We start from the raw sequence: 72,089 nt of genomic DNA, 5'->3' as shown, positions 1-72,089 counted from the left end.
ATACAGCAGTTTAACAGGACAGGTTCCACTCAGAACAGGCTTCTCCATTGTCGACCAAAGAAGTTGAGTGCACATGCTCAGCATCATATCCAGAGGTTGTCTTTGGGAAATAGACGTATGATTGCTGCCAGCATTGCTGTAGAAGTTGAAGGGGTGGGGGGTTAGCCTGTCATTGCTCAGACCATACGCCGCATGCTGCATCAAATTGGTCTGCATGGCTGTCATCTCAGAAGGAAGCCTCTTCTATAGATAATGCACAAGAAAGCCCACAAACAATTTTCTGAAGACAAGCAGACGAAAAGCATGGATTACTGGAACCATATCCTGTGGTCTGATGAGACCAAGATAAATTTATTTGGTTCAGATGGTGTGAAGCGTGTGGCTGCAACCAGGTGAGGAGTAGGGATGAGCTTCGCGTTCGAGTCGAACCCATGTTCGACTCAACACATCGGCTGTTCGATCATTCGCCGAATTGCGAACGTTATGGGTCATTCGCTGGCAAATTCGTGCGGCGCGTCACGGCCCATAATTCACTGCGGCATCGCAGTGCATTGCTGGCTGATGATTGGCCAAGCACGCACTATGACCAGCATGCTTGGCCAATCACGCACTATGACCAGCATGCTTGGCCAGTCACAGCGCCGTCAGTAGAGAGAGCTGAAATTGGCCAAAGCCAGGGTGGCTTTGGCCAATTATGGCTCAGGGGGTTTAGAACACGCCCCACACTATATAAGGCCGCCTGCACGGCGGTCCTGTGTAGTGTGTTCCAGCGTGCTTAGATAGACAGAGAGACAGTGTCATTTCATTTGAGTTAGCTAGATTAGGCAGGACAGTCAGTGAGTTAGCTGCACTTACAGTGTATTGTGTATATATATATATATATATATATATATATATATATATATATATATATATATATATATACATACATATACACACACACACACACACACACACACTGTATTCAGTTTAGCTAGATCCGTTCCTGTTGTCTTCCTACTGACAGGCAGGCTTGTCTTGTTACAGGATTTACAGCTACCTGAAGAAAATTGCTGGTGTTCTTTTGATCCTATTAGTACCACAGTCAGGCAGCTAGACTATTTACAGTTAGTGTAGTGTGTCCTCCTCACAGTGTTCAGTTAAAGCTACAAGTTAGTGTAGTGCGTCCTCCTCACAGTGTTCAGCTAAAGCTACAAGTTAGTGAAGTGCATCCTCTGAACAGTGTTCAGCTAAAACTACAAGTTAGTTTTTTGCGAGCTCTGCACAGTGTTCACCTAAAGCTACCTATCGAAGGTTGGTGGTGTTTTCCTGATCTTATCACTACCGCAGGCAGCTAAATAAGCTACAAGTTAGTTTTTTGCAAGCTCTGCACAGTGTTCACCTAAAGCTACCTGTCGAAGGTTGGTGGTGTTTTCATACTACAGGCAGGCAGTTGATTTTGCTAGCTGCAGCATATATATCTCCATCCCAGCTTAGTGCAGCTACAGGCCATTAGTAGGTCTGGAAGGCCAACAAGGAGAGGCAGACAGTCACAAGCCAATAAAAGAGGGCAAGCAGGCTCTGTGTCTAGAGGCAGCAGTGCTGGTCGTGGAGACGGTGCATCCTCATCAGCACGTGGCCGTGGGACACGCTTGGCCTTTTTTCGGCAGCTGGCCGTGTTGAGCCGCAAAACATGTGGAAGACTTGGTCGAGTGGATGACCAACTCGTCCTCATCCTCTCTCACCCATATTCAGGGTACTTTGTCTGGCAAAGCAGCTGCCAACGCGGCCTCTTCCCTCAGCTCAATGGCATCAGTGACTCCTTCCCTAGCCCCACCATGTCCTCCTGAGGAGTCCCTTGAACTGTTTGACCACAGTGTTGGGTACATGCTCCAGGAGGATGCCCAGCGTTTAGAAGGCTCTGATGATGATACTGAGCTAGAGATGAAGGCAGTAACGTGAGCACGCTCAGAGGGGGTGCCCAAGAAGGACAGCAATCTGGCAGTCATGCTCCCCCTGCTGCAGCATACTGCCAGGTTTGCTCCAGTGATGAGGAGGAGGGGATGATGAGGTCACTGACTTAATGTGGGTGCCTGATAGGAGAGAGGAGGAGGAGGAGGCACATCACCAATGAGGCAGAATGCCCTCCGGGGGCCAGCCTAAGGGCAGCACACTGACTGCATCACACCCCAAAGCTCCGCATGTGCAGGGCGCTGCTGTCTCTGCGTGTTATTCCAAAAGTTCTTTGGTGTGGGCCTTTTTTGAGATGAGTGCATCAGATCACACCACTGCTATTTGCAACATATGTCTCAAGCGTATCTCGCATGGCCAAAACATCTCCCGCTTGGGCATCACATGCTTGACCAGACATATGTTGACCTGCCATGCAGTTCGTTGGCAAGCGTATCTAAAAGACCCACACCAAAGAACAAAGAGGACCTCTCCTTGCTCCTCATCAGCTGAGATCTCCAACCCCACTATACCTTCAGTCCTCTCTGAGACCTGCACTGAGAGGAATGAAGGTGTAGAATTAGGTGTGTCACAGCCAAGTACATGTGGGCAATCTGCTTTCGGTACACCGACGTCAGATTGTACCAGGCAAATTTCCCTGCCCCAGCTGCTGCACCGCCTAAAGAAGTTCGCTCCCAGCCATCCACATGCCCAGCGGTTGAATGCTAGCTTGGCAAAATTGCTAGCACTTCAACTGCTGCCTTTTCAGTTGGTAGACTCTGCCCCCTTCAGTGAGTTTGTGGAATGTGCGGTTCCTCAGTGGCAGGTACCCAAACGCCACTTTTTCTCACGGAAAGCGATTCCGTCTCTCTACCGGCATGTGGAAGGCAATGTCCATGCCTCGCTGGACAGGGCGGTCAGGTGCATATTACCGCTGACTCATGGTCCAGCAGGCATGGGCAGGGACATTACCTAAGTTTCACCGCACATTGGGTAACTCTGCTGGCAGCTGGGAAGGATGCAGGACAAGGTGCAGTAGTATTGGAGGTTGTTCCGCCACCACGCCTCCAAAATGCCACTACTAATGATTGTGACACACCTCTCTCCTCCACCCCCTCTTCTTCTTCCTCCATGGCCTCTTCCTGTGCTTTGTCCTCGGAACCAGCGGTGCTCCGTAGCCGTTCAAGGGGCTACGCAAGTATGCAGGCCAAAAGATGCCATTCGGTGCTTGAGCTGGTGTGCTTGGGGGACAGGAGCCACACTGGAGCAGAGGTTCTGTCAGCTCTGCAGGGGCAGGTTCAGAGGTGAGTGACGCCATGCCAACTTGAGGCAGGAATGGTGGTTTGCGACAATGGCACCAACCTCCTCTCTGCCCTCCGACAGGGACAACTGACCCGTGTGCCCTGTTTGGCTCACGTCCTTAACTTGGTGGTGCAGCGGTTCTTGGGCAGGTACTCGGGCTTACAGGATGTCCTGAGGCAGGCCAGGAAAGTCTGTGTGCATTTCCGCCAGTCATATAATGCCAGTGCTCAGCTGGCAGACCTCCAAAAAGGAGTTTAACCTGCCCAAGAACCGCCTAATCTGTGACATGCCCACCAGGTGGAACTCAACGTTGGCCATGCTGCAGCAGCTGCACACGCAGCAGAGGGCCATCACCTGTGCAACTATGGCACCAGGACGGGGTCAGGGGAGCTTGTTTTTTTTCCCCACGCCAGTGGGCCATGATCAGGTATGCGTGCACTGTCCTGTCACCATTTGAGGAGGCCACGAGGATGGTGAGCAGTGACAGTGCATGCATCAGTGACACTGTCCCCCTTGTCCACCTGTTGGAGCACACGCTGCGTGGAATAATGGACAGGGCACTTGAGGCAGAACAGAGGCAGGAAGAGGAGGACTTCCTTAGCTCTCAAGGCCCCCTTTATCCAGACAGTGTTCCTGCGTGCCCGCCGATCACGGAGGAGGAGGATTGTGTCAGTATGGAGGTGGAGCCTGGCACTCAGCATCAGCAGCAGTCTTTAAGGGATCAGTCCCAAGAAACATGAACTTTTACGTGGCTGGGAGGAGGTGGCTGCGGACCATGTCGTCCTTAGTGACCCAGAGGACTCCGGACCGAATGCCTCAGCAAACCTACGCTGCATGGCCTCCCTGATCCTGCAAAGCCTGCGTAAGTATCCTCGTATTCATGGTATCAAGAAGGACCAATACTGGCTGGCAACCCTCCTTGATCCACGTTACAAGGGTAAAGTTGCGGACCTTATCTTGCCATCGCAGAGGGAGCAGAGGATGAAACATCTTCGGGAGGCCTTGCAGAAAGGTCTGTGCAACGCGTTCCCAGAGACTGGTAGGTTACAAACTCCTGTTTCTGGACAACGTGTTGCTGAGGCTTCGGTCAGTCAAAGAAGGAGCCGTGGAGAAGGTGACCGTCTGACCAATGTGTTCAATTTTTTAGTCCGCAGCCCCAAGGTATGATCGGTTCCAGCAACCATCGCCAGCGTCTGTTTTACATGGTGCAGGAATACCTAGGGGCTAGATCTGACTTGGACACGTTTCCCACCGAAAATTCTCTGGGTTACTGGGTCTTGAGGATGGATCACTGGCCAGAGCTTGCACAGTATGCAATTGAGCTACTGGCCTGTCCTGCGTCCAGCGTACTTTCGGAATGCACATTCAGTGCTGCTGTAGGCTTTCTAACCTATCACAGGGTGCATCTGTCCACCGACTCGGTCGATCGACTGACCTTCATAAAAATGAATCAGTCTTGGATCACCACCAGCTACCAAGCACCTGATGCTGATGTAACTGAATAATTTTTTTTGAAATCTCAGATCCCTTCAAAGACTGCCTATGCTGAGTGACTATCCTGAGTAATTATCCTCTTCCTCCTCAATGATCACGCTGATAGCTTGTAAGAACATTTTTTGGTTCTGGGTGCCGCCACCAGTGGCTAAGGCCCAATTTTTCAGCCCCTGTTTAACAGGGGCGTGTAATTACAATTTTTGATGCAATACTTTGCAGCAGGGCTCGTTCCTGCGTTCCAACTAGAGTATCTGTGAGGGGTTGCAGTGTTGTGGCACCAGCACCAGTGCCTAAGGCCCGGTTTTTCAGCCCCTATTCAACAGGGGAATATAATTACAATTCTTGATCTAATATTTCACAGCAGGGCCCGTTTCTGCGCCCACCAAGAGCGAGTGAGGACTTACAGTGTTGTGGCACCAGCACCACCAAAGGCCCAATTTTTCTGCCCCTGTTGGGCATGTAATTACAATTCTTGATCTAATATTTCCCAGCAGGGCCCTGTGAGGGCTTACAGTGTTGTGGCCACAACAACACCTAAGGCCCAAATTTCTGCTGAGTATATAGGGCAGGCCCCTACTTTCAAACATCCAACTTACAAATGACTCCTACTTCCAAACAGAAGGAGACAGCAGGAAGTGAGATGAAATCTACCCCTAGGAAGGGAAATTCTCTCCTGTAACAGTTAATATGGGAAAAACATTTTTCCTTTCCACTGATGCTTTATCACCAATCCTTGTTTCACAAAAAAACCCACATTTTCAAAAAACATTTGTCATTGGGACAAAAAGTGAGGTGAAATCTTCTGAAGAGGAACAAAACAAATGTCACAGGGGTGATAACCCTTCCCTATGTTTTCCAAAAAGCTTAAAATAGATTTTTTGGCTGGAGCTAAACACCTTAAAAAATTTACCAGTTCAAAATTACAAACAGATTCTACTTAACAACAAACCTACAGTCCCTATCTTGTTTGCACCGCCTGTATACTGCAGTTCAGAGTACAGAGCCTGTATACTGCTGTTTCCTTTTTTAATTTGGGTGCGGGGTTCCCCTTAATATCCATACAAGACCCAAAGGGCCTGGTAATGGACTGGGGGGTACCCATGCCGTTTGTCTCACTGAATTTCATCCATATTGCCAGGACCCGACATTACATTAAAGCCGCAAGCAGTTTTAAATGACCTTTTTTCCTTTAAAAATGACATTTTGTACAGGGACTGTTCTAAGCACGGGAAACACGCGCCACTTTACAGGCATACTATAGACACCCCTCCCAGGTACGATATTTAAAGGAATATTTCACTTTTTTTTAACTTTAAGCATCATTAAAATCACTGCTCCCGAAAAATCGCCAGTTTTTAAAAGTTTTTTTTGCATTGATACATGTCACCTGGGGCAGGACCCGGGTCCCCAAACCCTTTTTAGGACAATACCATGCAAATTAGCCTTTAAAATGAGCACTTTTGATTTTGAACGTTCGAGTCCCATAGACGTCAATGGGGTTCTAACGTTCGTGCAAATTTTCGGTCCGTTCCCAGGTTCTGGTGTTAACCGAACCGGGGGGTGTTCGGCTCATCCCTAGTGAGGAGTACAAAGACAAGTGTGTCTTGCCTACAGTCAAGCATGGTGGTGGGAGTGCCATGGTCTGGGGCTGCATGAGTGCTGCCGGCACTGGGGAGCTACAGTTCATTGAGGGAACCATGAATGCCAACATGTACTGTGACATACTGAAGCAGAGCATGATCCCCTCCCTTCGGAAACTGGGCCGCAGGGCAGTATTCCAACATAACGACCCAAAACACACCTCGAAGATGACCACTGCCTTGCTAAAGAAGCGGAGGATAAAGGTGATGGACTGGCCAAGCATGTCCCCAGACCTTAACCTATTGAGCATCTGTGGGGCATCCTCAAACAGAAGGTGGAGGAGCGCAAGGTCTCTTATATCCACCAGCTCCGTGATGTCGTCATGGAGGAGTGGAAGAGGACTCCAGTGACAACCTATGAAGCTCTAGTAAACGCCATGCCCAAGAGGGTTAAGGCAGTGCTCAAAAATAATGGTGGCCACACAAAATAATGACACTTTGGGCCCAATTTGGACATTTTCACTTAGGGGTGTACTCACTTTTGTTGCCAGTGGTTTAGACAATAATGGCTGTATGTTGAGTTATTTTGAGGGGACAGCAAATTTACACTGTTATACAAGTTGTACACTCACTACTTTACATTGTAGCAAAGTGTAATTTCTTCAGTGTTGTCACATGAAAAATTGCAAGTTAGACTTACCGGTAACTTGTTTTCCAATAGGCTTTCAGGACAGCACCCGAGAGATCATGGCTCCTCCTCCCACAGGAAACACCTCACCAATTAAGTCTTTAAATTGGAATCCTCCACGTTGCCTCATCAGTTGTTTGTAGAGAACTCCAGCCCCAGCTGCAACACATAAGCGACAGTTATATCATAGTATTACAGCATTAGCATAAACAAAGGGCGGGTTACTGCTGTCCTGAAAGCCTATTGGAAAACAAGTTACCGGTAAGTCTAACTTGCAATTTTCCAAAACGTCTTTCAGGACAGCACCCGAGAGGATAATCGAGACTTACTCCATTTAGGGTGGGACAACAGCCTGGAAGACTTTCCTTCCAAAAGCCTGGTCCCCAGCCGTCATGAGATCTAACCTATAATGACGGGCAAAGGTTGTCAGACTTGTCCAAGTAGCTGCCTTACAGATTTGTTCGGGGGTGGCGCCAGCTTTTTCTGCCCAACTCACCGCCGAAGCTCTTGTAGAATGAGCCCGGACATTTAATGGACTCTCTTGACCTGTAAGGGAATAGGCTTCTGAGATAGCCATTCTCAACCATCTGGCAATGGTTCCTCTAGAAGCTTGTCTTCCTTTTTTATTACCGGAAAATAAAACAAACAGAGCATCTGAACATCTAAAGTCTTTAGTGTTTTCCAAGTAACTCAAGACTGCTCTTTTAACATCCAGGGTATGGAATTCTTCTTCCTTCTTACCCGATGGATTAGAACAAAAGGTAGGAAGTATTATTTCCTGAGTTCGATTCTGGATCGAAGCGACCTTCGGCAAAAAATTAGGATCCGTCTTCAGAACAATTCGGTCTGAAAAAATGGAAAAGAAAGGCTCCCTGATTGATAAAGCTTGCAGCTCACTAACTCTTCGAGCTGTTGTAACAGCCACTAAAAACACTGTTTTCAAAGTAATCAATTTCAGGGAGGCTAAATTAATGGGTTCAAAAGGTTCCTTGGTCAGGGCCTGTAGAACAACCGATAAGTCCCATGCTGAACAGCTTTTGATTACCACTGGTCTAGACCGGGTAAGAGCTTTGAAGAATCTTATTACTAGGGGTTCTGATGAAATGGATTTTTCCAGGAATACCCCCAGCGCAGCAACTTGAACTTTGAGGGTGCTGACCGCTAAGCCCTTGTCCGCCCCTTCTTGCAGAAACTCAAGCACAGAAGAAATTTGTCTTGGAGATCTGTCAGATGCTGTGCACCAGGAGTTGAAGATTTTCCAGACTTTGGAATAGATTGCTCTTGTAACCTTCTTTCTACTGGATAGGAGGGTAGCTACCAACCTATCCGAGAAACCTTTCCTCTTCAAGAGCTGCTCCTCAGTAGCCAGGCCGTGAGCTTTAGTTTTGCTACTTCCTGGTAAAACAGAGGACCTTGTAACAGAAGGTCTTTTCTTAACGGAAGGTGCCAGTAAGGTTCTTGTTGCATCTGAAGAAGGGATGAAAACCAAGGCCTTTTTGGCCAGAAAGGAGTGATGAGGATCACTGTTGTCTCCTCCTTCCTGATTTTTGCTATGACCCGAGGGATAAGCTGAAACGGGGGGAATGCGTAACAGAGGTGAAACTTCCAATCTTGAGCCAGAGCATCCACTTCCAGTGATGCCTCGTTCCTGTTCAGGGAGAAGAAGCGAGACATTTGCGAGTTTTCCTGGGTGGCAAAGAGATCCACTCTTGGGCGCCCCCATTTCTGCACTATTAACTGGAAGACTTCTGGATTCAATTGCCACTCTGCCTCTAAGATCTGGTTCCTGCTTAGGAAGTCCGCTACTCTGTTTAGGGTCCCTTTTAAATGGACCGCGGATAAGGATAGAGTATGGAGCTCTGCCCAACTCAGAATGCCTTTTGCCAAGCTCTGCAGAACTTTGCTTCTGGTTCCCCCCTGTCTGTTTATGTAAGCCACCGCCGTGGCGTTGTCTGACAGGATCTGAGTATGTTGCCCCTGGACTTCTTTCGCAAAGGTCAGTAAGGCCATTTCTATAGCTTTTAGTTCCCTCCAATTTGAGGACCTCAGCGCATCTCTTGTGTCCCACGAGCCCTGGGCCCACCGGCCGCTCATATGAGCCCCCCAACCCCAGGAACTGGCATCTGTTGTCAACCTCACCTGAGTTGGGAAGGACCATAACAGCCCCTCTGAGTACTTTGTCTGGTTCTTCTACCACCACAGACTTCTTTTTACTGAAGTAGGGATCTTCACTAATGAATCTAGTGAATCCTGCTGGTGATTCCAGGTTTTTAACAGGAAACTTTGCAGAGGTCTGAAATGGAGCTTTGCCCACTGGATGGCCGGAATGGAAGAGGTCAGGGTTCCCAATGCTGACATAACCTTCCTGATGGACAGAACTTGATTGGACTGTAGCAATGACACCACTTGTACCATTTTTTTCTGTTTTTCCTCTGGAAGAAAAATTTTTTGTTCTAAAGAGTTGATACGGAAACCCAGGAGAAACACTTCCTGTGAGGGAATCAGATTTGATTTTTGAAGGTTTAAAATCCACCCCATGGATTCTAGATGAACCCGGGCTCTGAGCAAGTTTTCTTGAAGACCTTCTCTGGTCTGGGCAAAAAACAGCAGGTCATCCAGATAAGGAATAACTGAGATCCCCTCTAGACGCAGAGGCGCCAGAGCTTCGGCCATTATTTTCGTGAAGACCCTTGGGGATGATGACAGACCAAACGGGAGTGCTCTGAATTGCAGATGTACCACCTTCTTCCCTTCTTTCAGTGCTAACCTCAGATATTTCTGCGACCTGGCGGCAATAGGAATGTGGAGGTAGGCATCTTGTAAATCTATTGATGCCATATAGCACCCTTGATACAGGAGGTTTCTTACTGAAAATATTGAATCCATCCGAAACCTTCTGTATTCTACCGATTTGTTCAGCATTTTGAGATTCAGGATAAGACGGAACTTTCCTGAAGGTTTCTGAACCAGAAAGACATGTGAGTAGAACCCCTGGAAGAACTCCCCCGCTGAGACCGGAACAATGACTCTCTGTGATTTTTCAGTTCCTGAATTAGGGACTTCATGGCGAGAGCCTTGACTGCGTCCCTTGGGACGTTTGTCACCAGGAATCTTCTTGGCGGTTCTTCCGTAAATTCTATCACATACCCCTGGGAGAGCATCTTTACAACGAATTGATTTGAGGAAATGGCTCTCCACTGAGGAAGAAACTCCTGGAGTCTTCCCCCGACCTTGATGGAGTCATTGTGGTTTTGCGGAAGCCGCAGGAGGATTGAAGAGCACTCCACCCCTACCTTTGGGCTTCTGAGAAGACCATGACTTCCTCTTGCCCTGCGTCTTTCCTTCCTGCTGACTTTTTTGGGGCCGAAAGAAACGCTTACGGGTTTGCACCTGTTTCTTCTTAACCGGAAACGACTTTTTCTTATCTGCCGTGCGGTCAAGAATGGACTCTAGCTCTGAACCGAATAGCAGATCACCTGCAAACGGAATACCACACAATCTATTTTTAGATGCAGCATCCCCTGGCCACGTCTTCAGCCATAAGGCCCTTCTGGCAGAATTTGTTAAAGCTGCTGACCTTGCTGACATGCGGATAGATTCCGCAGACGCATCCGCAATATATGATATTGCTGCCGACAGGGTTGAAAAAGAGTCTAGAATCTCCTGTTTTGAGGAATCTGCTATGACATGGGCTTTCAACTGGTTAACGCAGTGATCTAAGTTCCTTGCAACACAGGTTGTTGCCATTGCTGGTTTCAGATTGTGCATTACTGACTGCCAGGTTCTTTTAAGAAGCAGGTCCATCCTTTTGTCCATGGGCTCCTTCAGAGTGCCCATATCCTCAAAGGCGAGGTCCGTAGACTTAGAGACCTGAGAAAAGGCAGAGTCCAATTTTGGAACCTTATTCCATATAGAATCTGGATTTTCTTCAAATGGAAATCTTTTCTTGTGAGCCCGGGAAAAGAAAGGCTTTTTCTCAGGTTCCAGCCACTCTTTTTTAATCATATCAGTGATAACTGAATGGACTGGAAAAGAACGGCCTTTTGAATCTCCTAAACCAGCATACATGCGGTCATGCAGGGAGAGTTCCTTCTTTTCCTCTTCTATCCCCAAAGTGGCATGGATTACTTTCAGGAGTCCTCCCACCTCTTCTAGTGACAATTTATATTTAGAAGCGGTATCTGATTCATTTTCCTCCTCCTCAGATTGTATTATCTGGAGCGAGGGAAACGGACCCTTGAGAAGCGTCCTGGGATATCGGACCCCCAAAAATTATTTGAGAACCACTCTGGGGTTCTGAAGATGGCTGCGGAACCAGAGGATCCCTAGAGGGACCCGGCTCCTCTCTTAGGTTTGACCTAAAAGCTTGAAAGGTGGCCCGGAGCTCATCCTTTATTGTTGACACTAAGTCGCCACAAACGGATGGAGTCTCCTCTCTGACCAAATTTGTAATGCACTCTGCACAAAGCGTTTTGGTCCAAGCATCGCTTAATTTTTCTTTGCAGACAGGGCACCTTTTCTTGACTGGTTGGGCAGAACCCTTGGCCTGGACAAACAGAAAAGAGACATGGAACCAGGCTTAAAAGGCTGTAATACAGCGCAAATAATACACCCAGGTGCACTAAGGAAGAAACATCTCATTTTCCATGTGCCCAGCAAGCCACCACCACCTAATCCCCTGTTGTAGGGCAGATATACTAAATCTAGCCACTGCAACATACCTTCTGAAGAGGGGGTAAGAAGCAGGTCCATCCTGGGGGGGGGGAGGGTGGGTGGTGGGGGAAGGGGGGGAAAAGGGTGAGTAACCCCCCCACAGGAGAAAACGGCCCAGGGTAATAGAGGACACAGTCCCTTACCTTAGCCTTGCTGGCGCCTTGGCTTGCCCCCTTATCCGCTGCATCGCTATCCATAGCTGTCTGCGGTGCGTGGTGAAACGACCGGTTCCAGATTCGAAAACGCCGCTGCGCTGACCTGGAACCGGAAATAAAGGCGCCAGGTGACCCTGCCCTCTCCCACTGCGCTTTGCACCCGGAAATGATGCACACGCCGACCCGGAAGTGCTGCCTCCTCCCTTACAGGACGTGGCTGAAGCGCTCTTCTGCCGCCAGCAACATGGCGGCCGCCACCGCTCATCCCTCATGTAGAAGGGAACATAGGACGGCCACCCGTCAGGCCAAAAAATTTTGGAGGCAGCACCCCCGGACGTACAGGCTCTCCCCGAGCACGGAAGAGGGAGAGGGAGCCCACGGGACCGTCCATGTAAGAGGCAAGTGGGAGGCTCACTCTCCTAGCCTAAAAAAGACTTAACAGGTGAGAACCTGTGTCTCCCAGGATAAACCTGAGAGATCATGGCTCCCACCAGAGGTGTTCCTCCAGCTGGAGGAAACACAAAAAACTGATGAGGCAACGTGGAGGATTCCAATTTAAAGACTTAATTGGTGAGGTGTTTCCTGTGGGAGGAGGAGCCATGATCTCTCGGGTGCTGTCCTGAAAGACGTTTTGGAAAGGCATAATAAAATATTTATATAAATGTAAGGGGTGTACTCGCTTTTGTGATATAGTGTGTGTGTGTGTGTAAAATTATATCTATATATTACAGTTGTGCTTTTAAGTTTACATACCCTGGCATAATTTATGATTTCCTTGCCATTTTTCAGAGAATATGATTGATAACACAAAAACTTTTTTCACTCATGGTTAGTGTTTGGCTGAAGCCATTTATTATAAATTAACTGTGTTTACTCTTTTTAAATCATAATGGAGGCAGCAACTACTCAAATGACCCTGATCAAAAGTTTACATACCCCAGTTCTTAATACCCTGTATTGCATCTTCTCACATGGTAAATCTGCCCATTCCTCTTGGCAAAACACCTCCAGTTCCTGTAAATTCTTGGGCTGTCTTGCATGAACTGCACGTTTAAGATGTCCCCAGAGTGGCTCAATGATATTGAGGTCAGGAGACAGACGGCCACTCCAGAACCTTCAATTTATTCTCCTGTAGCTAATGACAGGTCGACTTGGCTTTGTGTTTTGGATCATTGTCATGTTGGAATGTCCAAGTACGGCCCATGTGCAGCTTCCTGGCTGATGAATGCAAATGTTCCTCCAGTACTTTTTGATAACATACTGCATTCATCTTGCAAACAATTTTGAACAAATTTCCTGTGCCTTTGTAGCTCATAGATCCCCAAAACATCAGCGATCCACCTCTGTACCTTTCATCATAGGCCTTGTTGACTCCTCTCCAAATGTAGCGTTTATGGTTGTGGCCAAAAAGCTCAATTTTGGTCTCATCACTCCAAATGACTTTGTGCCAGAAGGTTTGAGGCTTGTCTTTGTGCTGTTTGACGTATTGTAAACAAGATACTTTGTGGCATTTGCGTAGCAATGGCTTTCGTCTGGTGACTGGACCATGCAGCCCATCTTTCTTCAAATGCCTCCTTATTGTGCATCTTGAAACAGCCACACCAGGTGAAATACAGGACTCCCTGAAAACATGTAGTTATTTGTGGGTTTTTCTTTGCATCCTGAACAATTTTCCTGGCAGTTGTGGCTGAAATTTTAGTTGGGTCTACCTGACCGTGGTTTGGTTTCAACAGAACCCCTTATTTTCCACTTCTTGATTAGAGTTTGAACACTGCTGATTGGCATTCTCAATTCCTTGGATATCTTTTATATCCCTTTCCTGTTTTATACAGTTCAACTACCTTTTCCCGCAGATCCTTTGAGAATGCTTTTGCTTTCCCAATGACTCAGAATCATCAGTGGAGCACTGGATGAAAGATGCAAGGGTCTGTCAGGAGTCCAGAAACACATTGACCTTTTATACACACACACTAATTACAAGCAAACAGATCACAGGTGAGCATGGTTACCTATAATAGGCATTGAAACGCCTTTCTGTCAACTTGTGTGCATGTTATCAGGCCAAAATCACCAGGGTATGTAAACTTTTGATCAGGGTCATTTGGGTGGTTTCTTTTGCCATTATGATTTAAAAAAGTAGTAAAGAGTAAACACAGTTGATTGATAATAAATTGATACACAACCGTACATATACACACACACACACACACAAAATATGGGGCTTTAGACTTATATGTTATATTGCATATGCAATATATTTGATCTGTTATAAAAGATAAGATACACGATATGCAAATTACATCTGGCATCTCACATCAAATATTACAATATCTGTTTTAAATATTAATAAACAGAGATTTAAGTGATTGTAAACGATCACCTTGTAAAACAACCTATTGGGTTTAAAATAGAAATGAAAGGCAAAACGTTTTGTATAGGTATATAAAAAACAAACAAAAAAACCCAACACATTATAAAGACCCTTTTCCCCTTTTTTTTTTAACTGCTTGCTGACCGCTGGCTGTCAATTGACGGCCAGGCGGTGCAGCTCTTGTTGCGGGCGGGCGTCATATGACGGCCTCGCTTTCCCGGCCCACCAGGGGGCGCGTGCGCGCTGCCGCCGGCGATCGTGCACGCCCGCCGTGTCACTGGGCACCCGCTGCGCGTGCCCGGCGGCCTCGATGTCTGCCGGGCATCCGCGATTGCCGGTAACACAGCAAGACCGTGGATCTGTGTGTGTAAACACACAGATCCACGGTCCTGTCAGAGGAGAGGAGACTGATGGTATGTTCCCAGTACAGAGGAACACTGATTGGTCTCCTCCCCTAGTGAGTCCCCTCCCCCTACAGTTAGAAACACTCCCTAGCACCACAGTTAACCCCTCCATCACCACCTAGTGTTAACTCCTTCCCTGCCAGTCACATTTATACAGTAATCAGTGCATTTTTATAGCACGGATCGCTGTATAAATGTGAATGATCCCAAAAATCTGTCAAAAGTGTCCGATGTGTCCGCCGCAATATCGCAGTCAAGATAAAAATCGCAGATCGCCGCCATTACTAGTAAAAAATAAATAAAAATGTTATAAATATATCCCCTATTTTGTAGACGCTATAACTTTTGCGCAAACCAATCAATATACACTTATTGCGATTTTTTAAACCAAAAATATGTAGAGGAATACATATCGGCCTAAACTGAGGAAAAAATTTGTGTTTTAAAGAAAAAAAAATTGGATATTTATTATCGCAAAAAGTAAAAAATATTGTGTTTTTTTTTCTAACTTGTCGCTCTTTTGTTTATAGCGCAAAAAATAAAAACCGCAGAGGTGATCAAATACCACCACAAGAAAGCTCTATTTGTGGGGAAAAAAATGATAAAATTTCATCTGGGTACAGTGTTGTATGACCGCGCAATTGTCAAAGTGCGACAGCGCTGAAAGTTGAAAAATGGCTTGGGCAGGAAGGGGGTGAAAATGCACTGTATTGAGGTGGTTAAATAAGTGATCACATTACCTCTCTTCTCAGCTGCATTAGAGCTGGGGGGAGGAGAAGCAGCAGTACAATGAGCTTCCCAATGACAGGCTGTGCAATGAGGGCATGTCAGGACAAGTCTGATTATTGGAGGAGAGCACCCTGAGTTCCCAGCATAAGTAGAGAACTGACCACAGTGTGTTCTGCTTAGTGTGATCAGTTTTTATTAGGAAAGCAAGGAGACTATCAGGGATGCCAGGGATTTTACAAAGAGAACAGGATACTTTCTCATACAAGTACATGGTACAGCAGGCACATATCAGGCATATGAAATGTTGAGGTAACAAATGCTTCAACACATCTCTGTCCATTGCTAAAGTAGTGATTGGTGACAGTGTTAATTAACCCCTTCATGCTGCATTAATGGCCACTAGCAGTGGAGGGTGCCTCAGAATGCTCTGCCTATAGGCTCCTGTGATGTACAGTAAATCTGACCCTAGGAATAGGCCTATTCTAGGGGTGCAAACAAACCTACTGCTGTCCCTGTCAACAGGGAAAGAAACAATTCTACCCAATAGTGTTTTCACCCAAACAAAATGCAGACAAAAAGCCACAGGGTTCCCAAGTTCACTGAATTGTGATAAAATCCTCATGATCATGCCAAATATGAGGGCTCTGGCATTTTACAGGCCACAATGTCCTCATGTCAGCCATTTTCTCATAAACATTCCTTAGAAAAAAAACAAAACAAAACAAAAAAAACAACAAAAATTTCCTTTTAAAAGGAAAGGCCTTTTTCTTGTCGGCCGTCCGATCCAAGACGGCCTCCAAGCCAGGTCCAAACAACAAGTCCCCTGTGAGAGGGATTCCGCAGAGTTTGACCTTGGAAGCGTTATCTCCCTGCCACGTCTTAAGTCATAAGACTCTCCTTGCTGAATTGGATAATGCTGCTGATCTTGTGGACATTCGCACCGATTCTGCCGATGCATCCGTAAGATAAGCCACCCCCTTAAGGAGCATAGGGAAAGACAGGATTGTTTCTTTAGATGTTCCTGCCTCAATGTGCGTTTTAATTTGTGTCAACCAATATTCCATGTTCCGTGCCACCACTGTGGACGCCATGGCAGGCTTGAGATTACCAAGGGAAGAATCCCAGGATTTTTTCAAGAGCAAATCTATCCTCTTGTCCATGGGATCGCCCCCATGTTCTCAAACGCCAGGTCAGTATGCCTGGAGACCTGTGAAAAGGCCGCGTCTAGTTTAGGAGATTTATTCCATACTAGCGCCTCCTCTTCTGCAAAGGGGAACCTTCGTTTCAGAGTTCTTGAAAAGAAAGGTTTCCTTTCTGGGTCTTGCCACTCTTTTTTGATGGCATCGACCAAGACACTCCCTACAGAGTGGTTTGGACCAAGACTCCCCCATCGTGGCTCTGCATGAAGGGCATCTTTTCTTGGAATTATGGGGCGACTTGATTTTTTCCGTAGACTTGCAATAAAACGGAATACAAAGAAGAGCAGTCAGCAAGCCCATCCACCAGCATTTAACACAGAGGGCCACCAGGGGTGCGCTTCCCAGGACCAACCACCACCAGGCTCCCAGTTACCCCCCTTCCCCCCCCACCACCAAGGGAGAAAAAACACCTGTGGAGCTTACAGGAAAGAAGGTAAGGGAACACCACCCCAGGGTCCCTCTTACCTTTGAGTGGCTGGTGCTGGCTTCTCCAGGAGCAGTTCGTGAAGCCTCCACTTCTGATATTTTCCTGCTGAGGATCGGTGTGGTCTCCTTTGCCTCTGTGTGCTGTCCCCACAGCAGAGATGAGGCAGCACCAGCCGAGCGCACGGTCCACTTTCATACCCCGCGGCCGGAACCGGAAGCCGAGGGTCAGGCGGAAGCACTGACCTCCCGCCGGAACTGACGTCACCCGCCTTCTGACCCAGCGCTCAGAGCTCCCACGCTGGCTGCTTAGTGCAGGGCGGTCTCTAGCATCTCCGCCCTATGCCACCCCTGGACCAAGGAAACTGGACCAAGGAAACTGGACCCCTCCAGCTTTACTGCCTCGCCAGGAGAAGCTGGGGGAGCGTGATGTGCAGTCTTTTAAGGTACCTGGGCTCCCTAGCCTCATAGACTGCAAGGGAGAGAGAGTGAGAGAGAGACCTTGGTCCCCCCCCCCTCCCCCAGGAAAGGCTCAGCCTCCCTGGCTGTCTTAGCCTCTGGCCCCTTAGCGGAGTCACCCCACCGGAGGAAACACCAGAACTGAGGGGCTGGCGGGACGGTGGGGCTTAAATCCTGAAGTTTAAGGCGGTGTTTCCTGAGAAGGGAGGAGCCAAGGTCTCTCTACGGTGCTGTCCTTAAAGACGGAATGGGGAAAAAAAAACAAATCAGCAATATAAGCCAACATTATTTTCCCAGTACATGTTTCCTTGACACTTACAGAAGCTCAAAGGCTAAAATGCACCTGATTCTAGTCCATGGTACCAATGACCCAACATTTGGCAGGCTGAGAGCAAAGACAGGCAGAATTAAGTGTTCTTAGCCACTTAAAATCCTAAAAAAAAATCTTAGTCAAAAGGATACCAAATGGGGAAGTTACCAACCCCCAATTTGGAAACACATCAAATAAATAAAGATATAAGCGTAAACTCAAATCATGTTGGTGGTTTACAGTAAATACACTTTTTTGAAGTGTGAAATATTAGTGAAGCAACAACAATCAACATTTTAAAGGCACAGCATATGTAAGCTATAACTCCTTGCATTTGGTCTCCAGATCACATTTCACTGTTTTAGGGAGTTGGATGTAGAATTCAAATTCAAACTCTAAAGGTAGATGGCTTGAATTACTGATTGGGTAAGTATCTTCAGTATTTCAGTGTATAACATAAGAGTGTTAAAAACTTGTTTCAGGAGGCTATGTTCACAAAGTGCTAAATGTAGCAGAGTATCCAATAACAGTGTTCTTCCTGCAATGGTCCCCAGTGGAAAGCAATAGGTAGCCATTGCCTTGATGCTGCATCCAATGTTCTGGCCACCATGTCTACCAAACAAAACAGGCAATACCTCTTCCCTGGGTCAGCTGATAGTCTCTCACGGCTTTCAATATCATTTCTACATTGGCGACACACAAATCAATCTCTCCACCAGTCTCCTCATGCATCACTAACCGACATATCTGTATGGATGTCACACCACTTCCTCAAACTCAACTTGTCCAAAACCGAGCTTATAATATTTCCTCCCCCACGTGCCTCTTCCCCGGACTTCTCTGTCAAGAGCAATGGCACAACCATCCACCCGTCCCCACATGTCAGGGTGCTAGGTGTTATTCTGGATTCTGAACTCTCAACTCTCCTTTTGGCCCCACATCCAATCACTTTCCAAAGCTTGCCGCCTCAACCTCCACAACATCTCTAAACTACGTCCCTTTCTAACAAAAGAAACCACAAAGCTTCTGATTCACTCCCTGGTTATCTCTCGCCTCGACTACTGCAACTCCCTCCTCATTGGCTTACCTTTAAATAGACTATCCCCCCTTCAGTCCATCATGAATGCTGCTGCCAGACTCATCCACCTTACAAACCGCTCAGTGTCTGCTACCCCTCTCTGCCAATCCCTCCATTGGTTGCCACTCGCCCAACAAATTAAATTCAAAATACTAACAATAAGTTACAAAGCCATCCACAACTCTGCCCCCAGCTACATCACTAACCTAGTCTCAAAAAACCAACCTAATCGCCCTCTTCATTCCTCCCAAGACCTCCTGCTCTCTAGCTCCCTCATCACCTCCTCCCATATCTGCCTCCAGGACTTCTCCCGAGCCTCGCCTATCCTCTGGAATTCCCTACCCCAATCTGTCAGACTGTCTCCAAATGTATCCACTTTTAGGCGATCCCTGAAAACTTTCCATCTAACCTTCATCTAACAACTGCACTATTTTCTCCATTAGCTCATCCCCCACAGCTATTACCCTTTTGTATAACTTGACCCTCCCTCCTAGATTGTAAGTTCTAATGAGCAGGGCCCTCTGATTCCTCCTGTATTGTAATTGTAATGTCTGCCCTAATGTTGTAAAGTGCTGCGTAAACTGTCGGCGCTATATAAATCCTGTATAATAATAATAATACTGAACCAAAGAATCAGTCTTGTGCTAGGCGACGGCGTAAAAAATCAAGTGAAACCAGTAGGAAGGTGCACACACCAAAATGTCTGGATTCCCAACATACAGCATACAAAAATAATGCTGTTCAAACAATAATGAAAAATTAAGGCAGGCTATATATTATACAATTATCCTTCCTTCAACCACGGGTTGATACCCGTAGAGTACATTTAAAAAGAACAGAAATACAATCCCTCGTGACAAGTGAAACTTATCAAATAAAGAAAATTAATTGTGGTACTTCTAATGTAGTCTATACTATTTTGTGTGTGTAGACTGCTCATTACAATACATTGGTTGTAGCAGTCACCCTTTAGGAGTTAGAATATTAGAGCACTACACGGCCACAACTAACTATAATGTTAAGCAACCATCTATGGTGTCTCCAAACTTACAGTATCTCACAAAAGTGAGTACACCCCTCACATTTTTTGAAATATTTTATTGTATCTTTTCATGTGACAACACTGAAGAAATGACACTTTGCTACAATGTAAAGTAGTGAGTGTACAGCTTGTATAACAGTGTAAATTTGCTGTCCCCTCAAAATCACACAACACACAGCCATTCATGTCTAAACCGCTGGCAACAAAAGTGAGTACACCCCTAAGTGAAAATGTCCAAATTGGGCACAATTAGCCATTTTCCCTCCCCGGTGTCATGTGACTTGTTAGTGTTACAAGGTCTCAGGTGTGAATGGGGAGCAGTATACCCAGTGCAAGTCACTGCACCCCAGTGTACCCAGTGCAAGTCACTGCACCCCAGTGTACCCAGTGCAAGTCACTGCACCCCAGTGTACCCAGTGCAAGTCACTGCACCCCAGTGTACCCAGTGCAAGTCACTGCACCCCAGTGTACCCAGGGCATGTCACACTGCACCCCAATACACCAGACTACTCCTCTCCTCGAACCACAACCTGCACCGTCCTAAACCCTCTCCCTCCCGGTACTCCCTCCTCATCATCTGCACGCTCTCTCCTCTACGTTCCCAGCTGATCTCCAGTCTCCTAACTCCACCCCCTGACGGGTCACCTGAAACAGTCACATGACGATGAAATCACCCCGCCCCCTCTCTCCTTTAACCAACTAGAGTCCAGGAAAGCGGAATGTAGACGAGGAGGGCGGTGCCGTGGTGTCGGAGTTGGAAGTTGGAGTGTGCGGTGTACAGGATGAGCGAGGAGGAGGCGGCGGCGACCCCCAGCACCGGGTAATCTGCACACTGTATAGGACCGGCCTGTAGACATGTGTGCCCGGTGTACACGGCTTGTCCTGACATGTGATCAGACTTCTCTACTACCTTCCGCATGTCCCCGGTGTGATCACATGATCCATCACTGCACACACATCCCAGTCTATATACCATGAGCAGACTCCATGTAATACTGGACATACACTGTACAATCTGTTTGTAACTTTATCACTCCTATGTGGAGGACACCTAGCGGTGCAATCACTTAGTATCTGACCAGACAGACCCTCGTACTGCATTGACTGATCAGCTATAACATTATCACTAAGGCTGGGCTCAGGGGTGTTTGCAACTCCACATGCCTGCGCCCTCCAGGAAGCTGACCCTGCACACCGCTATTAACAGGCAGTGAGAGGGCTACCCAATCAGGCACGTGGAGTTGTGAACACACCTGAGCCCAGCCTTAATTGTCACTACCCAAATAAGAGAGATGGGCTCAGGGGTGTTGGGGATCCCACATGCCTGATCCCATCAGGAAGCCGACACTGTACAGCGCCAATCACAGGCAGTGAGACATTTCCCAATCTGTGCAGCTGCGGACCGGGAAATATCTCACTACCTGCGATTAGTGGTGTGCAGTTCGGCTTTCTTGGCGGGATCAGGCAGGTGGGATCCCCAACACGCCCAAGCCCATTCCTACCAAATAATATTGATTATGTCCCACTTTTTGCCACCAAAACAGCCCTGACCCATTGAGGCACAAACACTTCTAGTCCTCTGAAGGTATGCTGTGGTATCTGGCACCAAGCCGTCACTAGCAGATCCTGTAAGTTCTCTAAAGTTGCGAGGTAGGGCCACCATGGATCAGACGTGTTTTTCCAGCACATCCCACAGATGCTCAATTAAATTGAGATCTGAAGATTTTTGATGCCATGTCAACACCTCAAACTTGTTATTGTGTTCCTCAAACTCTTCTTGAACCGTTTTTGCAGTGTGGCTGGGTACATGCTTAAAAAAAAGCCACTGCCATCAGAGAATACTGTTTCCATAAAAAGGTCTACTTGGTCAGCAAGAGTGTTTAGGTAGGTGTCCAGTAACATTTCACAACAGAACATTGCCCGAAGCACCACTCTGTATCCACCAGCTTGTCTTCTTCCCATACTACACCTTGGTTCCATCTCTTCCCCAGATAAGCGATGCTCACTCACCCGACCATCCACATAATGTAAAAGAAAACGTGATTCATCAGACCAGGCCACCTTCTTCCATTGCTCCATAGTCCAGTTCTGATGCACACATGCCCATTGTAGGTGCTTTTGGCTGTGGGCAGGGATAGAGTTGACACCTCATCCCTTTAAACCCAGACACATACACGGGTTCTGAGGCTAATTTAATGCAGATAAGGCACCAAGTTTAATTGCCACCTTAATCAGCCTCAGAACCTGTGTAATTAATGTGTTCGGTTTTAAAGGGATGAGGTGACACGGGTCAGAATTGGCACCCTGACCGGTCTGCTGCTATGCAGCCCCATACACAACAAACTGCAATGCTCTTCTTTTTTTTTTTTTTTTTTCTGCTTTCAGCACATCAGCTTCAGGGATAACATGTTTACTCACTGCCTAATCTATCCTACGGAATTTTAAATGCCATTGTATTAACATAATCAATGTTCTTCAATTTACATTTTAGTGTTCATAATGTCATGAATGATCGGTGTAGCTGGTGGTGGATCTAATAGAGATTGTACAGTGTATGGCTAGCCTAGCATATTGTTCCCGGAGAATGAGCATTCCATATGTATGATAAATCTCTCCATCTCTGAACATGCTTCATCTAGAATTCTCGCCTGCATACATTATGGAAATCTGTTCATTAGTGTTATTTCCAATTGTCCTGGGATGGAACGGAGAGGGTACCTTGGGAATAGAATTGACAGCTATCAATATTTACGTTGTTTACATGCTGATTTTTTTTAAGGTTCACTGCACTTCTCCGATTTGCATTTTGCTTTATAGGCAATCAGTGGATGTAATGTGCAAAAAGCGGGAAGATTACTTAGAATGGTGTGAATATTTTATGGCCGTCGCCTTTTTATCGGCTCAGAGAAGTAAAGATCCCAGTTCCCAAGTAAGTGCATTGATTTCATTAAGTCTGTCAATGTTCATATTGTGCTCACATGCTTCTATACTACTATGTGGAGGTTTGATACAGAGGAACGTCTTCATAAAGAATTATTAAACTGGTCTATTATCGAATGTAGAAAAACACAGACAAATTCTGACAGTATTTGTGTAAAAAGAATTCTTCCCTAGTCCACTGCATGTTATATTTAGAATTGTCCCATGGCCTTGTCTACGTTCCTCTTTACCAGAGGCTGGCTCACCTTTTATTGGTAGAGATGCAGGTCCACTGTAGTGATGAGCTTGGGCATGTTCGGATTAGGATCTGAACCCACATGTGTAGTCCCACCAGGAGGCTGTAACCTGTACAAAGCCAATCATCTGTGGTCAGTGCATGTCCTGCATTTGCAAGTATGCGTACCTCTTATATGCGTCTGTTGGGCGGGGAATGATTGGGTCCATATAAGTGACCACTTCCTGGCGGGTCACACGTGGAAAGGGATCCTAGTCCGAACACATCCAGGCTTGTCACTATTACAATGTATTGGAGAGGAGTGTAGTATGTAAATAAAAATATAATACTCATGCTCCTACACACTCCCCATTCCTGTCTTGGAGCACATCTGGAATTTGTCACTGTCACTAAGATATTTCTTTGTGGGTGAGCACTTGTGCATTTACCTCCCACGGTGTGGTGGCTACCCTAGGGACTATAAATAAATATAATCTATTGTCAAAAGTATTGGGAGCCTGCCTTTACACATACATAAACTTTACTTGTACTTGCATTACAGTCTTAGTCCGTAGGGTTCAATATTGAGTTGGCCCACCCTTTGCAGCTATAACGGCTTCAACTCTTTTGGGAAGGCTTTCCACAAGGTTTAGGAGTGTGTCTATGGGATTGTTTGACCATTCTTCCAGAAGAGCATTTGTGAAGTCAGGCACTAATGTGGACGAGAAGGCCTGGTTCGCAGTGTCCGCTCTAATTCATCCCAAAGGTGTTCTGTCGGGTTGAAGTGAGGACTCTGTGCCGGCCAGTCAAGTTCATCCACCCCAAACTTGCTCATCCATGTCTTTATGGACCTTGCTTTGTGCACTGATCCAAATCATTTGGTGGAGGGGGGATCATGGTGTGGGGTTATTTTTCAGGAGTTGGGCTTGCCACTTAATTCCAGTGAAGGAAACTCTTAAGGCGTCAGCATACAAAGACGTTTTGTACAATTTTATGCTTCCAACTTTGTGGGAACAATTTGGGGATGACCCCTTCCTGTTCCAACATGACTGCGCACCAGTGCACAAAGCAAGGTCCATAGAGACATGGATGAGTGCGTTTGGGGTGGAGGAACTTGACTGGCCTGCACAGAGTCCTGACCTCAACCCGATAGAACACCTTTTGGGAGGTCTTCTCATACAACATCAGCGCCTGACCTCACAAATGTGCTTCTGGAGGAATGGTAAAACATTTCCATACAAACTCCTAAACTTTGTAGACAGCCTTCCCAGAAGAGTTGAAGCTGTTATAGCTGCAAAGGGTGGGCCACTTCAATATTGAACCCTACGGCCTAAGACTGGGATGCCATTAAAGTTCATGTGCATGTAAAGGCAGGCATTATAATACTTTTGACAATTATATATTCTCATCATTTGTGGACGCTATAACTTTCCTACACACTAAATATACACTGATTTGGGTTATTTTCACCAAAGAAATGTGGCAGAATACATTTTGACCTACATTTATGAAGAAAGATTATTAGCAAAATCTTGTAACAGAAACAAAGCGCAGTTGTGCATGGTAGCCAATCTGCTTTTAACTTCAGCTTGTGCAATTAAACTTTGTCAATAAAACCTGGAAGCTGATTGGTTTCTATAGAGAGCTGCACCCGATTTTGCACTCTCCAGTTTAAGTAAATCAACCCCCACTGATCTTTGCACATAGCAACCAAATTTCCTCGTAGTTTGAGCCCACGTTCAGATTGGGTCGATTTGACATGTCAAATCGCATGCTAAATCGGCGGCAATAGCACCATCCGATTCTGTGCAACGCAGCACAGATGCCCGAAAGTAGTTCCTACACTACTTTTGGTGACTTTGGGGTTGATTTGAATAGACATCTGTGCATTAACCTGCACAGATGTCTCACAAATAACTCCCGAAGTCGGACTGCGTTGCCGGTTTGAAATTGTGCGAGTTCAGCTGAGCATCATTTCTAACCTGCAAGCAGTGTGAACCTGGACTGAGTGTTAGAGCATGAAAAACCACTAGACCATTTAAATTAATATTTATTTCCAAAATGTCTTTCAGGACAGCACCCTAGAGATCATGGCACCTTATCAATTAAGTCTTTAATAGGAGGCCTCCACGATGCTTCCATCAGTTTTTTGTGTTTCGGTCAGCTGGAGGAACACCTCTGGTGGGAGCCATGATCTCTCAGGGCTTTTTTGGGAGACACAGGTTCTCACCTGTTAAGTCTTTTTTGCTGGGAGAGTGATCCTCCCACTTACCTCCTGTTGGACGGTCCCGTGGGCTCCCTCTCCCTCTTCCGTGCTCGGGGAGAGCCTGTACGCCTGGGAGTGCTGCTTCTCTTTTTCTCTCAAGACAGGCAGTTGTCCTCTGTTCCCCGCTGGATGCCTGCATCGCGGGATGGAGGAGTGGCCACCATTGTTCTGGTGGCCGAGGAGTGCCTCGGCCACGTTCTGTATAGGAAGAGGCAGCACTTCTGGGTTGGCACGCGGCGTCATTTCCGGCTGCAAAGCGCAGGGGGAGAGGGCAGGGTCACCTGGTGCCTTAAGTTCCAGGTCAGCGCAGCGGTGTTTTTAAATCTGGAACCAGCGTTTCTCTTCACCACGCGTCCGCAGACAGCTATGGATAGCGGTACAGCGGATAAGGGTGCAAGCCAAGGCGCCAGCAAGGCTAAGGTAAGGGACTGTGTCCTCTGTTACTCTCTGCCTTTTTTCCTGTGGGGGGTTACTCACCCTTCCCCCACCCACCCCCCATCTCCCTGGGAATGTTATTTGCAGTGGCTAGTGTTAGCATATCTGCCTAGCAACAAGGGACCTTAGGTGGTGGTGGCTTGCTGGGCACATGGAAGTAAGATGTTGTCTTTCCTAGTGCACCTGGGTGCCTTATCTGTGCTGTGTAGCAGCCTTTTAAGCGTGGTTCCTTGTCTCTTTTCTGTTTGTCCAGGCCAAAGGTTCTGCCCAACCTGTCAAGAGAAGGTGCCCTGTCTGCAAATAGAAATTAAGCGAAGTTTGGACCAAAACGCTTTGTGCAGATTGCATTGCAAATCTAGTCAGGGAGGAGTCTCCATCCATGTGTGGCGATTTGGCTACAACCATAAAGCATGAGCTCCGGGCCACCTTTCAAGATTTTAGGTCAAACCTAACCCAAAGGCGGCTCTCAAATAATAATAGGGGGTCAAATATCCCATGGCACTTCCCAAGATTACGTTTCCCCTCGCTCCAGATGAAACAGATTCGGAGGAGGGAAATGAAACAGATGCCGCTTCTAAGTACAAAATGTCGCTAGAAGAGGTTGGAGGACTCCTGAAAGTAATCCATGCTACTTTGGGGATAGAAGAGCAAAAGAAGGAACTCTCCCTGCATGACCGCATGTATGCTGGTCAGTCCATTCAATTATCACAGATATGATTTAAAAAAAATGGCTGGAACATTCTTTTCCCGGGCTCACAAGAGAAGATTTCCATTTGAGGAACATCCTGACTCTATATGGAACAAGGTTCCAAAATTGGACTCTGCCTTTTCTCAGGTCTCAAAGTCTACGGACCTTGCCTTTTGAGAATATGGGCACTCTAAAGGAGCCCATGGATAAAAGGATGGACCTGCTTCTTAAAAGAACCTGGCAATCAGTGATGAACAATCTAAAACCGGCAATGGCAACAACCTGTGTTGAAAGGAGTTTAGATCACTGGGTTAACCTGCTGAAGGCCCATGTTACGGCGGATTCCACAAAACAGGAGATTCTAGACTCCTTTACAACTTTGTCTGTAGCAATATCATATATTGCAGATGCTTCAGCAGAATCTATTCGCATGTCAGCCGCTTTAACTAATTCTGCTAGGAGGGCCTTGTGGCTGAAAACTCGGCCAGGGGGTGCTGCATCTAAAAACAAACTGTGTAGTATTCCTTTTGCAGGAGATTTGCTGTTCGGTTCAGAGCTAGAGTCCATTCTTGACCGTACGGCAGATAAAAAGAAGTTGTTTCCGGTTAAGAAGAAACAGGTGCAGACCCGTAAGTGTTTTTTTTGGCCCCAAAAAGGGCAGCAGGAAGGAAAAATGCAGAGCAAGAGGAAGCCATGGTCTTCCCAGAAGCCCAAAGGTAGGAGTGGAGTGCTCTTCAATCCTCCTACGACCTCCGGAAAACCGCAAGGAGTTTCTTCCCCAGTGGAGAGCCATTACGTCAAACCAGTTTATTGTGAATATGCTCTCCCAGGGATACGTGATAGAATTCACGGAAGAACCTCCAAAAAGATTCTTGATGACAAACGTCCCAAGGGATCCGGTCAAGGCTTTCGCCATGAAGTCCCTAATTCAGGAACTGAAAACCCAGAAAGTCATTGTTCCGGTCCCGACAGGGGAGTTTTTCCAGGGTTTCTACTCGCATGTATTCCTTGTTCAGAAAACTTCAGGAAAGTTCCGCCTCATCCTGAATCTCAAAATGCTGAACAAATCAGTAGAGTACAGAAGGTTTCGGATGGATTACATTTCCTCAGTAAGAAACCTCCTGAATCAAGGGTGCTACATGGCATCAATAGATTTACAAGATGCCTACCTCCACATTCCTATTGCTGCCAGGTCACTGAAATATCTGAGGTTGGCACTGAAAAAAGGGAAGAAGGTGGTACATCTGCAATTCAGAGCACTCACGTTCGTTCTGTCATCATCCCCAAGGGTGTTCATGAAAATAATGGCCGACGCATAGGCGCCTCTGCGCTTAGAAGGAATCTCAGTGATTCCTTATCTGGACGACCTGCTGTTTTTTGCACAAACCAGAGAAGATCTTCAAGAAAACTTGGTCAGAGCCCGTGTTCACCTAGAATCCATAGGGTAGATCTTAAACCTTCAAAAATCAAATCTGATTCCCTCACAGGAAGTGTTATTCCTGGGTTTCAGTATTAACTCTTTGGAGCAAAAAATATTTCCTCCAGAAGAAAAACAGAAAAAGTTGGTACACGTGGTGTCACTGCTACAGTCCAATCAGATTCTGTCCATCAGGAAGATCATGTCAACATTGGGAACCCTGACCTCTTCCATACTGGCAGTTCAGTGGACAAAGCTCCATTTCAGACCTCTGCAAATTTTTCTTTTTTAAAATCCTGGGATCACCAGCAAGATTCACTGGATTCACTAGTGAAGATCCCCACAGCGGTGAAAAGGAGTCTGGTGGTGGAAGAACCAGACAAGATATTCAGAAGGCCTGGTATGGTCCTTCCCAACCCAGGTAAGGTTAACAACCGATGCCAGCTCCTGGAGTTGGGGGGCTCACATGAATGGTCGGTGGGCCCAGGGCTCGTGGTCCACAAAAGAAGCACTGAGGTCCTCAAATTGGAGGGAACTAAAGGCGATAGAAATAGCCTTACTGACCTTTGCAGAAGAAGTCCAGGGACAGCATACTCGGATCCTGTCAGACAACGCCACGGCGGTGGCCTACATAAACAGACGGGGGGGAACCAGAAGCAGAGTTCTGCAAGACCTAGCAAGAGGCATTCTAAGTTGGACAGAGCTCCATACTCTATTCCTCAGCAGGAACCAGGTATTCGAAGCGGAGTGGCAATTGAATCCAGAGGTCTTCCATTTGATCGCGAAGAAACGGGGGCGGCCAAGAGTGGATCTCTTTGCGACTTTTCTCAAGTGTCCCGCTTCTTCTCCATGAACAGGAATGAGTCATCACTGGGAGTGGATGCTCTGGGTCACAATTGGAAATTTCAGCTTATCCCTCGGGTCATAACAAAAATCCGGAAAGAGGATACTACAGTAATCCTCATCACTCCCTTCTGGCCCAAAAGGCCTTGGTTTTCATCCCTTCTACAGATGCAACTAAAACCATATTGGCACCTTCCGTTAAGACAAGACCTCCTATTCTAAGGTCCTCTGCTTCACCAGGAAGTAACAAAGCTAAAACTCACGGCTTGGCTTCTGAGGAGCAACTCTTGAGGAGAAAAGGTTTCTTGGATAGATTGGTGGCTACCCTCCTATCTAGCAGAAAAAAGGTTACAAGAGCAATATATTCCAAAGGCTGGAAAGTCTTCAAATCCTGGTGCACAGCATACGGCAGATCATCAAAACAAATTTCCTCTGTTCTGATTTTCCTGCAAGATGGAGCGGACAAGGGCCTAGCGGTCAGCACCTCAAGGTTCAATTTGCTGCGCTGGGGGTATTTTTGGAAAAATCCATTTCATCAGAACCCTTAGTGATTAGATTCTTCAAGGCTCTCACCCGATCTAGACCAGTGGTGATCAAAAGTTGTCCAGTATGGGACTTATCAGTTGTTCTACAGGCCCTGACCAGGGATCCTTTTGAACCCATTAATTTAGCCTCCCTGAAATTAGTTACTTTGAAAACAGTTTTTTTAGTGGCTGTTACAACAGCTCGAAGAGTCAGTGAGCTGCAAGCCTTATCAATCAGGGAGTCTTTTTTTTTTTTTTTTTCAGACCAAATTGTTCTGAAGACTGATCCTAATTTTTTACCGAAGGTCGCTTTGGTCCAGAATCGAACCCAGGAGATAATACTTCCTACGTTTTTGTTCTAATCCATTGGGTAAGAAGGAAGAAGAATTCCATACCTTAGATGTTAAAAGAGCAGTCTTGAGTTACTTGGAAACCACTAAAGACTTTAGATGTTCAGACGCTCTATTCATTTTATTTTCTGGTAATAAAAAAGGAAGACAAGCTTCCAGAGGAACCATAGCCAGATGGTTGAGATTGGCTATCTCAGAAGCCTATTCCCTTACAGGTCAAGAGAGTCCAGTGAGTATCCGGGCTCATTCTACAAGAGCTTCAGCGGTGAGTTGGGCAGAAAAAGCTGGTGCCGCCCCCGAACAAATCTGTAAGGCAGCTACTTGGACAAGTCTGACAACCTTTACCCGTCATTATAGGTTAGACCTCATGACGGCTGGGGACCGGGCTTTCGGAAGAAAAGTCTTACAGGCTGTTGTCCCACCCTAAATGGAGTAAGTCTCAATAATCCTCTCAGGTGCTGTCCTGAAAGACATTTTTGAAAAATGCAAGTTAGACTTACCGGTAACTTGTTTTCCAATAGGCTTTCAGGACAGCACTAACCCGCCCTATTTATGCTGTTGCTGTAATACTATGATACAACTGTCGCTTATGTGTTGCAGCTGGGGCTGGAGGTTCTCTACAAACTGATGGAAGCAACGTGGAGGCCTCCTATTACAGACTTAATTGATTATGTGTTTCTTGTGTGAGGAGGAGCCATGATCTCTCGAGTGCTGTCCTAAAAGCCTGTTGGAAAACAAGTTACCGGTAAGTCTAACTTGCATTTTTTTCATTACTGCATGCTTCTGTGTAAAACTGGGCAACACACAATCCTTTACAGACTTTATACTCTCATACAAGCAATGGTTCCACCCTGAAAGTTTGTAGCTTGCTGGAAGAATCCCCCTATTCTTTGTATTTTTATTTATTTTTTTTTATTTAGGTTGGAGCATGTATCGTCAATCCTGAGAACAAAATTGTTGGTATTGGATACAATGGAATGCCCAATGGCTGTCCGGATGATGCACTTCCGTGGGCAAGAACAGCAGAAAATAAGCTTGATACAAAGTACCCCTATGGTAGGAAATGGCACTCATTTTTAAGATTTTGAGAACTCTGTTCAGTTTCTCAGTTTCTCTATGTTCTCCTAGTTGCAGTCACTGTTAAATATATATGTATGGGGCTGAATGAGTCTTACAGTCTCTTTTCAGTGGGATGGACTAACCTCTGCTAGCACTGTAATCGTTGGTGTCCTGCCTCATCCTAGGATGCACACAGTCTAGTCTTAAAGTGTAGTCTGAATGGACACACAGAGCTGTGACTCGGCTCCAGTGCCCCCATAGGAAGCTGCCTGCTGTGGGGGCACGCAATAGGAGGGAGGGGCCAGGAGCAGCAAAGAGGGATCTGGGCTGCCCTGTGCAAAACAAACCTGCAACAGTAAAATCAGTCTGTAAAGGATTCTTGTTGTATTTACTGTGGAACCTAAGGGATTAAACCTCTGCATTGTGTAAAAAAAAAAAAGGCTGCTTGATCCTGTCCTCTCTGATCCTCCTCTTCTTACACTGGCTCCAGAACTTCCCCTGATAAGAGAGAGCCTTTGGAGTCAGGCTGCACATGCTCAGTTTGGTGTGTATTGCTAGAGAGCTTTTTTTTTTTTTTTTTCCTTGGGAGAGTGAATGTGATCAGCACAGGGCCAATCAGCACTGTCCAGACAGAGGGTCAGGGGTCCTGGATCCTGAAAGGACAGTCAGTGCAGTATGAAAACTCCTCCTACAAGCTTTACTAGGAACTGATAGAAGTCACAGGACTGCTATATGTTGCTGATGGAAAAAGATATTTAGCAGTTTATATTTACGAAATTAATTGCATTATCGTGTACTGTGGGAGACCAGATATAGTGAATGCAGGGTCCTAGGTTTAGTAACACCTTTAAGCAGTATTACTTATATAACAAGGAGGGAGAATGTGGGGTCTCAAAAAATGTTATGGGGTGGAAGACCACCTTCTTCAGCAAAGTCCACCTTTTTTTATTAAAAAAATAAAATAAAAATTATATATATAGTTGTGCTCCTAAGTTTACATACCCTGGCAGAATTTATAATTTCTTGGCCATTTTTCAGAGAATATGAATGATAACACAAACGCTTTTCTTTCACTCGTTGTTAGTGTTTGGCTGTAGCCATTTATTATCAATCAACTGTGTTTACTCTTTTTAAATCATAACAGAAACTAGCCAAACGGCCCTGATCAAAAGTTTACATACCCCAGTTTTTAATACCATGTATTGCCCCGTTTAACATCAATGACAGCTTGAAGTCTTTTGTGGTATTTGTGGATGAGGCTCTTTATCTTCTCAGATGGTAAAGCTGCCCATTCCTCTTGGCAAAAAGCCTCCAGTTCCTGTAAATTCTTGGGCTGTCTTACATGAACTGCACGTTTAAGATCTCCCAAGAGTGGCTCAATGATATTGAGGTCAGGAGACTGAGATGGCCACTTTTACTTTATTCTGCTGTAGCCAGTGACAGGTCGACTTGGTCTTGTGTTTTGGATCATTGTCATGTTGGAATGTCCAAGTACGTCCCATGCGCAGCTTCCTGGCTGATGAATGCAAATATTCCTCCAGTATTTTTTGATAACATACTGCATTCATCTTGCAAACAATTTTGACCAAATATCCTGTGCCTTTGTAGCTCACACATCCCCAAAACATCAGCAATCCACCTCCGCGTTTCACAGTAGGAAATGGTGTACCTGTCCTTTATAGGCTTTGTTGACTCCTCTCCAAATGTAGCATTTATGGTTGTGGCCAAAAAGCTCAATTTTGGTCTTATCGTTCCAAATGACTTTGTGCCAGAAAGTTTGAGGCTTGTCTCTGTGCTGTTTGGCGTATTGTAAGCAGGATACTTTGTGGCATTTGCATAGTAATAGCTTTCTTCTGGCGTCTCGACCATGCAGCCTATCTTTCTTCAAGTGCCTCCTAATTGTGCATCTTGAAACAGCCACACCACGTTTTCAGAGAGTCCTGTATTTCACCTGAAGTTAGTTGTGAGCTTTTCTTTGCATCCCGAACAATTTTCCTGGCAGTTGTGGCTGAAATTTTAGTTGGTCTAGCTGACCGTGGTTTGGTTTCAACAGAACCCCTCATTTTACACTTCTTGATTAGAGTTCGAACACTGCTGATTGGCATTCTCAATTCCTTGGATATCTTTTTATATCCCCCTCCCTGTTTTATACAGTTCAACTAGCTTTTTCCGCAGATCCTTTGACAATTCTTTTGCTTTCCCAATGACTCAGAATCCAGAAACATCAGTGGAGCACACACACACACACACGCACACACACTAATTACAAGCTAACAGATCACATGTGAGGATGGTTACCTATAATAGCCAATCAAACCCCCTTTGTGTCAACTGTGTGCATGTTATCAGGCCAAAATCGCCAGGGTATGTAAACTTTTGATCAGGGTCATTTGGGTAGTTTCTGTTGCCATTATGATTTAAAAAGATTGATTATAAATGGCTTCAGGCAAACCCTAACCATGAGTGAAATAAATGTTTTTGTGTTATCATTCATATTCTATGAAAACGGCCAAGAAATCATAAATTCTGCCAGGGTATGTAAACTTTTATAAGCACAACTGTGTGATTGATAGATAGATATATAGATATATATATTACACATTTTTGTCCTTCTTCCTTTTTTTTTTTCTTTTCTTTTTTTTATTTCCCCCTAAATGCCAGATCCGGCTTTAGAGCAGAGCTTATTTATAAAGAATAATATTCACGCAGGCGTTTTATTGCAGGAGATAATGTCTGTAATGCAATACACATCCATTCACACTAGCGAGTGCACGTGTATTGTGAGTATTCGTCAGGAAGCTAGTTGTCCATTAATTGGACAGAGTATAATTCCCAATCTTCATTAAATTGGTACAATGCCCAGCGGGTGTGCAGATGCGTCTCGGTGCACATCTCTTCGACATGTATGTGTTCCTTGATCATCTGATCGAGGGCGAATACTGCTGTGCAAAATGTAAGCACATTGTTTCCCTGGAAGCCCAGGTTCTGAAACTAGGGAAGCAACTGTCAACATTGAGAAGACTCTCCATACTAAAGCAGAGTTGGGATCATACCCGACAGGGGCCAGCACAGGGGTAGGTGGAGACAAAGAGGTGCAGGCACCAGAGTAGATGGGTGACACTCAGGAAGGGTAGAGGGGATAGAGTCAGGGAGGCCGGTCCTGGGCTGGAACATCCCAATAAGTACACCCTGTTGCGTGATATTGGGGAAACCAGTCGGGGACCAGCATTGCTGGAGCAGAGTGATGCCCCTAGCTGCCAGGGCAAAAAACTCCTCCGCCAGTGAGGGCAGGGGTAAAGCCAAGGGTAAGGAAAGACGGATTCTGGTGGTAGGGGACTCAATGTTTAGGACAGAGAGGGCAATTTGTCACAAAGACCTGAAGTGCTAAACTGTATGTAGTTTACCAGGCGCTTGGGTTTGGCACATCAAGGATCTGGTGGACAGATTATTGGGAGGGGCTGGGGAAGACCCAGCTGACATGGTAGACGTTGGGAAAGATCCTGCAAGCCACACAAAACTTAGTAAAGCACTAATCAGCTGCGTGCGTTAAACACGTCTCATACGCGTGCAAAGTTACAAACTTAAAAAGGATTACGCTGCGCTAGAGTGTGTTAGACATGCTACTAAATTATAGCATGATAGAACAACTGCGTCTAAATAAACGCATGTGGGTGTGTGAAACACAATACCTCTACAAGGTAAGCGGACCTAATAATAGATAAATACTCTGAATACAAATGTGAAAATTGACAAATGCATATAAAACGCATCAAAAGTATAAATGCAAATTCAAATGTGAAATAAGACAGATTAACGTATCAGTGCATAGGTACCAATAAGCATAACTGAATCACAGCATTACTAGATGCAGTGCAATGAATAAATGAATATAAACGTGCAAATGTGCCAATATGCATAACTAAATGACAATATAGCTCAAATGTGCAAAATATAAAAACGCATAAAGTGCAAATAAATATATATATATTTATTTGCACTTTATGCGTTTTTATATTTTGCACATTTGAGCTATATTGTCATATTGTAAATTAACAAATCCAAATTGCACCCTCAGAACAACCAACAAGGAGAAAAGTATGCGACCGGACAAAACTATGAGGCTTGTTCACTAATGCCAGAAGTCTGGCTGACAAGCTGGGAGAGCTGCTGTTGTACGAGGAGGATTTGGATTTTGTGGGAGTTTCAGGGACTTGGCTCAACAGCACTCATGATTGGCTGGCAACCATTCAAGGGTATTCCGTATATCACAGAGATAGGGAGGGTAAAAAAGGGGAAGGGGTATGCCTGTATATCAAGAATGTACAAGTGAATGTGAGGGATGACATCACTAATGGAGCAAGGGAGGAGGTGGAATCCTTATGGGTAGATCTTCAAAGGGAGAAAACCAAGGGGAAAGTAATACTGGGAGTATGCTATAGGCCCCCTAACCAGAGGGAGGAGGGGGAGCCGGACCTCCTATCACAGTTTGGAATGGCGGCAAGGATGGGAAGTGTCATTATAATGGGGGATTTTAATTATCCAGACAGACTGGGCAGAATAAACCGTGCATTTGTCTAAGACTTTCCATTTTCTAAATGTCTTGCAGGACAATTTCATGGGTTAGATGGTAAATGCACTAACAAGAAATAAAGTGTTACTAGACCTACTGATTACTAACAATACAGACCTGATCGTGGATGTGGAAATACGGGGCAATTTGGGAAACGACAACTACAGGTCAATTAGTTTCAGCATAAATCACATAAATAGGAAACACAGGGACAATACAAAGGCTCTGAATTTCAAAAGAGCCAACTTCAAACTGAGCTTTTTGCTAGAAGATCCTAAATGGGATAAAATCCTAGGAGCAAAGAACACGGAGGAAAAATGGGAGTGCTTTAAGAGCATACTAAATAAAGGTATTACCCAGTGCACCCCAATGGGAAATACATTTAAAAGAGCTAACAAAAGTCCTGGGTGGTTCTAAAAGTTGAAGGCCTTCAAAAAATACAAGGGTGAGGGGTCATCGTCAGCATTCCAACTTTACAAAGAATGCAACAAGAAATGTAAGTGTGCAATCAGGGCGGCTAAGATAGAACTCAAAAGGCACATAGCAGGGGAGAGTAAAAAAACAAACAAAAAAAACCAAGAAATTCTTTATATAAATGGTAAGAAAGGGAGGTCAGAACACCTTGGCCCCATAAAGGATGATATATAGAATATGGTTACAAAAGACGGAGAGATGGCAAAGGTTTTGAATTTCTTCTTCTCCTCAGTCTTCACAAGGGGAAACGGGGATTCAGTAACCAAGACTGTAATGTTTATCTTCATAACACATCACAGGAAGCACTCTCATGTCTAACAGAGGATAGAATTAGAAATGGACTTGAAAAACCTAACCTTAGAAAATCACCGGGATCAGATGGCTTGCACCCGAGGGTCCTTAAGGAGCTCAGTCAAGTGATAACCAGACCATTGTTCCTAATTTTTATGGACAGTCTACTAACTGGAATGGTACCAGCTGATTGGAGAAAAGCCAGTGTAGCACCAATATTTAAAAAGGGACAAAAGATATATCCCTGGGAACTGCAGAATAGTTGGCCTAACATCAATAGTCTGCAAGCTCTTAGAGGGGATGATAAGGGACTATATACAAGATTTTAGTAATAAGAATGGTATTATTAGCAGTAATCAGCATGGATTCATGAAGAATCGTTCTTGCCAGATCAATCTATTAACCTTCTATGAGGAGGTGAGCTGCCATCTTGATAAAGGAAGGGATGTGGTGTATCTGGATTTTGCAAAGGCATTCGACACAGTTCCCCATATATGTTTACTGTACAAACTAAGGTCTGTCGGCATGGACCAAAGGGTGAGTACATGTATTGAAAATTGGCTGAGGGGGCGAGTCCAGAGGGTGGTGGTGCATGGGGAGTACTCGAAATGGTCTGGTGTGGAAAGTGGGGTCGCCCAGAGTTCTGTCCTGGGACCAATCCTATTTAATCTAGTCATAAACGATCTGGAGGACGAGATAAATGGCTAAAATAATGCATAATGTAAATGTAATGTAAAATAATGCATTTGGGTGCCAAAAATATGAATGCAATGTACTCGCTAGGGGGAGCATCTCTGGGGGAATCTAGGATGGAAACGGACCTGGGGGTCCTACTAGATAACAGGCTCAGTAATAGCATGCAATGCCAAACTGCTGCGAGCAAAGCCAGCAGAATATTGGCATGCATTAAAAAGGGGACTCCAGAGATAAAACAATAATTCTCCCACTCTACAAGACTCTGGTCCAGCGGTACCTAGACTATGCTGTCCAATTCTGGGTACCAGCCCTCAGGAGGGATGTGCTGGAACTGGAGAGGGTCCAGAGAAGGGCAACAAAACTAATAAAGGGACTGGAGAATCTAAGCTATGGGGAAAGACTACAAGCATTGAACTTATTCTCTCTGGAGAAGAGACGCTTGAGAGGATTATGATTTCACTGTACAAATACTGTATGGATGACCCCACAATAGGGATAAAACTTTTCCGAGCAAGGGAATTGAAAAGACACACGGCCATTCACTAAAATTAGAAGAAAATCGGTTTAACCTTAAACTTTGTAGAGGGTTCTTTACTGTAATGCCCTGTACACAATGTAAAATGTGTGATAGGACCTTGTTGTCGGAAATTCCGACCGTGTGTAGGCTCCATCACACATTTTCCATCGGATTTTCCGACACACAAAGTTTGAGAGCAGGATATAAAATTTTCCGACAACAAAATCCGTTGTCGGAAATTCCGATCGTGTGTACACAAATCCGACGGACAAAGTGCCACGCATGCTCAGAATAAACAAAGAGATGAAAGCTATTGGCCACTGCCCCGTTTATAGTCCTGACGTACGTGTTTTACGTCACCGCGTTCAGAACGATCGGATTTTCCGACGACTTTGTGTGACCGTGTGTATGCAAAACAAGTTTGAACCAACATCCGTCGGAAAAAATCCTAGGATTTTGTTGTCAGAATGTCCGAACAAAGTCCGACCGTGTGTACGGGGCATAAGAGCGGTAAGGATGTGGAATTCTCTTCCACAAGCAGTGGTTTCAGCAGGGAGCATCGATAATTAAAAAAAAAAACAACTATTAGATGGGCACCTAAAGGACCATAACATAGAAGGATATACAATGTACTTTTACCATAAAAGCGCATGGTGATGCCATTCATTGTCAATGGCACCAAAACGTGGCAAAATAGACACTTTTTTTTTGTGGTAAATGATGCTTGAAGCTTAAGGCTATGTTTCCACTATTGCGTCCCCAAAGTCGCGCGATTTTGCCGCAATTTTTTTACCGCGATTTGAAGCAATGCCTGTATCTATGGACCTCAAGTCGCATCAAAGTGGGACCAAAGTAGTGCAGGAACTACTTTGAAGTCGCTGCGACTTGAAGTCGCACAGATATGAACGGTACTCATTGGAAATCATGGGAAACAATTTGTCATGCGACTTTTCAGTCCCAAGTCGCATGAAAAGTCGCACTAGTGGAAACAGAGCCTAAAGGTGCAAGTGCTACTTTGGTGCATTTGTCCTGTGTAGAGTAGCCCATTGAGGTAAATAGGCTGTCCTATGTGTGTAGCGCAGAAACGTGGCATGATTTTGCGCATGTTTGTGAAACGCTATAGTGTAAATTCAGCCATAGCTGCATCTGCACAACTTTTGTGTACATTTTTGGCATTTGTCAGTACCAAAGATGGCCAAAGATCTTGAAGCCAGAAAGATGTCAGCGAGGGTGTTCGCAGATTTCCCATACCTGGAATGGAAGTAAGTAGAATTGTAATTTATACTATTTCAATACCGGGCATTTTTACCCCCTTCCTGCACAGGCCAATTTTCAGCTTTCAGTGCTGCCACATTTTGAATGACAATTGCGAGGTCATGCAAAACTGTACCCAAAGTACATTTTTATCATTTTTTTCACACAAATAAAGCTTTCTTTTGGTGGTATTTAATCACCACTGTTTGTTTGTTTTTTTTTTTTTTTTTTTTTGCTAGATAAACGAAAAAAGATAATTTTAGAAAAAAGAAAAAACATGTTTTTTTCTTTGTTTCTGTTAGATAATTATTTGCAAAGTTTTATATCTATCTATCTATCCTGATGTACTGACGGCCTATCTCATTTGTTGAGACCCAAAAATGTCAGGTCAGTACAGATATTCCCCAAATGACCCCTTTTTGGAATGTACAGTCCAAAGGTGGGAGGCATGGCAAGCCTTTTTTTTTTTTTTTTTTTTTTTTTTTTTGTACGTCTGTCATAATTTTCTGGAAAATGAAGAAATGGAAAAAAAAAATATATTTTTTTTTCTAACACATTTTGACCAGAGCAATATAATTTTACCATAGTAATCTTGTACTGTACTACTCTGGGGAAGTGATCAGTATTTATTTATTTTTAACGTTATGGTTGCTTTATAGCAATTAATTTTATTGCTATATGCAAGAACTTTACTGAATGAAATCGATTCATTCTGTTTGTTTTCTTGTGATTAGCTGTGATGTGTCCCATTAACACAGAGGGATGAGAGGCTGGCCCAGGCCTCATTATGCCATAGGCTGGGCGGCAACGGGTTAAAGAGGAAGTAAACTCAAATGTTTTACTTGTACCTACAGGTAAGCCTATAATAGTAAGGCTTACCTGTAGGTACTGTGAATACAGTATCTCACAAAAGTGAGTACACCCCTCACATTTTGTAAATATTTTATTATATCTTTTCATGTGACAACACTGAAGAAATTACATTTTGCTACAATGTAAAGTAGTGAGTGTACAGCTTGTATAACAGTGTAAATTTGCTGTACCCTCAAAATAACTCGATACACAGCCATTAATGTCTAAACCGCTGGCAACAAAAGTGAGTACACCCTTAAGTAAAAAATGTCCAATTTGGGCCCAAAGTGTCAATATTTTGTGTGGCCACCATTATTTTCCAGCACTGCCTTAACCCTCTTGGGCATGGAGTTCACCAGAGCTTCACAGGTTGCCACTGGAGTCCTCTTCCATTCCTCCATGACATCACGGAGCTGGTGGATGTTAGAGACCTTTCACTCCTCCACCTTCCGTTTGAGGATGCCCCACAGATGCTCAATAGCGTTTAGGTCTGGAGACATGCTTGGCCAGTCCATCACCTTTTACCCTCAGCTTCTTTAGCAAGGCAGTGGTCGTCTTGGAGGTCGGTTTGGGGACATTATCATGTTGGAATACTGCCCTGCGGCCCAGTCTCAGAAGGGAGGGGATCATGTTTAGCTTCAGTATGTCATAGTACATTTCGGCATTCATGGTTCCTTTAATGAACACTAGCTCTCCAGTGCCGACAGTACTCATGCAGCCCCAGACCATGACACTCCCACCACCATGCTTGACTGTAGGCAAGACACACTTGTCCGTCCCCCCCCAAATAAGTGAACCAAATAAGTTTTTATCTTGGTCTCATCAGACCACAGGACATGGTTCCAGTAATCCATGTCCTTAGTCTGCTTGTCTTCAGCAAACTGTTTTGCGGGCTTTCTTGTGCATCATCTTTAGAAGAGGCTTCCTTCTGGGACGACAGCCATGCAGACCAATTTGATACAGTGTGCGGTGTATGGTCTGAGCACTGGCAGGCTGACCCCCCACGCCTTCAACCTCTGCAGCAATGCTGGCAGCACTCGTACATCTATTTCCCAAAGACAACCTCTGGATATGGACTCTGAGCACGTGCACTCAGCTTTGGTCGACCATAACGAGGCCTGTTCTGAGTGGAACCTGTCCTGTTAAACCTCTGTATGGTCTTGGCCACTGTGCTGCAGCTCAGTTCCAGGGTCTTGGCAATCTTATAGCCTAGGCCATCTTTATGTAGAGCAACAATTCTTTTTTAAGATCCTCAGAGAGTTCTTTGCCATGAGGTGCCATGTTGAACTTCCAGTAACCATTATGAGAAAGTGAGAGCGATAATACTAAATTTAACACACCTGCGACCTTGTAACACTAACGAGTCACATGACACCAGGGAGGGAAAATGGCCAATTGGGCCCAATTTGGACATTTTCACTTAGGGGGGGTGTACTCACTTTTGTTGCCAGCGGTTTAGACCTTAATGGCTGTGTGTTGAGTTATTTTGAGGGGACAGCAAATTTACACTGTTATACAAGCTGTACACTCACTACTTTACATTGTAGCAAAGTGTCATTTCTTCAGTGTTGTCACATGTAAAGATATAATAAGATATTTACAAAAATGTGAGGGGTGTACTCCCTTTTGTGAAATACTGTATCTCCCAAACTTGCACATTGGCGTATGCGCTCTGAAGGTCCGGCTTGCCATGCCGGACCTTCAGAGCCCGTGCTGTAAACGGCGGCTCCTGCCCGATTGCTCGGGAGTCATGTCATCACGGCTCCAGCCACTCAATGCCGGAGCCCGCGAACCCGGAAGAAACACACCGGGGAAGGTCTCAGCGGTGTGCGGGCGCCGCTGGAGGGCTTCATTCTAAGGTAAGTGTTTCATAATGAGCTAGTATGTGATGCATACTAGCTCATTATGCCTTTGTCTTACAGGTTTTTTTTTCCCCAGGGTGTACAACCTCTTTAAGTTAACATTTGTGTACAGTTCTAACTTAATTAGTGCCTAAAATGACAATTGTAGACTAGTTTTTTATCCTAATATCAACCCTAAGGCTAGGTTCACGTTCGCTAAAATGGGCTTCCCTAAACGCCAAAGAGGCTCATGTGCCTTTTTGAGTATTAAGTCGTGCTTTTTTTTACTCTGAATTTGTTCCATCTGCTAGCTGCATTTGGGGTGCCACTAACAATGACTGGCACCTCGAGCACGGCATGCATTTTTTGCACGTTTCGTAAACGTTGCATATTACAGGCTTTTGCGCACATTCAGGAGTGGTTCACACCTATGCAGTTTCCGGCGACTGTTTGCTCGGGCACAGCAGCCCATTCATTTGGATTTTTGCTGTACCTCCATAAAATGTAGGGAAAAGATCCCTGCACCTTTGCCAAAAACACAGCTGCAGGGAAACCGCATAGCACAGTGCGGTTTGCCGTGTGTGGCGATTTAATGGCACCCCCACGCATCACCTAAGCAGTAGCATGTTTTTTTTCTGTGGATGCGGGAAGGCGTGCAATTTCACACCATCCTTTACCAGATCAGATGTAAACCTACCTGCAGGTAACGCTTAGATGTGAATGCAATCTAAACTTTGTAAAATGTTACTATTCTTCTAAACAGTGTGTATTAAAAAAAACAAACAAAAAAACAAAAAAAAAAAAAACACATGCTGGTTACTAGCTTGTTAATTTAGACATTTATTAGGTTGTGTTCTTTGCCTGCAGGTCTCCAGTATTCATATATGGTGAGTTGCAAAGCAGAATGATTCTGTGTATTTACCCCAAACTCACAAATCCATGGTTTAAGCTTTTCCATTTATTTCTTGACTTGTTGTTTTTGTTTTTTAAATCTGCACTGTCTTGCATATCAAAAGTAATGGCTGTCAGTGTTCTAATGGTGTGTAGAGAAAGGCCTGACGTGTCTGGGAGCAGAGTCAAGTTTATGTGGAAGGTCTACTCTGTTGAAAGCTGTGTAAAAACGAAACCACAAATGCCTCTATATTTCTTTTTCCTTTTTACATCAGCTGCAGTCTTTTTCTATTATATCATGATCGAGTGCCTTTCCATTTCTTCTCTCACGCACGATAGCTTGATGGATGCATCAAAACAATCTTAACCAAATTTTGTCAGAACTGGGGGAGGAAGGGCTTTCTTGCCCTTTAAATAAGCACTTCTCATTTATTCTCCTTCCAAACTGCTGAAATAGAATTTGTGCTCTGGTAAAAATGAGCTTATTTGTGATGTTCTAATATTTCACGAAGAGCCCAGCTGCTGCCCCTTATGAATCTGCTATGTAGATGAAATGGGATTCTGCAACTTTCCAACTATAGGTTTTATATTTTTATTTCTGGTAACTTCTTTATAAGGCAAATTGTTTGTCTCCAGGAATTGGCCACACAGGCTTTGTAAGCCTAATGATTTGTCCTGTGCATAGTCTGATGAGGATTTGTGTGCCTTTACAACAGAAACAGATGATGCCATGGAGCATTTGCAAGTTCAGCAGCAATCTTTCTTTAGAGTTGGTCTACGGCTGGAAAAAAAAAACTCCTATGTAATGTTTTCCTCAATTACTGTGCTGAATAAGTTGAAGCTCCATTCTGTTGCTATTTTGAGTATGTGTCTATGTAAATAAGTAGAAAGATTAATAACCTTTTATAGTTTTAAGAGGCAATCCAATTTTTGTGCACGTGAGAATGTTCCTACAGCTTTTTCTGTCCAATTGTGACTAGCTAACATCTTGGATTTACTGCATCTTGGGATGCAAACCCCAAACAAGACAGAGCAGTCTGCCCTCCTCTGTTCCTCCCAGTTTTTTGTTCCTTTCGTGTCATCCGACGCACTCCCAAAGCATACATTCCTGTAGAAATGCTGAAGCGACCACCGGCTGTAACCATGTCAAGTCAGAGCAAGAGAATGTCACCAATGCTTTAACCAGTGATCACATCGTTACAGCAGATTGCAACGTTTCGGAGCCACATGCCTGATGAAGGGGTCCTCCTTGGCTCCGAAAAGTTGCAATCTGCTGTAAGGATGTGATCACTGATTAAAGCTTTGGGCCCACTCTGGAGATCCTTGGTGTGCTGGTGACATGCTCTTTGATGTCATCCGTTCGGCCCTAAACTTCATTGTCTTCACTGTGCTCATCTACATGCTGAATGCAGGATTTGCTGCACTTCTTCCCATCTCTCCTGGTCCCTGATGTCATCTGCTTGTATCTCAGCTGCCTGTTCTTCAAAAGAAGCTGGTGTTGGCTATGCTCACTGTTGGCTTAGCCCTATTTAGCCCTATTTATGTTCATGGACGTCTCTCCTCTTATGTCTCTGCTCCCTCAGCTGCTCTACGATGCCAGCCTTAAAGTGTTACTAAACCCACAACAGTAAAATCAGTCTGTATATGCAGTAAAGCATGCTTGGTTTACTCACTGTGGAACCTAAGGGGTTAATTCTCTACATTGTGTAAAAAGGCTGTTTTATCCTGTCTTCTCTGATCCTCCCCTTCTTCCTCTGTCACTGATCCATCTGCTGATAGAACAGAGCTTTGGGGGCAATCTGCACATGTTCAGTTTGGTGTGTATTGCTAGAGAATTTATTTTTTTTCTTGGAAGGGTGCATATGATTAGCACAGGGCCAATCAGCACTGTCCAGATAGAGGGTAAGGGGCCCTGCATCATTATAGGACAGTCAGAGGAGAATGAAAACTCCTCCTACAAGCTTTAACCGTGCTCGGCTGGACACTGATGGTAATCACAAGACTGCTATATACTGCTGATGAGAAAAGGTATATTACTGAAATTATTTCATTTCCATGTACTGTGGGAGAACAGATATGAATGCAGAATCCTGGGTTTAGTAACACTTTAATGTCCTCTGAACTTCCAACCCCCATACTACAGATATTGTCTCCTTACCTTCTCTGTCTGGTAGAGGTAAAATCTCCAATCTCTCCATATTCTGCCTTCTGTGCCCTCCCAGAGTGATCAGTGAACTGTATTGTGGTGCTGTTTCCTGAGAATCTTTCACACCATCCCTTGCTTGATTTTATATTTCTGACATACCCATGTGTCATCCTGTTGACCATGTCTGTGATGTGCTTTATCTCCCCTCACGATCTACTCTTGTGCACCAAACAACCACAGTCGTCTCCCTTCCATCATCAGCTCTCTTACCCCCCCCCCCCCCCCCCCCAAACACTACATCAACTTCCCTCTCATCAGCTGTGGTACTGCCAACTGCCACTGCCATCTACAACATTCCTTCCTCTCCCCTCACCCCTACCCTAGACCCCTTTCCTTCTGTGCACAATAGAGGACTTCTTATAAACCATTCTTGTTCCAATAATCGTGAATGTACACAAAATACATGGTCAATTCAGACGACAGTTTCTTTATATCTGTCATAACTAACATCAAGTGAAGCTGAGGGCACATCAGTTGCCTGGTTATGTATGTAAAAAAAAAACAGTTTATACAATTTTGAAAGGCCTTTCTTCTGCCCCACAAATGCTGGCCCAGAAATAAGGCACTTAGGCAGGCCCTCTCCACAGTCTTCAATTCATTGTGTGCACCAATGTGACCTGCCTGCTTAACATTGTGTAATGCTTGGGTGTGTTTAGGCTCTGGGCTTCTCCAAATTAGAAAGTTAAAGCTGGAGTTCATTGGGGGGCTCCTGGGGTGGTCTCTATTTTAGAGGCATGTGCAAATGTCTTGTTTCATTGGTTTTCAATTATGACAGGGTTACTTTAACTTTGTCTTTTATTGCAATGAGTCTCTTAAAAGTCCCCTGCCGGACCCATATCTGTCTGGTCTGCATTGCGCATAGCAAGAAGATGTAAGAATTGTGCAGTTATTTAAATGGGAAATCTTTCTCATGATACCTCTCTCTCTCTTTTTTGGCTCATTTACGTATGTTATCGTTATTGGAGCCTTTTAACAATGTTTGCGTGGAATTGGTCTTTAAAGCAAAACTACACTGCATCTGAACAACATAAACCAAAAATGTACTATTTAATTCATGTTTTAAAATCCAAAGCAAAGTTTCCCATCCATCCATGTCTCTGTGCTTTATTTTGTTGAGAGATCACTTTAAAAAACACACCCTAGCATTTCTGGCAGTGGCCATTTTGACTAAGGGCAGATGATTCCTGTAGCATTTACTTTCTGGAGAAGGCCCCTCCTGAAGACTCCTGACATGACATAATTTTCCTAGGCATGGAAACCAGGAAGTAACTGAAGAAATGTGGAAAAAAAGTTTAAAACAAGTAAATATGATATCTATATTCCTATCTATTTATTAATGTTAGCAGAATAAGGATTAGAAATAATTAATGTTGATTGAGAGAGTTAAGTTACTATTTAAAAAAAAAAAAAAAACAGTTTTTGTGTTGACATTTTTACCTGAAAGCAATTTTGTGCTCCTTCCCTTCACTTCCCTTCCCTTTCCTTCCCTTCATTCCCTTCCTTCCTTCCTCCCTCCCTTCCTCCCTTCCTTCCTCCCTTCCTTCCTCCCTTCCTTCCTCCCTCCCTTCCTTCCTTCCTTCCTTCCTTCCTTCCTTCCTTCCTTCCTTCCTTCCTTCCTTCTTCTTTTTTTTTTTTTTTTTTTTTTTTTCAATCTTTGTATGTCCTGTCTTCATTGACACATGATTGCGTGCCATCTAGTGGTGTATTATATCCCTTATACTTTATCTTAACAGTTTGCCATGCCGAGCTGAATGCCATTATGAATAAGAATTCAGCAGATGTAAAAGGATGCGACATGTACGTTGCTTTGTTTCCATGCAATGAATGTGCCAAGCTAATCATACAAGCAGGTGAGTAATTGTAGAACTTAACACTCATTGAAAGCCGATTACAGAAAGCTGAGAGTTGAGTACATTTTACATTCAGGGCAGTGCCAGATGTGAAGAAGCTCTGAGTGCAGTTTCGGTATTTGTTTAGTACATAATATCACTTCAGATTGACTTTAAATGGCTATGCGCACTTTTGTATATTAAATGTTATGGCCATTTTGCGGTCCTGTAGTAGAGTAGCTATGTATTGGACAGTCTTTTATTGCCTTCATCCTAAAACAACTGATGCAATCTATATTTTTGTTTTAGGCATTAAAGAAGTGATCTATATGTCTGATAAGTACCATGACTCTCTAGAAATGAAGGCTGCAAGGTTCATGTTTGATCTGGCTGGTATCAAATACACGTAAGAGTAGTTTTTATCCTATAAGTGCATTTTTTTGGGTTTTTTTTTTTTGTTTTATTTTTCCTTCTTTGATCCGTATTTTTGTGCCAAATAAAGCAATATTGTGCGAAAAAACCTGAACAACCCATCCCCTCGCTTTGTTTAAATCCAGGCATAGACTGTTCAAATCTCGGCCGACTCAGCAGGGACTGGCTGAGATTCAAACCATGTATGAGAAGGCTGAATTGATCGATCAACTTTGGTACAACCAAACTGTCATATTTTACATGGGATTATTGCTAGCGGCTATATAGCCGAACAGAACTGCTAATTAATCTTAAAGTGATTGTTAAGGCTCGTTTTTTTTTCCTATAAAAATAATAAACATTTTATACTTGCCTGCTTTGTTGCAGTGGATTTGTACAGAGCAGCCCAGATCCTCCTCTTCTCGGGTCTCTCTTCTGTACTCCTGGCCCCTGCCTCCTGTTCAGTGCCCCCACAGCAAGCAGGTTGCTATGGGGGCACCCGTGCTTAGTCACAGCTCCCTATGTCCATTCAGACATGGAGCCTGGCCCTGCCCCCTCTCTCCCTTGATTGGCTAGCTGATTTTAATTGACAGCAGCGGGAGCTAATGGTGCCACAGTTGTCTCAGCCAATCGGGAAGGAGAATATCAGACGGCTGAGACATTCATTGATGTCGCTGGACAGAGACTTACCTTAGGTAAGTGTTGGGGGCTGTTACACACAGAAGGCTTTTTATCTTAATGTATAGAATGCATTAAGATAAAGAGCCTTCTGCCTTTGCAACCCCTTTAAGTCTGGCCAAATACGTTTTTTTTAGATTTTTTTTTTTTAATTTATTTATTTATTTATTTTTCAGCCACGAGTCTAAACAGATTTTCCCATCTATACTATACAGTTCGCATGAACGAATGCCCCTCTAGCCTATTGTATTAGATTGGCTGACATTTTTCCACCTGGCTCCTTTGATTTTTCAGTTGAAGGATATCGGGAAGGAGTGAGCTGACAGGGCCACCAACAAAGCGAATTTCGGCCGAGTCACCAGGTACTGGCTCAGGTTCAAACAGTGTATAGCCAGTTCAAAGGAGAAGTTGACCTTTGTGAACATGTTATATGGTCCACCCGTTTTTAGGGTGGAACATGTAACATGTTCCCAATGCTGCAGCCGCTGCCCGATTTTACCCCCCCCCCCCCTCCTCCTGTGATAGCAAGAGAAGTTCTCCATACTAGCTGTCACTTTTTGAAATCAGCGTGGCCATGCGGGCTTCCGCCTACACAGCCGCATCATTCATTAACGCAGCTCTGTGTGTGTGAATGAACTACAAATTCCGACATCCTTTGCAGTTGTCGGCTTGTAGTTGGAGCACTGTGGTGCTTTGTTGATTTTCTGTCAGTGTATCTGCATGCCTGTATGGGCACACAGATACACTGATAGATCTGCGGGAGACCTGCATGGCATCAGTGATCTGCTGGTTGCTGGTGCAATGCTTTACAGGCTCCAAATAAATGCATGCACATTTTTTTTTACCTGCAAAAAAAGTGCATTTTTTTTTTTTTTCAAAAGTAAACTTCTCCTTTTTTAAGCTTATTTGTGGAGACCACATATCCATTGCCACAAGAGGGAGGTGTGTGTGTGTGTGTGTGTGTGTGTGGTGTGTGTTTTTTTTTTTTTTTTTTTCATATGTAGACCTAAACTCAGAGAAGATTTGCTTTGCCATACGGAAGATCTAGAATTGTTCACTGCAAATTCCTTCTGAGAAACAGCAGTGGAATTCCTGTCCTTCCTAGACATTCTGAGCCTGTATATCTGTGGTGAGAGAGAGATTGTCTGAGGCACTGTTGCCTCTGACTGCTATTTCCATGAGATTTTGGTAACAGCACTTCCTTGCTGCTCACTGTTCTCATTCCAGAGAGTAACCTGTACCTAAGGACCTGCAGTGAAAGCATCTCCCTGCTTCTAATTCATTAATTCGGAATCTGTGCTCTGGAGTCATTAGACCAGAAGTCCTTGTGGTGCAGCCTTGACATGCGGAAGCTAAGCCCTGTTTCTAATAAGATGGCTAACCTCTACGGTGCAGAACATGGCAGGTGGAGGGGTGGGGGTGGGGGGGGGGGGGGTGATCAGCAGCAAGGAGTCTGTAGGCAATTTTAGTTACTAGTCCAATGGCTTGCACAGTTCAGGCCCTCCTTTTATTAGCTTCATTTTCCATTATATTGTCTAACAGGGCAGGATTGTTACACTAGCTGAGGTTAATTTTTTTTTTTTTTTTTTTCAAAAATACACTGTAGGTCTTTAAGTTTATAAATTTAAGTTTAACAGAGCAATAGGGAGGGGAGGGAAGGGGGGAACTGGTAGTGCATTTTGCACAAAGGAAAAAACTTTAGCAATGAAACCAACTCCTGGAGTTCAGTTGTTAGAAAATGTTTTCCTTTCCTGATAATTTATGATCTCCGTTAGCTGAAAAACACACAGCCTCAGCAACCCCATGTGTCTTTTTGTTTCAGTCTATCCCTTCTAAGGATTCTCTCTGCATGGGGCACTATAATTGGCTCCTCTAGAGAGAGCGTGAAGCCTAGGCAATGTATCTATCCCTCCCCCTCCCCTTTTTGTTTTTTTTTTTTTTTTTTTTTGTTTCTCATTTTACAGTTGGAAAACTAGTTTTGGCATATAACTAACCTATATATTTTATATTTTTAAGGAAATTTGTTCCCAAGAGAAAAAGTATAGTCATCGACTTTGATTCGATCAATAAGAACAGACCGGGTCCGACTCAGATGTGAAGACTTGTTGCATCCTTCAGTTATTGTCACACGATGTGACTTTGTAGCTGTCACCTGTGAGAGAATGTAAAGGGTTAGGTCTCTGTATTTCTCTACAAAGGGTATACTGGCTCATTTTTGCTGAATATTTTTAGTGACTGTCATCGCACAGATCTAACAAACTCCCGGTGGTGCCTTACCTTTGTAGTGTGCTTTAAAAATGTCACTGATGCCCAGATAATTAGTGCTGCTCAACGACTGAGACTTTGTTACACGTTTTGTAAATGAACCATGTGCTTTTATGGCAGGCATAGTAGTTGCTGCCTTGCTAAATGTTACACTTTAGTCACAAATAGTTGAGTGTTTTCAAAATAGGCAGATTCCTTACCCATCCCGGTAACAGTTGGGGTTCATGTACATGGGTTCTTTCTGCGTTTCCTCTCGGAGTTCCATTTCCCTAAAACATTTACTACTATCTAAATTCTATTTTGCTTGTAGTGTGAGGGACTTGGTTCAGGGGAACACGGTCACAGCCATTCATTTTTAGAGGATCTCTGACACCAATACTTCACACTTCCTACCTGTCCAATATCAACTTTTGTCTTTTGCCTGTGGTGTATGTTTGTTTTTTTTTTTTTCATTTTTAAAAACCTAAGTTGCAAACAGTAATTTCGTAGTAACCCATAACATGGAATCAGATTTCAGAAGTTTAAGGTGGAGATGCAGGTGTAATCCAACCATTTTTAGAGGTCTTGCAGACTGATTTCATGCCGTACTATGTAGTGTATGAGACAACTCCCAGCACTTGCAGATCTTGGGCTAATGGTTGGCTGGTAGATGTCTGCTGCTGCCCAGATATAAGTTTGACGATCACTGTAATCAAATTTGACTTCAATTTTTTCATGTCTTTGGTCAGGTTTAGGCCTGGTACACACTTTAATTTTTTTTAAATTTTTTTTTACTGTTCAACCCCAGTGGGCTGAACTAAAAAAAACTAAGGGGGGTGTTGTACTAACTATGCAATATTAGTACAGTGATCTCCCTGCTGTGCTATTGTGTTTGGACAGGGGGACCGCCTCCCCCCCAGAACACACTGGTCAGCGCTTGCAGCCATTGGCTGCAAGCGTTGGTCGGCTGCTGATTTTCCAGCATTCTTGTTCAACAGAAGCCATACACACGGGCCAAAAGTCATCCGGTAACTGCCGAACTGACTGTTTTCAGCCACTTTTCGACCCCTGTATACCTACCCTTGGGCTAGTTGGACTACAATAGTTCTGACTGGTTGTTATAGCTTACATTCGTTGTATGCTAAGCGGGCACATTATACTTCTTGGCAGGTTTTAAATCTCCTCTTATTTTAAGCCATTAACTTTTTATTTTTTTTAATAATTTTTATAACATTTGTTCTTAGTTTGTGTCTAATGGTAGGATCATTCTAACCATCCCTTTGTTCTGTCCTGTAAAGTAGTATGATACGTTTTTTTTGCAAAATGTCTGTAGATAAGTAGGTTTTATTACTTCATATATTTATATGCTTCTAATAAAATGTCTTATGCACTGTATATCATCTTTACTTTAATAAAATGTCTTAATTCTCTACTGTATATTAGTTTTACTCTGTTACCAATAAAATTATTCGTAATTCTATACTGATACTGTTGGGTTGCCATATAGATTCTGACAAAATCGACCTCTGAGTTCACAGAAGACTACAGAGGAGGCATCGGGTATCAATGAGCACAGTCAGTGTGTATTGAAGACTGCATTGAGCAATATTGATTCCCTGGGGACTTCTCTCAGAACTCCAGTTGAGGAACCCTGTGTGGTCCCAGGCTCTTGTATGTGATATCACCTGGAATGTATGAGAGGAGGGTTAACAGGGATCAAGTGGAAAAGGCATGTTACAACAGCAGCTTCCCTGCACTTCTCTGCATGTGGAGGAAAGCAACTCCCTGTGTGCTCATCTCAAGTTCGACCCACAATTCAGCATCTGTGCAAAAAAATATTTATTAATATTTATTCTATTTAATGCTGTTTGTTAACCCTTTCATGACTAAGCCTATTTTTGAAATTTGGTGTTTACAAGTTAAAATCCGTATTTTTTGCTAGAAAATTACTTAGAGTTCCCAAACATTATATATATTTTTTTTAGCAGAGAATCTAGAGAATAAAATGGCGATTGTTGCAATATTTTTTTATCACACGGTGTTTGTGCAGCGGTGTTTTTAAACGCAAATTTTTGGAAAAGGGACACTTTCATGAATTTTAAAAAATCCAAACAGTAAAGTTACCCCAATTTTTTTGTATAATGTAAAAGATGATGTTACGCCGAGTAAATAGATACCAAACATGTCACCCTTTATAATTGCACGCACTCGTGGAATGGCGACAAACTACGGTACCTATGAATTTCCATAGGCGACGCTTTAAAATTTTTTTACGGTTACCAGGTTTGAGCTACAGAGGAGGTCTAGTGCTAGAATTATTGCTCTCGCTCTGACGATCGTGGCGATACCTCACATGTGTGGTTTGAACACCGTTTACATATGCGGGCGCGACTTCCGTATGCGTTTTCTTCGCTGCGCGAGCTCGCGGGGACAGGGGCACTTTAAAAAAATTATTTATTTATTTAATTAATTTATTTTTTTACTTTAAAATTGTGTTTAAAAAAAAATTTTTTTTTTTTTACTTTTATTGCTGTCACAAGGAATGTAAACATCCCTTGTGACAGTAATAGGTGGTGACAGGTACTCTTTATGGGGGGTCTAAAAGACCCCCCCATCCCTCCTTTTACACTTCAAAGTATTCAGATCGCCGAAAACGGCGATTCTGAATACTGTGTACTTTTTAAATTCGGCGCCATTGGCAGCTGAGTAAACGGGAAGTGACATCATGACGTTGCTTCCGCGTTTACAACAAGAAGGCTGGAACGAAGCCGCTCACCAGCTTCGTTCCAGCCCGCCCCCAGCCGCCGAAAGATTCCCGATTGGACACCGGGCCTCGCACGGGAGGCCCGGTAACAGCGGCGGGAGGGGGGGGATGTCCCCTCCCGCTCCTCCGGTATAAACAACCGAGCGGCTTTTAGCCGCATCAGTTGTTATACACGGGTAGCCGATCGCCCGCTGGAAACAACGGTACCGGGATGATGCCTGCAGCTGCGGGCATCATACCGGTATAACCCCCGGAAAGCCGAGTACGCATATCTGCGTACAGTCGGCGGGAAGGGGTTAATTGTGGTTATATCTATAGCTTGTTGATCAGATCCAGTTTTCTGTGAGCTGTACATCTGAAAATGTTTCAGGGGTTCCCTGATATCTGAGAACTTTTTGCCAAGGGTTCCTCCAAAGTAAAAAGTTTGTTTTAAACAAAGATTTAGGGACATTTTGCGTCTTTTCTGTGACCATTCTGCAGCCAAAATACTTTAAAGCCCAACTCCAGTCAACATGCCATCTGTCACTAGCATATGATGCAAGTTTTTATTGAATGATGGGTTCTTCTTCAAATCTTGCTACATGTTTTATGTTTTCCCTACACAATATAAATGCTGTATATTGGAGGTTTCTCTGTGCATCCACCCTGGTCTTTCGTACCTGGATTCTTTGAAATGCCAGTAAGGAGCTTTAAATCAGTGGTCATCCACCCTGTCCTCAGGGCCCACTAACAGGCCAGGTTTTATGTATTACCTTGGGGAGATGCAGACTAGAATATTGCAATCACTGAGCAGCAAATGTTATCACCTGTCATGTATTTTCAGTTATCTTGGCCTGTTAGTGGGCCCAAAGGACAGGGTTGATGACCACTGCTCTAAATGCTTAAGTGACATAATGTCCCCAGTGAGGGGTTTCACTTTAAACACATTTTGTAAACTGGGTCATTTTACCACTGCAGTGTTTAAAAATATGGCTAATCAGAGAACATCGCCTTCCAGAGAACAGTGGTTGGGATGATGTCTGCCTGCCATTTTTGTATTTGCAGAAGTTCTTGCTGCTTCTCTTTCCAACTCACACGGTAGACTGTATGTGTGTGTGTGTATAGCTGAACTAGGAAAGAAACCTGAAGAAAATGCCAACCCCTTCCAACTGTACACAAAAATAAATAAAAATGGCTGTGCTGTTGTTGAACAGGTATTCCCTCACCTCCTTCTGCACAAGAAAACCAACAATGATAAACCTATTTCCCTACCACATCCAGGGGCCAAGCCTTTTGGTTGTAGCTACATTTTTATAAATTCCTTTCCTCTTCTCTGTTGAGAAGGGGAAAGTACGGGCTAGGTCACTTGGGGGTTTATTTACGAAAGCTGAAGAGTGCAAAATCAGGCTCACTTTAGCTTGTTCAATTAAGCTTTGACAATAAAACCTGGAAGCTGATTGGTTTCTATGCAGAAGTGAGCCTGATTTTGCACTCTCCAGCTTTTGTAAATAAACCCATTGGTGACTGATTTATAAACCTCTGTGTGTGTAATGAGCTTTTCCAACTCCTATGGTGTTCATTATCGCCACCTTGGGGTAGACCATAAATGGACAAATCCACACCACAGTGTCACTCTTCTTTTACAGCTACTATTCTTCCTCGATGAAGTCTTGCCATGCTTCCAGCTAAATGAGTATAAAGCCTCATACACGATCAGATTGTTGGCAGAGGATTGTCTGTTGACAGACTGTTGTCCTAAAATCTGACCGTTAGTATGCTCCTTCTGACAATTGTCCAACTTTCGGACAGCAAATGTTGGATGGCAGGCTAGTAAATTTTTGGCGGACAATGGTCTGTTGTCTGATTTTCGTACAGTTGGCCAACAATCGGATTGTGTGTACCAGGCTTTAGACTTGGTTCACATATGTGCAAATTGGATGTGGATGCTACCACATCCAATTCGTATGACATGAAAATGTGACTGGCTCTCAATGGAGCCCGTTCACACAGGTCCGGGCCGCCTGCGGAGCTGATTGCAAAAGGGTCCTGTGTGTGTTTGTGTTTGAGTCAGGTTCAGGTGCAAATTCTGGCAAAAATGCAGACCTGAACCGGTGAACAGACACGCACCAGACCCGAGGCACGAACACGCCGTTGCACATATGTGAACCCGGCCTCAATGATTTGTCCTTGGATGTCTCAAGTCACCCATTTGTAATACATTGGCATACTACCTAGGGAGCAAGGGCAAAGAAAGTGCCTATACTGGTGTTCACGTTTTTGGGTCCACACTTAGGAAGTTTTTAGCAGCACCAATGAGTCCCCCTCTCCTTTTTTTTTTTTTTTTGCATTGCATCTGATACAAGCTAGATGCTAATCTGAAAACTTTTTTTGTGGTCTCTTAGGTTTTACTTTTATGTGAACACTAGTTCAATACCAGAAAAGCGACAAGCTATTCAGCCAAGAAATATAGATGACAACTAAAATGACTATGAATCTTATTTTTAGGATACTGGCATACATGGTTCACCAGGTTGTAAAATGTTGCAGCTGTTTATTCTTTTGTTGAATGTCCATACTTTAGGCTTTTTTTTAAAAAGGAAAATTTCATTTCCACAAAAATGGTTAGTACTTAAAAAAAAAAAAAAAAATTCTTTCGATGTTCAAGTTGTCCTTGGCTTTTGCTTTGATGACAAGTGCTGACAACACTTACTAACAAAACTATGAATTAGTAGAGCAGAACACAAGCTTTCATAATGTGCTTTACCAGGAAAATAACGAAAACATACTGCCCCCCCCCCCCCCCCCCGTAACATTTATGAACTGCTGAGAGAGTCTGTAAATGAAGTCTTAGAGCCTATTTAAAATGTATCCATAGCAAATGGACTATTTAAGCTACTGTAAAATGCCTTCAATTTAACATAATAGTATATGGGGGATTTTAATTTTTTTTTTTTTTTTAAATCCTCGCTTTTTAGAACATTTGAGCTTATTTTAAACAGACAAATGCAGTTACCATGTGGGACACTTAGCACTGAATGTAATTGACAAAAAAAAAAAAAAAAAAACAATGATGAAAAACTTGTTTAAATAATTGTGATTTTTAAATGGTGCTATAAAAGGCATTACAACACTCCAATAAGAAAAACAATATTGATTTTATTATACAAAAATCGCATGCATTAATGGATAAAATAGTAATAACCTGTTCCTGGCTCATAAAGAGCACTCACTGAATTGCATTGTGGACCCTAGTCATCACAATAATAATTTAGTATTGCTGATGAGAGAGATGAAGTCCTTCATGAGCAAAAATTCTCAACGCATTTTGTTGACTACTCAATTCCTTCAGCAGTAGGAAGGAAGTGCGTATTCTACAATATATACAAAAAGAATAAATGTGAGGTTCTACCTCCTTATAGAGATGATAAACTTACTATGCAATATGAACATATAATTAAAAAAAAGTATAAAAATATATATAGTGCCCCTAGTGGGAGTGTTAAATATAGCACCTAATAATATTACAAACACAAATATAGTGTGTGTAACCAGTGACCTCTAGTGGACAAAAGAAATAGAACACATAATATGTCAAAGAAAAGTCCCTATATCCAGTGGTATCCTGTGTAAACAAATTGCTGTCCACATACAATCCAGCGGTGAATACTAGCAAATGAGTGACTTGACACCAAATGGACCCTCCACCAGTTACACTATGCGCTCACCTTCCAGAGCGGCCCCCAATTAGGCCAAGTCGCACCTTCCCCTTTGGGGTCTCAATCCAGTGTCTCTTAAGCTCCCAACAATGGACTCCTGCAAACGTGGTCTCTCATAGATGATGGCAACATAAGGATAAAGAAGGAACTAGCATAGTGTAATACCGTAAAACAAAATTTATTTAAAACGCAAGCAATTTTTCCACTCTCATTTAAGAATGCACTAGCCCTGGTGCATACAGGTGATGAACTCAAACCAATACAGATCCCCCTGGGGTCACAAAGACAGCCAATACATTATACATTGCAGCACAGCACAATGCATGGTATGCCCTCAACGACGGGGTAACGTCACAAGCCCCGCCACTGACGCGTTCCGTCACTCTCCTGCGACTTTATCAACGGTATCGCTTTAATAAAGTCAAAGGAGAGTGACAAAAAGCGCCAGAGCGGGGCTTGTGACATCATCCCGTTGTTGTAGGAAGTACAGGATCACCCATGAGGGCATACCATGCATTGTGCTGTGCTGCAATGTATAATGTATTGGCTGCCTTAACACTTTGCAACTCGCATGTGATAACACAGTGCAACACATCACAAAAGTGTGAATACAGGGTTAAGGAAAAGTTGTCTCCTCGATTATGTACCATCATAACCAAAGATCACATGAAGATCAGAGAATAATTTGTAAAGGAGATTGTTGATATAAAACACAACTTTATTAAGTCAACAATTAATTCCATACCAGCAACTAACGGCAATGTTATAAAACTTATACACATATACAAATGAATACATTCGTCAAGGCAGCGTTAATTAACAGATGACATCCCACTGTCATTAGTGTGTTTAAAAGCAGTTCATACAAGGCAATACTATAGTCCACAAAAAAAATTGTTGTGACTATCAAATCGGTGTATTATAGTCCAAAAAACAGGGGAGTGTTTGAATACTCAATGGAACATTTTTACCATCACCAACACCTGTGTATAATCGGGGGTAAAGAATCCCCTATGGAACAGACTCTTACCAGACACCACTGGATAATAGGCTCCAAACACTTGATCTTACAATCAATCCTTGCTGATCCTGTTGTTGATGGGAAACCGGGACAACCGCTTAAAAGCTCATTCACATAGAAAGAGAAAAGAGTCCACAGCGTAATCCCGTATTAAACTGAATTTATTAAAATTGCTCCCACCTGATTGGACATACACTTACAATGTTACAAATATCAACAGCCTTTGACATAGATAATTATGCTGCTGGGGATCACAGCGCTGTTTCCTACCCGCTGCAGCTCGGCTTTCCAGCTCAGCTCATTCAAGGAGATCCCCAGAAGGAGTGCTCACGGTCACTGATGGTTGTCGTATAGCCCCATCCTGACACGTCTCTCTCTGTGACATCATCGAGGTTGTCGCTCTATATCTCTGTATATACGAGAGATACCCGATATACTATATCCATTGTATAAACCCAGATATAGAGACACACCCTCAGATGATTTCACAGACTGCGAAATGCGAAAAGGGCTATACGACAACCGTCAGTGAACATGAGCGTGCCTTCTGGGGATCTCCTTGAATGAGCTGAGCTGGAAAGCCAAGCTACAGCAGGTAGGAAACAGCACTGCGATCCCCAGCGGCATAATTATCTATGTCAAAGGCTGTTGATATTTGTAACATTGTAAGTGTATGTAATCACAGAGATGGTGGATATTAGAGACCTTGCGTTCCTCCACCTTCCATTTGAGTATGCCCCACAGATGCTCAATAGGGTTTAGGTCTGGAGACATGCTTGGCCAGTCCATCACCTTTACCCTCAGCTTCTTTAGCAAGGCAGTGGTCATCTTGGAGGTGTATTTGGGGTTATCAGGCTGTAATAATTCCCTGCGGCCCAGTCTCCGAAAGGAGGGGATCATGTTCTGCTTCAGTATGTTACAGTACATGTTGGCATTCATGGTTCCCTCAATAAACTGTAGCTCCCCAATGCCGGCAGCACTCATGCAGCCCCAGACCATGACACTCCCACCACCATGCTTGTAGGCAAGACACACTTGTCATTGCACTCCTCATCTGGTTGCCGCCACACAGGCTTGACACCGTCTGAACCAAATACGTTTATATTGGTCTCATAAGACCACAGGACATGGTTCCGGTAATCCATGTCCTTAATCTTCTTGTCTTCAGCAAACTGTTTGCGGGCTTTCTTGTGCATCATCTTTAGAAAAGGCTTCCTTCTGGGACGACAGCCATGCAAACCAATTTGATGCAGTGTGCGGCATATGGTCTGAGCACTGATAGGCTGACCGGGGGGTCCCCTTCAACCTCTGCAGCAATCACTTCACAAAGGGCAATGCACTTCACAAACACTTCACTCATAGCATACTCATGCAGTCCCTTCAGAGCTCTGTGCTGCGACCGTGACTCCCGTGCACATGCGTGGGAATGATGTTATTGTGGCTTGGCCATTCAAAGAGCCAGAGCCTTTGTACCCAGAAGGAAGACCGAGTCAATATGGAAGCCCTGTCAGCAGTGACAGCGTGCAGCTGGAGGACTTTGTATTTAGGGAAGTCTTTTATAATGTGCTAGTATGATATTGTCTTGCAGGGAGAATTTTTTCTTTGTCGGCTGAACCTACAGTAAAAAAATACTGCTACTGCAAACAATAATTAATATCCATTAAAACGTAGGTCGGCAATCAGTCCATCAGTAGACCGTGACCTAACATGCCTGTCAGCTCCTGCCATCTGTGCAATCTGTATGTGAAGCTGAGCTTTGCCACCTCATCCCTTTAAACCCGAACATATATGCATTACACAGGTTCTGAGGCTAATTAAATACAGATAAGGCAACAAGTGAGTTTAATTACCACCTTAATCAGCCACAGAACCTGTGTAATTAATATGTGTTCGGGTTTAAAGGGATGAAGTGGCAACTCTAGGGGGTGGGGGGGGGGCGCAAGCAAGCATAGTTTCCCTTTTGGATGGAGCTCCTCACTGCCACAGGCCACCAATAGAGAGGGTAGTTTGAAAGTACAATTCCAGGTTGCACTAGCCTTAAAAACTGCCCCCTTACCCCTAACACCTATGCTGACTGTCCTTTTTTCAGACTGCTCCAATCTGGTCACATTATTTTACCTGTGTGATCCAGCAGCATATGCACGGGAGAGGAGGGAGCGCCAACCTCAACAGTAACATGGGAACCTTTGGGTGGCATTACCGCTCCAGGCTTTATCAGCCGATGTCAAGCACTTTCTCCCCTGCAGCCGCTGTTAGCTGACACAGGTAAGATCACATGACCAGACAGAGGCAGGCTGAATTTAGGTAAGTGTATACACCTTTTTTTACAATGACATTTGTTTTATTATATTTTTATAAGTTTTCTTCTTGCCATCCTTTTTATTGGGGGCCTTGCTAGTTGATTTAAAAAAAATATATAAATAAATAAAAGAGGGTGCTGCAGCTTTCTTTCATGTTGCTCAGGTAAATCTCTACCTCTCAGAGGTTGCCTACCTTTACATTAAAATACTACTAAAAAAGCAGCTTTTCCTGCAATACCCACATTCATACCGGCTCTTGCATGGCCAACATCATTCAACACACTTCCTCTAATGCCGTGTACACACGATTGGAATTTTGGCCGGAAAAAGCTATGGTTTTTCCGACAGGATTCCGCTCAAGCTTGTCTTGCATACACATGGTCACACCAAATTCCTACCGTCAAGAATGCGGTGACGTACAACACGTACGACGGGTCTAGAAAAAGGAAGTTCAATAGCCACTGCGCCACCCTTTGGGCTCCTTCTGCTAATCTCGTGTTTATCTCGTGTTAGTAGAACTTTGGTGAGAGACGATTTGTGCTTTTCAGACTCGTGCTTTTCAGATCGTTTTACTGCTGTCCAGTTTGTGCTTGTGGGTTTGTATCTGTTTTTCAGTGCGTGTAGTCAGTTCGTATCTGTTTTTCAGTGCGTTCTTGTCCGCTCGTTTCTGATTTTCAGCTCGCTCTTCACAGGCCTTGCTGTTCTTCAGTGCGTTCTGTTAGTTCGTTCTGACCAGCCGACCGTTTTGAAGCCATGTTGCAGGTACGTACTCATAGTAGAGTTTGTGCTATGTGGGGGCTTGGTGTTGGGGTTCTTGCTTTGACCCAAGCCCAGTCCATGAACAGGGCGGGGAGGAGTTCATGGACCAAGAATTGGTTACTCCAGCGTGACCAGTTCTCTCATATGCCTTTGCTGCGTGAGATCCAGGAGAATAACCCTGATGATTTCAGGAATTTTCTCCGGATGAGGGACCCCCTTTTTCACCGTCTGTTAGCTTTGCTGTCTGTCACGGAACGTCCCACACTCCGCTTGAGTGCTTCCGTCAGTATACCGCTTCCTAAGTCCTGGAACACGAGTCCAATGGATCTGGCTATAGGAACCCCCAAGAACTAGAAATAATCTTTTATTTGAGATCTGACACAAATATATACAGCAGGATGACTAAAACCTAACCTAATTAACATGAGCTAATTATCTAATCCTTAATCCTTAGCCTAGGTGACTAAGAGACATGACCTTTTGGGCAGACTTGTGGTCACCGAGCTTCACACAGTAGCAGAGTTAATTAACACAAACAACAATGGGTGAAAAGACTCTTAGAGCCCACACTAGACTTATCTACAATAAACACATTATAGCAGACAACAGACAGGTGACTGAAGTTCATGACATTAGCATCTAACAGTATGAGTCCCAATGGTATGAATCGGTCACTATTCTAATATGGCATATAAAGGGTTCCCAGAGTCTGCGTGTCCTGGGGGGACATGGACCCGAATCCAAAACAACACCAGCCTCAGGGTCCCCATGCATACAGCTCACAGAGAGCACCATTCCCCCAAATGCCAGGGCCCATAATCAGTGGGCAAGAGGCTTGCATTCAGTCCCCTCCAAAAGCCTCTGTCCTGGCTAGGTCCGTCACACTGTCCCCTTATATTACGAAGCAGGACACCTGCATGCGGCAAGCCATCACTCCGGAGCAGAGGCTATTCTCCACATTGCGGTACTTGACGACGGGGAGAAGCCTGCAGGACCTCAAGTTCTCTACAGGTATCTCCCCCAGGCTCTGGGGATCATTATTCCAGAGAGCTGTTCTGCCATCATTCAGGCCCTGCAGAAGGACTATATTAGTGTAAGTTTTCTCCTTTAACATCACATTCTATGTATTTACTGCTTGCTAATGTATTGTATTTCTTTCATCATTCCCTAATTACCATGATTGTAATATGCTGTGAATGTCCCCTTTGTCCTCATGCATGCTGGAAGCTTTGAATGCTCCTTTTTTGTCCTCCATGCATATTTGCCTTCACTAACCTTCCCAGCATGCTATCCTGGGCCCATACACACCTAGCCTAGTCACTTAACAATGTATTTTGTCAGCTCCATTGTAGTGCTTTACCCTAAACACCCCCTAAAATGTGTACAAATGTTATTTGTGTCCTTAAATTCAGGTAGAGTGCCAGAGGCTTTTTTTTTTGCTCCCAAACTCATTTATAACTCCCCCTAAAATGTTTACAATAGGCCATCAGAGGGGGTGAGGAATCGGATAAGTGGACCTTATACTTTTGTCTTTAAATACTCCTTAAAATAAATGTTATACTGATGTTGGCCAAGAATGTTTGTGTCTAATCTGCTTGCAATGTTATGTGCAAAAGTACTAATATTTTTTTTTCTTTTTTGACTCCACAGTTTCCTTCAACGCCACAGGAATGGCAGACTGTGGCTTCCCAACTTGCTCATCGTTGGGACTTTCCCAACTGTGGAGGGGCAATCGATGGGAAGCACGTCCACATCTTCCCACCACCCCACTCCGGGTCATACTATTTTAGTTATAAGGGGTTTCATAGTATTGTGTTAATGGCGGTGGTGTTGGGGACATATGAGTTTTTATATGTGGACGTGGGAAAGAATGGCCAGATGTCGATGGTGGAGTCTTTGCCCAGACCAAGTTCTACCGGCATCTCCAGAGTGGTGGCTTGGGATTGCCACCTGCGGAAGAGAACATGGAAGGACTCCCATTTGTTTTTATCGCTGATGAAGCATTTGGTCTGGGTGATCACCTGATGAGTCCATTCCCCCAGAGGACCCTCACCCCGGAGAAGAGGGTTTTTAATTACCAGCTGGCCAGAGCCAGAAGAGTCGTGGAGAATGCCTTTGGGATAATGGCCAACCGGTTACGGCAATAAATATGGCGGAGTACAAACATAACCACTTAGTTCTAGCATGCAGCATACTTCACAACTTTTTAAAGAGCTCCGAATTATGTTGCCTCAGTTGAGCCTGAGGCTGGACTTCCAGATAATACACTGATGGCCTTGGAAACTGGCTGTCCTGGCTTGCCCCCGAAAGCGCCCGCGAAGTGCGTCAAAAATATATTTTACGGGTAGGGGGGCCATTGCTATGCCACCAAATTTGTAATTTATTTTAGATATTTAAAAAAAAATGTATCTGATCAAATCTTGATTTTGATTTACTGCTTGTGTTTCTTTTAGCTGTCTCCTAGGTTCTCCTAGTGCACTTGTAGTGCCAAGTGATTTTTCCATTATTAAATAACACCCATTGTCACTGTAAACACCAACTTAATACAAAATGGTATTGAGGATTGAAAGAAGTAGCCACACATTGTCGAGTATAAAACCTTTTACTCCGTGCACATTCACATGTGCTTTGTAAAACATTTTTTTTTTATTTTTAAAACATCTTTTTTTTAAAAAGTTTTACCTTGAAAATATTTTTTTAGTACATAAACAGGCATGTTTCAAAACATAACATACACAACTCAGGAACTTACAAAGTTCAACATTGAAAAACTGAAGGCAATATCAGACATTATAGTGTCAAAAATGTGTTGATATTGCCTTCATCAGATGGGGTGATGTCCCCCTGTAAAGGCCAAATTTTGAAGATGCACACAAATTGGGAGTCAAACTGGGGATTTCCCTCCTGATCCCATGCCTAATGTCAACATGTGCTATCTCCCATCATGGGGGATCAACGGACGTGTTTTGGGGGTGCAACTACTTCCTCTCACCTACTTGAGTTACGAGGAAGGGGTTGCACCCACAAAACACGTACATTGATATCCCCTGATGGCAGATAGCACATGTTGACACACTGTGTGCATCTTCAAAATTTGGCTTTTAAAATGCGTCAAAAATTTGAAAAAAATGGTCCCCAAAAATAGAAAATGGTGTCATTTTGTTGTTCTTTAGATTCTTCCTAGTACATCAATCATGTTCTTCAGTTTTTGTCCTATGTCATTTGTTTTTTGCTTGATGAGGTCTAAATCCTGACTACAAAACATTATCTCCTGGATTAGCCTTTGTGCACTGTCACTCATGAAATGAGGAGATTGTTCTTCCACAACATGCACATCACCTAAAAGAAAAAATACACACCATGTATTATAAATATGCAGGCATACATCTATTACCTGAATCTGTGGTGTCAGACACTCACCTGTTGTGGTGACAATCTCAACCACCTCTCCTTCCTCCACATCCTCAGGTTGTGGTGTCCTCTGTTCCCCTTCTTCAGGAGTTGGGGGTTTCCTGGTCACTTACCAAAGCTGGAATACTTACCTTTTTTGGACAAGTTTCACACATGGAGACACCGCCAAGTATCCACTGGAGTACCTGTGTGGGACACCCTAAAAAGTTTGTTCTTGTATCCCACACTAGTGCTCCTGAGACCAGATGTGTAAACAGCTGCTGAGTGTCCTCTCCTTACATTACACTGAATCAAGTTTGCAATTCTTTCTAATTTCAAACACATCTAGACAACAATGTCCTAAACTTCTTTTAATACAAATTAGCATGACCAACTGTAGTTAACCCTGTATCTACCAAAAACATTGTATTTAGTTGGCAAACGAACTATGTATCCTACGACCGATTACTGTGCTTATGAACATGAAAGTAGCCATTTTAAACTGTACAACAGTAAAGAAAAGTACATGGAGCAGCATGCAAGTAATACTAATAATAGGAACACACGACAAGTACTTACTTTTTAGAAGCACTTTCTTGATCCTTCTGTATTGATCCTGCTCCCTCAATTTCAGGTCTGACCAGCATTTCCTCATTTGCTCCTTGGATCATCGTACCCAAAATTCCTGTGCAGACTCTTCACAACTTTAGACATGATCTTGGCCTTTCTCGCATTTGGGTTTAGGTACGGTCCATACTTCTCGTCATAGTCGGCCCTCCACAATCTCAACCATCTCTATAAAGGCCATGTTTGAGGACTTAAATCTCCTGTGGGATTGGAACATTTCGGGCTCTGGGCTTTCCTACTCGTTACTGCTATTACGCACCTGCTGTGTCTCCGCCATGTTCCTCTCCCACTGCGACGAAAGAGAAGGGCTAATATTCGAGAAAGAACGTCGGGAGGGTGACGCGGGCGGAGTTTCACGCATGCACAGTGTATATAAAGCTGACACGCATGTGTCGTACGTATGATCTGTGAGTGGAGGAAGTGCTGAACATTATAATGAAGGTAACATTTTAACTTGGGACATCAGTGGCCTATAGTGATTCGAGATTGAGGCCTATATTGGGATAAGATTAGGAGAGTTTAGCCTGATATTAGTGTTTTTGTCTTGTTTTGTCTTGCAGCAATTATGAAACAATTCAAAGACCCTGAATTCATGGGCCAGTTCATAGACAGATACAGGGATATGAGAAATTTGTGGGAGGTTAAAAACCCGTTATATCGAAATAAACCAGCTAGGAAGGCATCGCTGGAGAAACTGCTGCAATTTGTGAAGACGCAGGTCCCCGACTCAGACATCGAGTTTGTGGATAAGAAAATTGGTAGCTTGAGAAGCATGTATAGGAAGGAGCTTAATAAGGTCCAGGCTTCCATGAAATCAGGAGCAGCAGCAAAGGATGTGTATGTACCCAGTCTGTGGTACTACAACAGGATGCAGTTTCTGGAAGACCAGATTGAAGCCAGGGAATCACATTCTACACTTCCATCCACCCTTCCCTCAACCCCAGCTGAGGCTTCCGAGGACCAGCCTGGGCCTTCCATCCTGGAAGAAGTTGAGGAGCCCAGCTGGAGCCAGGTATAGTATTTTTTGACATATTTATTGTCCGAAAATTATTGTTGTTAACTAGATGTTATTATTGATAACAAATGAATGATTGAACAAAAAGTGTTTTACATATCAATAGACAGTAGGGGCCAAAAATGATTGGGACAAGAATGAAAAATGCTGGGCTCAGAATGATAGTCTTTTCTATTCATTAATATTCAATTTGCAACAGTCATGAGCTGAAAATTGTGTGTGATTGATGAACCAAAAACTAAAACAATGTCCTTTTTCATACCCAGGAAGACCTCAGCCAGGGCGAGACTCTGGAATGTGTCAGCCAGGAGGAGGCGGGGGTAAGTGTCAGCCAGGAGGTGGCCAGGCCCAGTAGCTTTACCCAATCCCAGGTGCCTCCCCTCCGCCTTACAACAAAAAGGGCCAGGAAGGGGAGTAACGTGGAGGAGGCAGCACTGGGCCTCATTGCATACAAATGATCGCATTTTCGGATAGGAACTTTTCCCGACGGAAAAATAGAGAACATGCTCTCAATCTTTTGCTGGCTGGAATTCCGCCAGCAAAAGTCTGATGGAGCATACACACGGTCACATTTTCCGACCAAAAGCTCACATCAGTGTTTTGCTGGTGGCATTTCCGATCCTGTGTTCGCGGCCTAAGCCTAGGTCTTTTCACTCTGAGATATGCTGTTCAGGGACTACAAGAGGCTTATAACAAGTTGAAATCGGGTACTTACACTGTTTGCATTTAAAAAATACATTGAATGATGTATTATTAAATATAGAACATTTGCATTAATTTGTGTCATTTATGTTTGTTAGGCATTCAGCTTTAATTGCAGAGAGTTCTGAATGGAGGTCCAAGACCTCTCAGTGCTGTCAGGTAGCTGTGCTTAAATAGGAGGCTTGCTAGATAGAATAATAAATCCTTTACAATAGTTCTCATACATGTATTTCAACTGTATTTAGCGTTTTAGTTTTTATTACTTTATTTCCATACCTCGCATTCTCAATTCAGTGCATTAATGTTCATTTTCTAAGCATAAAATTGGTTCATAGAACTCTTTTTCAGCTTTTTTTTATATAATAGTTCTCTGACACTACCACTGCCTGGTATATATTTGAAAGAAAAAGCTTTTTTCTATCAATAAACAGACTAAATCAACCATAATATGCCTTCTGACATGCCTTCTGAGACACAGTTATCGTGTTTGATATGTGTCTTCAATAAAAGAAAAGCCATTCGCTTTGTAAGGTCTGTGTCACTTTTTTTTCAAAAGGAAAGATTTTCATTCTATATTTAATTCCAATCTCACACTCCAGTCCTGGAGGAAAATAGGACATTAGGCACTCTGGAAAGAGAAACCAATATTCTTTCATCCAGCGTTTGGTTTTAATGGTGGAATTTTTTTAAAATAATTGTATACTTTTTATACAAATTATGTTTTTCTTTGATGGAGTAAAATGATGGTCTTAGAGTCGTCAATACAAGGAATCTATTTTTCTATCATTGGTTACGCCGGCGCTGATGATATGTAACCATAGGTGTGAAATATAGCGATTCACTTGAAAGAAATTTTTTTTTTCTCTAAAAAAGGAAACATATGTTTTCAGGGCACATTTATTTTGGATTAAAACTGTTTATTGTCTAGTTTAACAGGTTGTATGCATACAATCTTTCAATCTTTCAACTACTCCAAAGGAAAAGTATGATGAGCCTCCTCCAACAACATCTTTAAGTGACGCCTGGCATTGTCAACCCTAATATTACATGTCAATGATCCCAACTGTAGCATGCTTAGATCAAGGTCAGGAAGCAGGAGAGCTGCCAGTACACTAGTAGTGACCAGTGCTTATACAGTAAGTTGCCAGATAGTGGAGCAGTGGTGCAGAGCATGAAATTATAGCGTGCGACCACATAAAAGTACGCAAGCCAGCACATATTTGCTGAACTGCGCTGACAATGGGCATTGCGGTGTGTTTTTATTCTTTTTTGTGTGCTGCAGTTTGGTTTTTGCTTTCTTTTTATCTGCCTTTTTTTTCTACAACACACACCATCAAGGTGCCCTGTCCACGCGTTAGACCGTGATCACCAACACAACCTAATGCATTTTGGTGTGAACCAGCCCTTATCCTGAATTTTCTGGCTAAATACTTAGTAGACCAGTTGTGTTTGTTTATAACATTAACCTTTTTTTTTAACATCAGCTGATCGTTTTTAGGGGTTTAAGATCTCGGTGTAAATTTCTAAGCTGTCCCACCTCTTCCATCACCACAGAAAATATGCTGAATGTCATTTAGTAGACAGTAAGGCAAAAAAAAAAAAAAAAGTAGCATTGATAATAATACTCTATAACCCTAATACAAGATTCTTTAAACTGCGGCTCTTTTACAGGACTACAAACTTCAGTTCATCAGCTGAGGTGACTTGTTGGGATTATTTTCAGTCAATGGAAGACTGTGTTAAGCTGGCCATACACTCTTGAATTTAATTTTTTTAATTCAGTGGGAGAAGCAAAAAAAACCTAACATTCCCCCCATCCATGCTTGACATTGCAGATGGACAAATCTCCTGCTGCTTCGATTGTATTCTGACAACAGCCACTGGTGGCTGTCAGGATACCTGCCTAGGGGCTGCATCTGATTCAACCAATTCCAGAGAGCTGGCTGGGCTGGAGCTCTGGGAGCAATAAATCTTCCAGATGTGGAGTGGGATCTGGGTGTGCTTCTTACTGGTAGATGTCTCTTGCTTGCTGCAGGCTTTACAAGGATCAAAGTCAACTGCAACCTCTCCAACCCCAGATGCTTGGGTTGCTATTTGTCGTGTATTGAATGTTTATTTGTAAAAGGATACATAGGACACTGTGGTATGGCTAAAAACAAAGCATTGCCTGCTTTGAGGCTCCTTATGTCTGACAGAAACTTTGGATTATTGATTTGATAAGGGAGGAATCACTGCTTTGACTCATTCACTTTTGTGTATACATTTTTAGCTTGAGCTATTGAGCTTTTCCAAGAGGGTTTGTACCATAGGTGGAGCAGAAGAAAACTTGAAAAAAGCTTAAAGCTCATTGGACGTAGGACCATAATATTCATATGCATTACTTGTTATTTACCTAACGTTAAACCAGTTGTGGACACTGCACATGCTACGCACGCCAAAAGAGACTTTTTTTTTTTGCAAAAAGAATTGCAAAACTTTTGTAACAGAATCAAAATGTTATTGTCATTTTACCTTTTTTTATCTACAGTAACAATAGAGTTTTAAATTAATACTGATCAAAGTAGAAAAATTTGCTTTTCTTTAGTTTTGTTGTTTTGTCTTTGCATAAAAATAAAATTATTTTTGCAAGATAATATTACTGAAAAAGCCTTGTTTGTCCTTTAAGGTTAAGTTCACCCTTAGCAAAATAAATAAATAAATAAATGCACATGATTTTTCATGTAAAAACAATTTGCATTTATTATCTTTTTGCACAGGAACCTGTAAAGCATTGCACCCATGTTCAAAGGATTATGGGTGCAATATCAGGCTCCTGTAGACACTGCCTACAGCTCTCTGTTTTTACCTCTTTATGGGCAGCCAGTTACTGAGTTGCAGGAAATGTCAATGGACTATGAGGGCACCAATCCAAACTCTCACAGTTTTTTGAGAATTACAAGTCTGTCTGTCATGGTGGCAGATGTGACTTGTTATTTATTCATACACAGATTGCTGTGAATTGCCGTGCCAATTTTTAATGCAACATCGACTGTAGGAGAGAAGAACCCCATACAAAATATGATTTAATTGAGAAACCTGTATGCAGTAAAGAATGATGTCACTTCAGTTTGCATACACTTTAGATTTGAAAATTTTCTATTGGCCGAGTATGGTATGGAAACAATCTGAAGGGCCACAAAATACCGGGTGAACATGCCCAAGTGCAGTATGTGGAAAGGGAAGTATTAATGCCTGTTTTCGCTGAATTGCATGGAATGGCTAGTTGTACAAAGCAGTATGACATCATCAGGATATGTTTGTGCAAAAGGCCCTGGTTCCAAGCACGTCCCACACCTAGCCACACCTATTGATGGAGACAATCCTCATTCCCTCAATATAGTGAACTTAACGTCTTATCGGTTGACTCCGGAAGAGGAACAGGTCCTCCATTTGGGCTTGGGCTTCTGCCCTTCGGAGCCAATCGATATTTATGAGACAATCAAAGACCTCTACTTATTTGCTAGAAAATTAACCTTGAATTATATATTTGATCCCGACCGAAAACGTGCCAACCTGGAAAAAGAACTAGCTGAAAAAACCAAAAATTTCACTATAGCGGAATCTAGAGCTCTACGTGATCTTATGCTACTTCTTGACGAAGGTGAGGTCGAGTCGGATACTTTAGGTGGCAGTTCCGATTCTCCCTCCTCTAGCCAATTGGACACTACCCTTTATTCCCGACATTCTATTTCTAAGCCTATTTTAAAAAACAAATCTAGAACTTTCCCTGACTTATTGACATGCCCTTCTATATGGGCTTTTCTACATGAATGTATCCTGTCCCTTAAGAAAGAGCGATGGAAAACATTACCCTCCAATCTGACTCGGGAACAGCTCCGGGCAGTTACCAAACTTCAGAAAAATACCGACCTTGTCATAAAACAATCAGACAAGGGCGGTAACTTGGTACTGATGACTCATCATCAATATCAAACCATGTGCCTTAAAATCCTTTCCAACTCTAATTGGTATTTACCTATTGAGCAAACCTTTATTCAACAAACCATTGATGAGTTCAGGGCACTCATCGGGGGGGCCTTCCTCGAGGGCCTCATCGATGAGGATACCTATAAATTCATCAATGTACAATATCCACGTACTCCGACGTTTTATGCCTTGCCTAAAACTCACAAGAACCTTTCTGTACCCCCTGGTCGACCTATTGTCTCAGGCAAGGGCTCATTAACAGAAAATGCCAGCAAGCTGGTTGATACTTTCTTATTACCTCACGTTTTGAGATTGCCTTCTTATATTAGAGATACCACTGACCTTTTAAAACACATTGAAGGAGTCCAGGTCCCTTCGGACGCCCTCCTCATGGCTATTGATGTAGAGGCTTTGTACTCAAGCATCCCCCACGAGCAGGGCGTCCGAATGGCTGGCTCCTTTCTCATGGAACAGGACCACCATACCTGGCCCACAAATACATTTATTCTAAAACTTTTAGAATTTATCTTGACTAAAAATTATTTTTTATTCATGGACCAAATGTACCTTCAAATCCAAGGTGTCGCAATGGGCACGTCTTGTGCCCCCTCTTATGCGAACTTATATTTGGGTGGCTGGGAGCGGGCTGTATTTGGTGATGACCTTATGGAACCTTATCTGAACTTCGTTTTGGGTTGGTTTAGGTTTATTGATGACCTTTTGGTCATCTGGACTGGTACAGAGCAATATTTAAAAGCTTTCATCGAAAGGTTAAACATTAACCCCTTTAACCTCCATTTTACTTTTTCTTATAACATCCAAAGTATACCCATTTTGGATGTACAGATCACTAAAAATTCCATTGGACAATTAACTACGGATTTATATCGTAAACCCACAGCGGGCAACACCTTGCTGCACACTTCTATTCTACATCCCCGTCCTCTGGTTCGCAGTATCCCTTATGCTCAGTATCTGAGATTAAGAAGGAACTGCACAGAGGACGGGGACTTTCATAAACAGGCTAATGCTCTACGTACACGACTTCTGGCTAGAGGCTACAATCGCACCACTCTGAGGAAAGCCTTTAATAAGGTCTCCGCCCTTGACCGACAAACATTACTATTCGGTCCTCCACGTCCCAAACAACCTTATACGACTAAAATCATCACCAAGTTCTCCACCCACCATCATCAGCTACGCAATATATTATCAACCCATTGGCACATCCTGACCGACCATCATATCCTTAGGAAATACATCAAACCAACCCCCGAGTTGGTCTTTAGGAGGGCTACCTCTTTGAGGGACAGGCTCACACGTAGTCACTACAAGATCCCCCTGTCTGGCCCGCAAGAACCCAGAGGCACCTTCAAGTGTGGCAATTGCCCACACTGCCCCTGGATTCAAGAGGGACAACAATTTTTACTTCCTAATGGGGAGATGTTTTTTCCAAAACATTCAGCTCATTGTGGCACACGGGGTGTAATTTACCTTATGACCTGCGCGTGCAGCGCCTTCTACGTGGGAAAGACTATTAGAGAGTTACGGCAGAGACTGGGCGACCATTTATATGCATCTACCAATGGCAAGCTCACCACGGTGGGCCGTCATATTGGCATTCATCACTGCTTTAACCTCGACTACATTTGATTTACTGTTCTAGAAGTTGTCCCTGAAGACTCCAGAGGTGGTAACTGGGACCGCCAAATCTTAAAGCGCAAGTCACTCTGGATTGAGCGACTCAACGCTTTGGTTCCTCCTGGCATCAACGAGGCACACTCATACAAGTATTTCCTTGAATGACTGGCCAACCGACTCACCAGTCTCTGCCGTATCTATCTGTTGATATATGCTCTATGTCTTTTCCACATTACATCTATTTTGGCGCCATACTGTACTATACTACATAGCACTAACTGTATCTCCCTTTGTGTCCCTCTTTGTCTCCTCTTCATCCTCCCCTTCATGCATAACCAGATTTCTCCCATGATTATTCGTGAGTGGACTTATTATACATAGGTTTTTATACTATGTAATTTTTTGTATATTTGCTTTATCTGTTTGGCTGACTACAAACACTCTGTATAATTACATGCTTTGTAAAAACTGTCATGTATGTTGATCAGTATTACTTTTTGTACAGGGGCTGAGATGCACATTTCCGTGGCCATGGGTCAATTTCACTCCCGTTGCCAGCGACCTGGCATTTCTGCCCCTTTGTTTACCTATCTTGTCAATCCTCTTTACCTAATTAAACATATTGTTTTTGCACTTGCTCTCCTCCTCTGGAGGGATGTGAGGAGTTAATTCTCCCCCTTACGGCGGGCTTGCGTTCCTCCGACAGTGGGAGGGGCTCCACGGAGCCCAGCTGCTGCCTCTCCGGAGTGACGCTTTCAGCGTCACTCACTGTGGAGCTGTGCGCTTGCGCCGGATGTCCTTCTGGCGCTTGCGCAGTAGAGGGGGACCGGACCCGGAAGAGAA

General features: G+C 43.8%; 1 protein-coding gene across 1 annotated transcript; it reads left to right on the top strand.

The window, feature by feature from the left end:
* Positions 1–20,542: 20,542 nt before the first annotated feature.
* On the top strand, positions 20,543–50,803 carry DCTD (dCMP deaminase). Its single transcript, XM_073606887.1, has 6 exons — positions 20,543–20,696; positions 22,694–22,805; positions 30,474–30,609; positions 45,938–46,054; positions 46,343–46,439; positions 49,139–50,803. The coding sequence occupies exons 1-6, from the start codon at positions 20,659–20,661 to the stop codon at positions 49,218–49,220; spliced, it is 582 nt and encodes a 193-aa protein (XP_073462988.1). The 5' UTR covers positions 20,543–20,658; the 3' UTR covers positions 49,221–50,803.
* The last annotated feature ends 21,286 nt before the right edge of the window (positions 50,804–72,089 follow it).

Source organism: Aquarana catesbeiana, linkage group LG01 (genome assembly GCF_042186555.1).
Source record: "Aquarana catesbeiana isolate 2022-GZ linkage group LG01, ASM4218655v1, whole genome shotgun sequence".
Classification (NCBI taxonomy): domain Eukaryota; kingdom Metazoa; phylum Chordata; class Amphibia; order Anura; family Ranidae; genus Aquarana; species Aquarana catesbeiana.
The sequence above is the reverse complement of the archived record's forward strand: the minus strand, read 5'-3'. Positions and strand labels throughout refer to the sequence as shown.

Excerpts from the sequence above, each read along its gene's own strand:
- DCTD (XM_073606887.1), top strand. The coding sequence starts at position 20,659 with ATGAGCGAGGAGGAGGCGGCGGCGACCCCCAGCACCGG. Across the intron at positions 20,697-22,693 it reads GCGGCGACCCCCAGCACCGG|GCAATCAGTGGATGTAATGT; the intron begins GTAATCTGCACA and ends TTTGCTTTATAG. Across the intron at positions 46,440-49,138 it reads CTGGCTGGTATCAAATACAC|GAAATTTGTTCCCAAGAGAA; the intron begins GTAAGAGTAGTT and ends TATATTTTTAAG.